Genomic DNA, 72,089 nt, shown 5'->3' with positions numbered 1-72,089 from the left:
GTTTTCGGGCGAGCCGAGTTCCGAGCATGCATCATTTGCGCATCCCGAGGCAGAGACTGCGGCTACCCTCTTCTTTCTTTTGCATCCTTTCTTTTAATTAATTAGAATTTCTGTAATAATTTTATTTGTTTATTATTTGGGACTGTAATATTTATTTGGGCCCTCCGAGTGAGGGCAATTATGTAATAAGTGTGGGTGAGTGTGTGAATGCCTTCCAACCTCACGTCTTTCTTCCCTTTTATTTACCTGCTTATGATGGTAGATTAGGGCATGTTTAATTTAGCATACCTTATGCTATGCATGCGTACATTCATGCATTGGTACTACATGCATTAGGCTCGGTACATCACGCTAACTGCATTTGTACTTCAATTTACAAATTGAATATGTGATAATTGATCGCATTACATATGCCATGCTTAAGTTAACCGAGCCTATCTAAATTGCATCCTGTATGTGTTGCATTAGGCAATTTAACATGAACTAGGACACGCACGTTTTGCTAACTAGTTTACTGTTTTGGCACGGAGTACGATGTAAGTATTTATGCTTTAGCATCTCGCATGTGTGTGAATGTTAACATGACAGTATGCTTGCCATGCGGCTAAATGCTTATGTGTTAAACTGTTTGAATGCCTGTGGGTGAAGGTTGGATTGTTTGAGTTGGAAAAACTCATTGAAATCCGTGTTTTAGCCTACTCACGAGTAGCAAAATCCAAAGTATTTCCAAAGCAAACGGATATGCAATGTTTATTCCCAAATTAGGCAATCTAGTCTATACTTGTTTGCTGTGCGCATAACATAGTAAATATAGGCTAATAACCGGAGTAAGAACACATAAACATTCTCAAAACAGAATATCATGTTTAGTAGAGGCCGGTCTTCGGACCGGGCGAAAGGGGGTGCTCATAGCTGACCTTTCCCGATCGTACCCAAGCTCCCGAGCCGAGACAACTCCGGTGATAACGGACATGTGGCCTTCGGCACCGAGTCAAGGTTTCCTAAATTCCCCCATTATAAAATATTTAGGTGGCGACTCTGTATCTGGCAAAGCAGTCCATGTTTGGCACTTCTTTCAAAATCTGTTTTCTCGAAACGATTTGCCGGATTTGGACTCTTTGGTTCAGATTTAGAACCGTGACACAAATCGAGTCCGAACTGTAGCGGGGCCCCTTCGCGGACTTGCTACAGTTTCTGGCAACTCTGCTGGGGATTTTAGAGAGCTTGACTCGAACTCATGATATCTTGTTTTGATTTCATTTATGTGTTTCTTTGCATTGCATGTGCATTGGTGTGCCTAGGAACACAGTGTTTGCCATCCGCCATTCCTGAACGGTTTGCCGGAGGCTTGCCTTGTCAAGGCATGTCCATAAGGCTGACCGGCTATGGGCTCTGACAGTATGGGAACACAAACCCCAGTTTTTACCGAGGCACCTTTTTCGACCATTCGACCTAGTGCATATTCGGATCCATAGTGACCATTCCAAGTTAGGACAGGTTGCTTACCCGATGTTAGGTTGTTTGAGAACTGCTGCGTGCATAGTGAAACCCTAGCTCCTGACAAAATAGGACAAGGAAACCCTACCCCAACGTAGGGGTGTTTTTGTTCTCTTTACTTGCTATGTGCTTCTAGAATGTATTTCTACAGGGAAAGTACATGTCAGTTTGCAAGTTTGAGTATCAAACCTGAGGACACCAATATCAGTATCAGTTATGAGAATCAGTTATCCGCGGGTATCAGGGTTCAGTTTTCGGGAACAGTGATTTCTGGGAACAGTGATCAGCAGTAGGGTACAGTTGTTTGGCTACACCCGTGTTTGATCAGTTTGGGCTGAAATGCTGTCTGTTTTTTCCTTTCAAGGTTCAGAGAGTCGCAGAGTTGATACAGAATAGCCAGTGTCTCCCCGTGCTGAGGCAGGATTTATGGCGGCACAAAATTCAGAAGAAATTGTGGTTATGACGGCTGCATTGGAGCAGGGGACCGCTCCGCAAAGTGAAGCCAGCATCAATATGCCACCCAGGTCACCCGTTGTGCACCCGGTCTGGGCTCCCCAGTTATATCAGGCTCGTGAGCCCACCACCTTTGAATTGATGGGAATGATAGGTGACCTCCAGAGGTCCGTGGCCGATCTGGCCTATGGAATGTCGGCTTCACCGCCAGCGGCGCCATATGCCGAGAATTTCATACCACAGGAGCCCCCGCTACTGGGGCGGATTGTGATAGAGCTCAACCAGCCAGAGGTGGCTTCCAGCTACAGCCGCGACATGCCAGCACCGAACCAGACCCTTGACCAGGCTGAGGCTAGAGGAAAAGACAAGGCAAAGGTAGATGCCGATCCTATTGAACAACTGTTGTGGGCAGTCGAGGCTCTGAAAGTCAGAGGGATGAACAAGCAACAAACATCTGCGATCGTGATCAAAGCTGTGGATGATGCTTTCCCCACTCCAATCAAAGGCAGTTCAAGCCAAGCAGAAAATCGGGACGGGCCCCGTCATGCCCACACAATTCCTGTCATTCCCAACCCTGCACCGGGAAAGGGTCAAAAAGCCAAGGCAGTGCCAGCCGACCCTTTCGCTAGCGCATCTGGCAAGAATCCTCAAACTTCAAAGTACCTGCCCCGAGGGCGCAGGGTCTTTCACGACCTCTACATGCCTTTGTCTAGGGCATTACTAATATTGGCGAAGAATGGGCATCTTAAACCTTTGGAGCCTCGGCCACTCCCGAAGAATCTCCCCGCCACGCATGATGCTACCTTGTACTGCGCGTACCACCAACAGTCCGGCCACAGTACCGATGGTTGTTCCCGCCTTCGTCATGAAGTGCAAGATTTGATCGACAACAAAGTTATCCTCCCACCCACCTCAGCCAAGTCCGTTACCACCCAGTTGTTGGATTTCGAGGGCTCAGATACTGCGAGTATGTAAAGTGAACCGCCTGCGGGCGACATTTGGTATATTTTGGATGTAGCGTCTGGCACGCATTTTTGAGCATCGGTGAAACTGAGTTTTGTAAATCCTGGCTTGGATATCAAGTCAGTCTTTTGTTTTGAGTCTGTCTCTTTGTCTTGAGTCAGTCTTTTTGCTTAAGGGTCTGTCTTGTTTTATCGAGTCAGTCCCCTTTGTATATAATATCAGGTGATTCTGGGGTTATTGTCCCGAACGCCGTTTTGTTTTGTAATTATCTGTTTTTGTTTTGAGTTTGTTTCCGCCGAGGGGCCAATTGCACCAACAAATCTGAATGAAACAGCTGTTGCTATCTCACTTTCATGCTTGCTTTCAGCATAAGTGCCAGAGAATTTGATTGGGCTGACAGTACATCTCGCCTGCTCTCCTGTGCGCCAAACTCATTGCATTAACCTAAGTTTTTCAAAAAAAAAAACCTTTTGAACACTGCGGTGATGAAAACGAAGAGGAAGGAATTCCTCGCGTTTTGCAAAATTTTGATCATTTTGAGAGAAAGAGAGGCGTGCTAAGCCTTTTAATGAGTGAAATCATGCTTGTCGGCGTGAGTACTGAGGAGGATCCTGGCTGGATCCAGATTGGTTCCACACTATCTTCGGCGCGAGCGATTTGTCGCTTTCTTAAAAACTTTCAAAAACAAATGTTTTACGCGGCCCTGTGAAGACTTGTGTGGAATCCCTCTTGAGGTTGCGCAGCCTAGGATCGCTCTCAGCCTCAAAATTCGACCCATCCGTTTCAAACCTTGAATCCGTTCAGAAAGTTCAACGGACAAACGCCATGAAAGGTCTGTATGGCCAGTTTCGAAACAGCCCTCGAGCAAGAGGCACCAAAGCCGAATCAGAAGGAGTAGATCTCGCCGGAAGAAGCTCGTGGAGCAGCCATGATGGATTCTCCTATAAATCATTGCAACAGCCGTTCTCTTAGATACAGAGAGGCTTCAATTCAAAAAACCATTTGGCATGGACTTGTTACACTTTTACCCTTTGAGAGGCTCGCTGGGCCGAAAACCCGGAAGGGCGACCCAGGCAAAAGTTAGAGCAAGAGAAAAATACAAAAAAGCAAAAAAATACAAAAAAGAAGAAAAGAAGAAAAGAAAAGAAAAAGACAAAAATGCAAAAAGGAAAAGAAAACGAAATGAAAGAGAAATAGAAAATGAAAAGAAGCTCGTAAGGTCGAAAACCCGCATCGGGCACCTTGGCAAAAATTAGAGCCTAAAAGTGAAGGTTAAAATACCCGAGTGTACCTTAACCGGAACTACGTGAGGCTTGATTCCCATGTTTGGGATACGTAGGCAACTTCGTCATGAAGTCCAGCCCCCAACGCTTTCATAGCGTCTCAGTCCATGCAATGGTTTCGATTTCATCCCAAAGTCTAGTCGCCAACGCTTCCAAGGCGACTGTGTCCATATATTTGTTGTGACCGTCTTCGTCATCGCTGTGTCCAAAAGTTCGACCACCGCCAATGAAGACTGTCTACGGATTGCTGCAGCACCACCCAAACAAGGGGCAACTTTCCGTTGCCACGAGCTGCCGTGAGCCGCCATTCAAACTAGGGGCAACTTTCCGTCGCCTCCCACCCCCCTTCAAACCAGGGGCAATTTTCCATTGCCTCCGATCCGAGGTTGCGCATCTCGAAGAGTAAGTTCCATGCTCGTTGAGCATCAGCTGTTTGAAAAATAGCTTTTTGAAAATTTTTACTGAGGTTGACTATTTTCTCGAAAATTGTTCCATTTTCCAAAACTGGACCATTGTCTTGGACCCAAAAAGGAAAATTTTCAGTGCTTGCAGCCTGACTCGCATACTTTTCAAATCAAAAATCGAACAAGTACGTTAATCCGACTCTCATTTTGATCAAAACTATTTTAGTAGAAAGCAAAAACAAAGAATGGTTAAAATGATGAACTAGGGGCACAGTTGAGCCAGGCGTTCTGTCTTTCCCCCGTCATCAACGTACTTGCCAGAAGAGCGCTCTACCCGTCAGAAGAAATAGCCGTGAGCTAACGGCATTGGGCATGAACCCGCAACTTCCTATTCATCCATCAATCACCCCGGGGAGGGATGAAAAATGAGAGAATGAAGAATAGAGAGGTGTGAGTTGAGAGAAAAGTGAGGAAAAGGGTTTTGAGAGAAAATCCGAGCTCGAGAGTCGAGTGATGTGAGAATCACAAATCAGAAGGAGGTGGGAAACAATGCCTAGAGAAACTGGCTCCTCGTGATCTGAGGTCCCCCATCTTCGTCAGCGCGTCTGTATGTCGTGTCTTTGGTTTTGTTTACCTCAACCTTTGTTTTAGGTCTTTTTCGAGTGTGTCTCGTTGTGTTTAGGTCGTGTACCTATATTTGAGTCCTCCCCGCTGTGTTCAGTTGTAGGCTCGATATCCCGGTTTGAAAAACCCTCATTCGATTTCAAAAATCATTTACACTAGGAATGCTGTGCCATTCTCTACATTTGAACGTGTTTCGGCTCCAACCGGTTCCATCTTTGAGCTCCGTCTCGTCAGATTGGGCTGTTTGTTCGGGGTGTGCCATGTGCAGAATGAGCCGAATGCTGTGTTATGGGTTGTATGCAGATTAATCCCCAACAGAGTAAGGGCTATGTGTCAAGAATCAGGCAATGGGTTGCTTGGGTTATTTTGCTGTCGGCTGTTTAGTTATCTGATTATTACAGTGCAAGTGTTCAATTTTCAGACAACCAACCAATTTCATTTACATTGAGGTGTAACATGATGGAATGCGATGCAATACATGAGTTATGTAAATGTGACACTTTTTAAGCAAAAATCTGTTCATTTCATAATCTTTTTCAAGTACAAAGTTTCGAAGAAAACAAAATCTGCCTGCGGCAGTACAAGGTAATCTAACTACCAAAGAAAAGAGGAAAAGTACAAGAAAGAAGAAAAATAACAAAAATTTGCATCTGTGTCGAGCACTCCAAGGGGCGTCAGTCTGTCCTGATCCTCTTCCTGGACGAGGGTCCAGGAGCATCATCAGCATCGTCGTCAGAGCCCGAGCTAGAACCGCCTCCGGTCTCCTCCTCCGATGACTCGGACTCCGCCTCTGCCTCCGCCTCTGACTCCTCGTCATCATCATCATCCGGGACTGGAGCTCGCGAGCTGCTCCCGACATGAACGCGCCCCGCCTTGGAGCGGGGGAATACTCGGCCCTCCTCGTCTCTCCCTCGGGTAGGGACGGAAGGTCCAGCTGGAGCACCTCCTGCCATAGGAATCTGGAAAGGAGTCTGAAAAAGTACATAAAAGGGAAATGCATCAGTATACTGAAGACAGTTTATCGATGTAAAATGCAATGCAGAGTACAGTGTATGAATGTCGTGAGCAGTCTATCAGTGTAGAATGCAGTGTATGAGTACAGTGTGTGTATGCCGTGAGCAGTTTATCAGTGCAGAATGCAATGCATGAGTACAGTATGAGAATGCCGTGAGCAGTTTATCAGTGCAGAGTACAGTGCAGAATGCAGTGTATGCAGTGTATCAGATACTGTGAGATCAGTGTATCGGGTGTTGTGCCGTGCATCAGATTATGTGAAGCAGTGTATGAATGGTTTAAGGCCAGTGTCAGAAGAACATACCGGTATGCTGTAGAGGGCTAGGAGGTCAAATGTCCGCTGAAGCATCCCCATCATCGAGGCATTCTTCGCCAACGACTGACGGGTGTACTCAGAAGAAGCCTGCAAAAGTATCAGATGCATCAATATTCTGTGGAATATCAAATAGACTGAAAATGAATGACTATACAAAAGTGCAGTAATACATACCGGAGGTAAGTCGGGGACACCGACGAACTCGTGATCAGCTGGCGGAGGGGCGAAGGGGATCTGATAGGTCGCCCCACCCTGCCCCTGGAAAGTCAGTACAGCAGGCAGGGCGGGCCAGCCAGTCCCCCATCCTCCCTGAGCTCCGCCCCTGCCACGGACTCGGGCCCTCCTGGCAGCCCCTACTCCAACTCCCGCTCCGGCCCCAGCCGCCGATGCCACAGGCCTGGCCCCCTCTGCTCGACGGCCGCCACTCAGAGGTCGCATCAGGTACGTCCGCACGTACTCTTGATAGTCGCCGGTGCCTCTGAAGCCGGCCTCCTCCCAGCCAATGGTGTAGTCGTCCATCTGCTCGCTGGTGAGCCTCTCGGTCTCCCTCATATCCGCAGGAGGGTGAACCGGGACTATCTGCTCAGGTAACCCCAGGGTCTGGCGTAGGAAACGCTCCCCCAGGTACCAAGCCCGACAGACTGGGCCCTCTACCAAGATCCGAAAACGTGAGGTCTCATCGGCACCGGCAAACCGATCTCGAGTCACAGCTGGCAACGGAGCCCACGGCCGCCAAGTGATCTGAAAGTAACAGACAGTTTGTTATCTACTGTTATTGAAATATGCAGTGGTAAAGCGAAGCTTAAATGAACTGCAAGTAAAACATACCTCGGTCGGGGTAATGGTGTCGAAGTATCGGCGGAAAAAGCCGAAAGTCTCTCGCGGCCGCCGGGTGCATCTCCCGTCAAAGCGCCGTGAGAAGGGGACGACCAAGGGAGTCTCTATGACTGGTACGGGGGCAAGCCTAGGAAAGTAGGCGTAAACCCACAACTGCAAAACAGATGTCAGTATGACTATCGGATAAAGCAGAATATGCAGAATAAAGCAGAAATGGCAGAGCCGTGTGTTATGCAGTGTATTGTGTGCAGTGTACAGTGTGAGCAGTGTACAGTCAGTGTGAAGCAGAATGTATGTGTGTGCCGTGTGTACAGAATACAGCAAGTATAGAGCAGACTACAATGTGTGTAGTGTACAGACTACAGAAAATATCGGACAGAAATGAAAAGCGGAGAAGAAATGTACCTCCCAAGCCCGCCAATAGCCTCCGAGTAGCTGGCCGCTTCCGCGCGAAGCCGAGCTCATATATCCATAAAGGGTGGCCAGAGCGGCACCACCCCAATCATAGTGCAAAATGTCCTGAACGTCCACCAGTGCGCTGAGTAAGCAGAGAGGCACGGTGTTCGCCCGATCGGCGAAGATGGTAGTCCCGAACAGGAACATGAGGAAGCCGCGAGCATACCTCTCCACGTCCTCCTGGGTCATCTGCGCCTCCTCCTCCAACACGGGCTGGACCCGAAACTGTACCTCGAACAAGGAATATCGAACGAAGCCTGGACGAGCAAGAGGTGGGGCCTCCCCCAGTAGATGAACCTGAGCGGCAGTCCACTCATCCATGTCGATGTCAAAAGGGATCGGATCCCCCCTACCCCGATGCCAGTGAGCATCGAGAAATCGTAAGGGGTCATCGTCATGTCCCCTGCAGTGGAAAAGTGAAAAGAATCCGTGGTGTCCCACCACCTCTCTGCCAAAACGGCAAGGAGAAGTTTGCATGTGGAGAGCCTGGAGAGTCCTCGGCAGAAGGCGCCGAAACCCGCTCGATCCACGATGCGTCGGACCGCGTCAGGGAGCTCATCGTACCACTCCCGAGCACCAGTATTCCCATACCCGCGAATGGTATGGGAAACCTCCTGCAAACAGAAAATAACAATTGCAAGACAACATTCAAAATGTAATTTTGAAAAAGCAGATAAAGCATGCGTGCAAGTTTGTCAGATTCAGACAAATACCGGGTGCCGGTGTGTTTACAGTGAACTACAACGTGTGATGTGTCAGCGTGTTTGGGTGTTTCAGAATAGATATAGCATGTGTGCAAATTTAACAGGTTCAGACAAATACTGGGTGCCAGTGTGTATGCAGTGAAATACAGTAAGTACAGTGTGTTTGAATGATTCAGGGCTAGTGCAGTGTGTGTGCATGTGTCAGTCTCGAGCAGATGTCAGTTGTATGTATGTTTACAGTCAACTACAGTCTACGGTATATCAGATTCAAGCAGTTAAAGAATATAGCTAACTACGGCAGTTTTGTATCCTACATTGCAGAAAGTAAAGCAGAAGAAAGAAAGTTACCTCGGAAGTGCCGAATGAAAGGTGGGAGGTAGGCTCGCGCAGCAATAGCTCGGGCGTCACGTGCCTCTCGAAGCTCCGGAACTGACGCAGGCCGTCGGGGGGCAGAACATGGATCGCCGGTCGGTAGGTCGCCGGGTCGAACGGGCGCTCGCTCAACGGTAGGAGCTCGACCCCGGGATCCATCTCGTGGTCCAGGGGAGTCCCGCCACGTGGAATGTCGTCCGCCATGTCAAGAGTAATGAGAAAATGGCCGGAGGAAGGAAAACCGGGCTGGAATACGAAGAGTCAACCGAAAAGTCAACTCCCGAGAGGGTCGGAAATGGCCGGAAAGGCCAGAATGTGAAAAGGCACAAAAATGAAGAGGAAAACGAGGGGAACAAACCCCGAAAAGGCGGGAACGCCAAACGAGGCACCGAAACAAAAATGTGATCGGTGGAAAATGTCCGAAACGCGAAGAAAATCGCGAATCCGACGATGAAACGGGCGTAGAACGCGAAGAAACGGGCAAAAAATGAGAGAAAAACGCTCTAGAGAGAGAGAGTGAGGGATTTCGGCGGTGGAGAAGTGAGGAAATAGGGTTTGAAGCCCTATTTTAAAACACCCGAAGTGAAAAGTCGAAACTGCCCCGAATCAGCAACTTTTTGCCAGTCGGCAATATTTTGTGCCGGGCGGCAGTATTTTGTGCCGATGGATTGATTTTTCAGCCGGTGGACAGCCGGTGGCCTCCTCTTCCGGCCGGTGGTGTTCCCACAACCTTGTTTAGGCCATATGAGAAGTTTTTGGTCTTCATAGCTCAAGAAAGTGCAAGAAAGAGCATCCCCGATGCTCAACCGGCCTCCGTTTTGACCTCGGACTGCGGCTTCCGTGCGTGGCACTCCAATTCATACAAGGTGTATCCTTTTCGTATCCTTTTGACTTTTACAAGGTCCAAAAGTTGCCCCATGTGTATCGCATATCAATCGCACTGTTTTGTGCATTTCAACTATCGCGCTGTTTTGTGCATTTCAAATCGGCGCACTGTTTTGTGCATTTCAAACTATCGCACTGTTTTGTGCATTTCAAACCTTCGCACTGTTTTGTACATTTCAAATCGTCGCACTGTTTTGTGCATTTCAAACTATCGCATTATTTTGTGCAATTCAAATCGTCGCACTGTCTTGTGCATTTCAAATCGTCGCACTGTTTTGTGCATTTCAAACCGGCGCACTGTTTTGTGCATTTCAAATCGGCGCACTGTTTTGTGCATTTCAAATCGTCGCACTATTTTGTGCATTTCAAACCGGCGCACTGTTTTGTGCAATTCAAATCGTCGCACTGTTTTGTGCATTTCAAACCGTCACGCTGTTTTGTGCACTGCATTCCGTTGCGCGGTTTTGCACATCTCATTACATTACCTGCGTAGACCGCATGTTTGTAATCATTTCTTTATTTGCGTAGACCGCATGTTCATTACATTACCTGCATAGACCGCATGTTTGTAATCATTTCTTTATTTGCGTAGACCGCATGTTAATTACATTACCTGCGTAGACCGCATGTTTGTAATCATTTCTTTACTTGCGTAGACCGCATGTTCATTACATTACCTGCGTAGACCGCATGTTTGTAATCATTTCTTTACTTGCATAGACCGCATGTTAATTACATTACCTGCGTAAACTGCATGTTTGTAATCATTTCTTTATTTGCGTAGACCGCATGTTCATTACATTACCTGCGTAGACCGCATGTTTGTAATCATTTCTTTGCTTGCGTAGACCGCATGTTAATTACACTACCTGCGTAGACCGCATGTTTGTAATCATTTCTTTGCTTGCGTAGACCGCATGTTAATTACATTACTTGCGTAGACCGCATATTTATTGTTCAATTTCTTTACCTGCGTAGACCGCATGTATTGCTTGCGTAGACCGCATAATTATTCAATTTCTTTCCTTGCGTAGACCGCATAATTATTCAATTTCTTTCCTTGCGTAGACCGCATATTTATTATTCAAATTCTTTACCTGCGTAGACCGCATGTATTGCTTGCGTAGACCGCATAATTGCTCAATTTCTTTACTTGCGTAGACCGCATGTTTATCGTTCAATTTTCATTACCTGCGTAGACCGCACGTTTTGATTGCGTAGACCGCATTACTACTTTCATTACCTGCGTAGACCGCATGTTTTGAGTGCGTAGACCGCATCTTTATTAATTTCATTACCTGCGTAGACCGCATGTTTTGATTGCGTAGACCGCATCTTTACTACTTTCATTACCTGCGTAGACCGCACGTTTTGATTGCGTAGACCGCATTACTACTTTCATTACCTGCGTAGACCGCATGTTTTGATTGCGTAGACCGCATCTTTATTAATTTCATTACCTGCGTAGACCGCATGTTTTGAGTGCATAGACCGCATCTTTACTACTTTCATTACCTGCATAGACCGCACGTTTTGATTGCATAGACCGCATTACTACTTTCATTACCTGCGTAGACCGCATGTTTTGATTGCGTAGACCGCATCTTTATTAATTTCATTACCTGCGTAGACTGCATGTTTTGAGTGCGTAGACCGCATCTTTATTAATTTCATTACCTGCGTAGACCGCATGTTTTGAGAGCATAGACCGCATCTTTATTAATTTCATTACCTGCGTAGACCACATGTTTTGATTGCGTAGACCGCATCTTTATTAATTTCATTACCTGTGTAGACCGCATGTTTTGATTGCGTGGACCGCATCTTTATTAATTTCATTACCTGCGTAGACCGCATGTTTTGATTGCGTAGACCGCATCTTTATTAATTTCTTTACTTGCGTAGACCGCATGTTTTGATTGTGTAGACCGCATTATATCATTACCTGCGTAGACCGCATGTTTCGTTTGGGGTAGACCCCATATTAATTTCATTGCTTGCGTAGACCGCATGCTTTGCTTGCGTAGACCGCATAATTTGTTGATTTCATTACCTGCGTAGACCGCATGCTTATGATCAATTTCGTTGCCGGCATAGACCGCATGCTCCACTTACATGTTTGTATTTCCACGGCATTGTTGTGCTCCCCACTTGCTTTGCGCTGTCACGCATCTCGAGTATACTACTATGCATGTTGCTAACGATATTGTACCTGTTAAGTTTGTTTTCTTTTCAGGCACGATATTGTATGAACGGTTCATTTGAGGCTGGTGCAACCAGACGAGCCGCACAGGTATTGTATCCTCCGAGTGAGAAGTATTGAGAATTGCATAATTCTCTTACATCCTTTCTACATTGTAGTGTAGTTCGGTGTACACTAGCTTAAAACTGTCGCATGTTTGCTTCATTACGGCTTTCTTGGCATGATCATAAGTTATGTCCGGCTCTCTGCATTGTCTTGCATTTTGCCCCTGCCTTCGGGCGCATATCTTGATTGTCTTGCATGTTTGTCTAAGTCTTCGGCCTTGTCAAAAATGGGTCGTCTCTGGGCTTTGACATTCACTCCCGTCATTGTTATGACTTTCGTGTTCTGTCAAAGAGGGGCAACTGTAGACACCCCATTTTTGACCGTCCTCGAGACTTGGATGTCACCGCTTGGAACACTCGGTGATTATCCATGTTTGTGTTCGTTTGGAGTTCCCGGAGGTCTCGGCTCGCGCGCCCTGCCTCAGGATCTCCGAACTTGACCGTTTAGTGTCTGGTTTCATACCAAACACTTGTGTTTTGCCTTAGAAGGGCAGGGAATGCCTTGTGAGGCATCCCCATACACCACCGGCAATGGCTAGAGGCCACCGGCTGGTCTTTTGCTTCCATCGGCACTATTTGTTACCGGTCGGCACATTTTATTGCCGGTCGGCATAGTTTGTTGCCAATCGGCACTCTTTTTTGTCGAAATAACTTTTTTGGGCAGCCGACCACTGTTCATCTACTTTATGGAGATATTTTGTGCCAGCTGTGATAGCTGGCACCAACTCTGCCTCCCTCCATACACGTGTATGGAGGGATCTCCCTCTAAGCAAGCTTGTTGTAGAAGCTTTGCAAGAGGGAGTCTTATAAGAGGAAGGGCTCTCCTCTTTGATCTAGGTTAGAAAGTTAGAAGCAAAAACCAGAGCTTAGAGATATAGATATATCCTATCTCTATATCTCCTTCTCTCTCCTCCTTTGTGTGTGATTTTTGGCCCAAAAGTGTGTTTTTACCTTACTTTTGCACCATTGCACACACCATTACACCTTGCTCCGAGATTGAGGGACTTGGGGGGTTGATTCTTGAGTTTTTGGACTGATTTTGATCAAAAGAAGAGGGCTGGACCATTTGTTCTTCAAAGGTTCTTCAAGGGTGAGCATCTTGCTTTATATTCCCCAAACTTGCAATAGTCTTTTACCTATCTTGCTTGCTGATTTAGCTTTTGTGCATAACATAAAAAAGGCTTATATTTTCATGCTTTAGAACTTTCATTAAGGTTGTTTTGTGTTTTGAGTGCAAACTCACCCTATTAGGCCTTGTTTGGCCTCTTTTGTTGCCTTTTTGATAGGGTTTTGTTTACTTCAGTGTTTTGATCTCTTTACCACTGAAAACCAGTGTATTTTTAATAGTAAAGAAGGTGGTTTGAAGCCTTGCATAGGGGAGGGACACCCCTCTCCCTTCATTGTCTTGTTTCCTTACATTTTGGCCTAAAAAGGGTGGCATGTGTGCATGATCATTTTTGGCCTCATTTCAGAAGTTTTTTGGGTGTTTTAGGTCATATGTAACCTCTGTTTTTGGCCGGATTTGTGCCTCTTTGTATGCTTATAGTACTTGCTTTGTATTGCTCCATTTGGCCTAGTAATGCCCCTTGGGTTTAGACCATGATTTTTGCATGTGTTGGCTTGGTTCCATGAAGATGTTAGCACTATTTTTCCATGCTTAAAGTCTGTTGGTTATCCATTTGGTCATGTTTGACATGTTTGATATGGTTGCTAGGCATTTTGGCTTGTGAGCCCTCAAGTATATAAGTCACAAGCATGCCTTAGTTGGTCTACTTTAATGAGTTGAAGTTAGTTGCCATGTTATTTCAGTCCCCGGATCATGTTAGCATGCTTGCATTTATGATCTCTTTTGTGCCTTGAGGGTGTGCCCTTTTATGCCTACATTTGAGCCTTGGTGCATACACCTCTTCGGGGGCCATCTTAGCTGCCATATTAGGAGGGTTTGGAGTCCTATTTTGTCTGCAAAAACTCTGTTTTTACTTGTCTAAACCATGCCATGATTTGGTCTTGTTGTTGGAAATGAAGTGGTCCCTTTGGTGCCTTAGCCTTGGGTCTATTGGCTTGCATGTTGACATGAGAGTTTGCCCATCATTTTGAGCACTTTTTGGTGCTGTTTTGAGGTGAATTAAGGCCTGCACCTTTATCACTTTAAGACCCTCTTGCATGCTTGTCTCATGTTTGCTGCATAATTGTTTCATAAACGTGTAGTCCCATGCTAACTTTATGGCAAATTGGTCTATGTTTGCACCACATTTGCACCTTGTATGCTTAGCATTGCATATTTGTCATGATAGTTGCATAACATTTGCTATGTCTTGCATAATTGGTATCATGTTGCATTTGAATCATGTTTGCATAACATGCATTGCATTGCTTGGTTTGGGGTGTCAAACCAAGTGTGAGAATCAAGGAACATTCATACTACAAGTGATGTAATGTGCCTTGATTCTCGGTCACCGAGGCCTTTGACTCCGACTTGATAAGGCTTTGGTTCTCATTTTGTTTGTTGCATGCATCCTTACATCAAGTGGCAAATGTGATCCCTTGGGCTATCATGCACCATTGATGGCTCGAGGATCCAAGGTCATGCTTTCTTGAGTCCAAAGCATGATAGGAAGCATGACCATGCGCACATGTGCCTGAAAACCCCATGCCATGCACTGTCTGTTCTCTGTTTGCTGTCAAAACTGTCTTCTGCAGGAAGTTTCTGTCGACCGGCAGAATTTTGTGCCGACCGGCAATCCCTGAAGTGTCGATGAGTCCAAGAACAGCCGGTGGAAATTTTAAAGTGCCGGTGGAAATTCTGTCTGGCCGGTGGTGCTCTGCAGTGTGTAAGGAACCTGCTCCAGGATTTTGGCGATTTTCAGAGAGACAGGGCAGTACAAACAGAGGTCGCAGGGGACGGTACGGGTTTTTCGGGTGAGCCGAGTTCCGAGCATGCATCATTTGCGCATCCCGAGGCAGAGACTGCGGCTACCCTCTTCTTTCTTTTGCATCCTTTCTTTTAATTAATTAGAATTTCTGTAATAATTTTATTTATTTATTATTTGGGACTGTAATATTTATTTGGGCCCTCCGAGTGAGGGCAATTATGTAATAAGTGTGGGTGAGTGTGTGAATGCCTTCCAACCTCACGTCTTTCTTCCCTTTTATTTACCTGCTTATGATGGTAGATTAGGGCATGTTTAATTTAGCATACCTTATGCTATGCATGCGTACATTCATGCATTGGTACTACATGCATTAGGCTCGGTACATCACGCTAACTGCATTTGTACTTCAATTTACAAATTGAATATGTGATAATTGATCGCATTACATATGCCATGCTTAAGTTAACCGAGCCTATCTAAATTGCATCCTGTATGTGTTGCATTAGGCAATTTAACATGAACTAGGACACGCACGTTTTGCTAACTAGTTTACTGTTTTGGCACGGAGTACGATGTAAGTATTTATGCTTTAGCATCTCGCATGTGTGTGAATGTTAACATGACAGTATGCTTGCTATGCGGCTAAATGCTTATGTGTTAAACTGTTTGAATGCTTGTGGGTGAAGGTTGGATTGTTTGAGTTGGAAAAACTCATTGAAATCCGTGTTTTAGCCTACTCACGAGTAGCAAAATCCAAAGTATTTCCAAAGCAAACGGATATGCAATGTTTATTCCCAAATTAGGCAATCTAGTCTATACTTGTTTGTTGTGCGCATAACATAGTAATTCTAGGCTAATAACCGGAGTAAGAACACATAAACATTCTCAAAACAGAATATCATGTTTAGTAGAGGCCGGTCTTCGGACCGGGCGAAAGGGGGTGCTCATAGCTGACCTTCCCCGATCGTACCCAAGCTCCCGAGCCGAGACAACTCCGGTGATGACGGACATGTGGCCTTCGGCACCGAGTCAGGGTTTCCTAAATTCCCCCATTATAAAATATTTAGGTGGCGACTCTGTATCTGGCAAAGCAGTCCATGTTTGGCACTTCTTTCAAAATCTGTTTTCTCAAAACGATTTGCCGGATTTGGACTCTTTGGTTCAGATTTAGAACCGTGACACAAATCGAGTCTGAACTGTAGCGGGGCCCCTTCGCGGACTTGTTACACGAGGCAATGAATCTATTTGGGTGAAAGTGGATCGACTCACCAAGTCTACTCATTTTATTCCTATCAGTGTTCACCGAACTGTGGATAAACTAGCTAGGCTGTATATTCGGGCTGTGGTGCGACTTCACAACGCGCCAGTTTCTATAGTTTCAAATTGTGATCTGTTATTTATGGCAGAGTTTTGGGAGAGTTTTCAACATGCTTTGGGTACTAGGTTAGACCTGAGCACGACTTATCATCCTCAGATATAGTCAAACTAAATGAGTAAATCAGATCTTTGAGGATATGTTGGAAGCTTGTGTCCTCAATCATGGTGGTAGTTGGGAAGAACACTTGCCATTGGTGGAGTTTGCTTATAATTATAGCTATCACTCTAGTATCAGGATGGTACCTTTTGAGGCATTGTATGGGAAGCCATGTCGATCACCTGCTTGTTGGATGGAGGTAGGAGATACGTCGTTGTTAGGGCCAGAGTTGGTGAGAGAGACCATAGAGAAGGTGAACATTATTCAGGAACGTATTAAGACTATACAGAATCATCAAAAGAGTTACGCTGATAGAAAACATAAGGGGGTTGAGTTGAATGTTGGAGATTTTGTGTTTTTGAAGGTCTCGCCGATGAAGGGTAGCATGCAGTTCAGAAAGAAGGGAAAGTTAGCATTAAGATTTGTGGGACCATACGTGATAACTGAGAGCATTGGTAATGTGACTTACAAATTAGCCATACCACCTGCTTTAGCTATTATTCACAATGTGTTCTATATATCTTTATTGTAAAAGTGTGTGCAAGACCCTTCTTAAGTAGTATCACTAGAGGTGTTGGATATTAGTGAAAATCTAACGTATATGATGTGACCGGTTACTATTCTAGATCGGGATCTAAAACAATTGTGGCGCAAGAAAGTGAACTTGGTAAAAGTGTAATGGAGCGATTATCACTTGAGAATTGGAAGAGAGAGTTTGGCATATGCATCTAGAGCTTTTTGCTTAGTACTCTCTCATATTGAATCTCGGGATGAGATTCTTTTGAGGTGTGTATATTGTAGCGACCTTAATTTTTCTTAAATAATTACTTCTTTTGCTTCTTCTCCTTCTTCTTCTTATTATTATTACTTTATTTTATTTTTGACTTTATTATTTGTGTGGATACATGAATTTAATGTGATATTTAGTTATATATAATTAATTCGAATATTTATATATGTTGTATTTATATAATAAAATGTAATATAATAGAAAATTTGGTTATGTCGGATTCAGGGTGGGTATATGTTGCTTTCTTAAGTCATTCTTTATATATGTTGTATTGATAGTAAATTAGGTTACAAAAACATAGAGTGCTCTATATGGGAGAGAAGATAAAAAGAGAGAGAGAGAGAGAGAGAGACACACACACACACACACAAGAAAGCCATGGGAAGAGAAGAAAAAAAGGGAGACGGCGGAGAGAGAAAGAGGAGAGAAAAAAACAGAAAGGTTTAGAGCTTTATTTTAGTGGCTTTATTAATTCTTTAAGTGATTCTTTTATCTTCAAAAAAATATTATGAGTGCAAAACCCACTTTTCTTGATTTATGTTTATTTTGTTGTTATTATTTATTTATTCTTATTTATTTAATGTTGGTTTGATATTGTATTTACATAAAGATGATTGATTGATTTTAATTATTTTGATTAGTTGTGTATCCAAGGTTTTTGGGGTTTTATATGTATTTATTTTATAGTTGTTGTGGGGATATATTTTATGAGTACCAACACGTGGCCAAGGTGACACCGACGTGTCAGTCGAGGTTATCTTGGCAAGGCCGAGGTTATCTCCGAAAATATCGGAATCCAAGATAAATGGATAAGGCACAAGAGTCCTAGAAAGAGGAAGGACTTTAGTGTGGATAAGGATAACACTCTTAGGGAGTTTATCTTTATCTCTTGGAGAGTCCAAGATAAGCACTAAGCAGAAGTCCATTGAAGCTAGGCTTCTATGGGGACTAGGATTGAGTTAACTATAAAAGAAAGGCACCCCCGATGGGTCTACAGTACGCAATTTATATTCTGAACAGTGAGTTTAGCACTATTGATTATCTTTGAGAGATATACTGACTTGATCGTCGGAGTGCCCCCAGGTGGACGAACCACCGCCGGAATCTTCTCTTTCTGTTGCAGGTCAGACAGGTGCCATCTATTCTGCCAGTGCTCTCCAGCTGAATACTGAGTTGGCAGTGTGATCGGAAATTCACTCACACAGTTGTAATCACACTCATGGATATATGAAATTAAAATAAACTTAAAGGCCATAGATAAATTTCGAACACTCCACCATGACTCCATAGATTGTTGTTTTATTTATGTGTTGGTCAAGAAGAGTGTATAAAAAAAGGTGAAAATTATGAGATTTATTCGAATGCCTTAGGCTTGGCATTGTTATGTTTGTTCTCATGAGTAGATGAAAGATTGTGTATATATATTGTTGTCTCATTCTTAGGAGTAGACGAGTGCTTTGATGTACGCACGTACCTATATGCTAACCATCTGAGGAGTGTGGGTCAAACTCGGGATGATATCCCTGTGCAAGTTTGGCTTCAAAGCATTGTTAGGTATACGGGAGGCACATGGAATAAATGTATAGGTCGAAAGTGAAGGGCCGAAGTGGTGGAGTTAAGGTACAAAGATTTAAATATGAACTTATTGGTATACTTTGAATTGTGTTGATTTGTACATTTTGGAAAATAGTAAACGACCTTGACAAATTACGAAATTTAGGTAAAGTCATGTATTCGTAATGCTAAACTTTTGTATTTTAATTTGTTACTAAAAAGATCAATTAAAACTTGTAATCGGATGATTTTGGTTACAATAGTTTTTATTCATTTTAGCAATGCAGATTTTAGATGTTGTTTTAACCCACGAAACGAGTTCATTTTTATTAATTTCTCGTAAACTAAAGTAAAACATTATTCTGAACCCTTTTCTTGTTTTCAACTTTTTCGAAAAAAAATCATCTTAGGGTAATTTCTTTTCATTTTCAGTTTGAGATGTTTTCGGTCGAATTCCGCTAGGTTCTTCTATCAAGTTTTTCTCTAAACCTGTTCAGTTTCTACTAAATCCTTCATTTACACGTTTTAGAAAATTTGATTCTGTACAACTTTTGTTCTTTTAGTTTTGGTCAATTCGAATGATTTAAGCATGAAACAGTGCGTTTCTATACTTTTTCTGCAATTTACTTAAAATTAAATTATAATAACCTTATTTTTTGCAAAAAGGTGGGTCTTACTAACTTTTTTATGCAGGATTGACCCACCATATTTATTTTTATTTTCATTATTTTTTTATATACTCAATTTATATTTAATTGTGTACGGGTAAGAAATTAAATGTCACCGTATCTCGAGAAACTACCCCTTCGTTTCGTGCGGGTAGAACTACTTGTTTTGTTTCATAACAAGAATTAAATGTACTTTTGTTTGTATCTGGTGGATATGTGGGTGTCAAATCTTGTATTCATACCAGTATACTTGTATACTGACCTGTTTTGTATCTTGGCATCTCGGGTGTGTTCTGTTTAAGCGCAACCAAGCTTCAATTGCAAGATTAGTTGGCACTATGATGGTACCGAGAAATAACTATGATTGTAGGACATGTCTTTCGAACTTCTTTTGTTTTCTGGAGTTTAGGGTTAATATTAGTTTATTTACTTATTTGATGACTTTAGTATTTTGATAGTTTGGCATTGTGGGTTATTTTTTTAACTTTACATTATTTAAGTTATTTTGACTATTTGTTACTATTTTAATGTTGGAGGTATTGGATAGTCATAAATTTATAATTGATGGTTCGATTGGCATTTGTTACTTCTTCTTTTTTTCCTTGTATTTTTTTTTTTTTTTTTTTGTATTAAAATTACTTAAACCAGATTAGGACAAGAACATTTACATTTTGTTTCACCCCTAGGATTTGGATGATAGAATATTGATTTGGGTTTAATCCTAATTTAATATTTAATTGTCTAAATTTTGGGCGTGACAATTATGATATAATAATTTTATATTTATATATATATATATATATATATTAAATTATAAGATTGTAAGCTAAACAATCTTAAGTAAATTAAAATATCAACTCTATAAAAGAGATTCAACAACGACTAATCAAGAAAGAATCATATAACAATATCTAAACCCAAAAAGAAAAAATAATGAAAACATCGAAACGATAGATACATTTCAGTGTGTGAAGTGATTAATCATCTGTAATATGATGTCCAAACATAAAAGAACTTACTAACAATTGAAAAAGTAACTCAAGCAGTAAATCCAAACTTTAGTGGTTTCTCGAGAGTATCATTGTTGTGTAAGTTTTTCTTCCTGTGAGATGTGATTATATAAAATAATATAAAAAATGAAGTATAATTTCATATATAGAATCGCTATAAAATTTAAACGACAAATCCATAATACATAAAATTGGTATTGGGTATAGAATGATGTACAGGAAAATAAGAGAAAAAAAAATTAGCATTAAAAAAATCCTAATACCGTAGAATGAATTAAGAAGAAAAACATGAAATGTAAAATTGGTGTTAGGTTGATAGATTATCTCAATTTATCATGAAAAATATATGAAAAAGAAATATTTGTCAATTGGAGTCTGTTATTTACTTTGATAATATTGGCATTATCGTTTTATAAAATTGTTACTTGATTACTTATATATATATATATATATTTATATATATATATTAATTTTAGTTAAATTATTTGTGTATTTTGAGAATTTTAGTTCTATCGTATTATAAAATTGTAATTATCATACAATAATTTTGTATGATATATATTAAATTATAAAATAGTAAAATGAAGGGAAATTTTTTTTAAGGTCATTGATAATAAAATTTTATAAGATAAAAGACATACAATATTTTTATAGTAGTTAAGGGCCCTCGACATTTCTATAGAGAAAATTTGACTCAGAGAAATTTCACCCGATTTAGAGAAATTTCACCTCGACTCAAAGAAATTTCAATTTTTATAGAGAAATTTCTCTGATTTTAGAAATTTCTCTGATTTCACATAAAAACTTCTCTAAGTCGGGGCTAAAATTTCTCTAAGTCAAGTGAAGTTGCTCTGAATCGGGCAAAATTTCTCTAAGTCAAATTTTCTCTGTGAAAATGTTGAGGGACTTTAGCCAATAAATGGAAAAAAAAAAAATCATCTTGGACTTCTCATACTACACAAAGTTAGAGATGAATGTTTCACTAATTTTCCCTAAAATAAATGCTCATTTTAATATTAAAAAAAATAGTTAAATTAAAAGTAATTCTAACAATTTACTTATTTTTTATATTCATTTGGAAAATAAAAATATGTAGAAATAAAAATTATATAAAATTTATTAAAAAAATAAATATAAATATGCTATAGTTGGATTATCATATAATGATTTTATATTATATATATAATTATAAGATTGTAAAATAAACACTCTTAATTAAATTAAAATATTAACTATATAAAAGAAATTCAACAACAACTAACTAAGAAAGAATCACATAACAACATCTAAACAAAAAATAATAATAATAATAATGAAAATATTCAAACGATAGATACCTCTCAGTGTGTGAAGTGATTAATTATCTGTAATATGACATCAAAATATAAAAGAACTTACGGTTTAACAATTGAGAAAGTAACTCAAATAGTAAATCTAAACTTTAGAGGTTTCTCGAGAGCATCATTATTGTGCAGGTTTTTCCTCATATGAGTTGTGATTATATAAAATAATGTAAGAAAAGAAATATAATTTCATATATAGAATCACTATAAAATTTAAACGACAAATCCATAATATATAGAATTGGTATTGGGTATAGAATAATGCACGAGAAAATAGGCAAAGAAAAAAATAATTTAGCATTAAAAAAAAATCTTAACACCTTTGAAAGAATTAAGAAGAAAAACATGAAACGCAGAATTGGTATTGAGTTTGTAGATTATCTCAATTTACCATGAAAAAAAAATATTTGTCAAATAGAGTCAATATAAAATAGGTAAAGTTAGTATAATTTAAATTAGGTTTGGATTTATGTAGAATTCTATATATAAATAAGAAAATACATGCTGACGTGGCTCTTTTAGAAAAAAGTAAACCGATATAATGTGTCACCTAAATATGAAAAAAAAATACTACTCTTTTAATAATACTGGTAGGTGACCTGTGCGATGTACGAAATTTATTTTTAAAATAGAAAATTGAATATGAGTTACATGTAAATACAAATAAATTTATTAATGGCTATTGAAATTTTTTGTCATATGTAAAATAAGCTTATAAAAATAATCTATTTCAATTTTTTTTTTCAAATATATTCTCAACCTAAAATCAAATTTTCATTTGTGTTAATCAAATTTACCAAAAATTATGAATTTCACTTGTATCAAATATTTTTTTCTAAAAAAAATAAAAACAACTGAAAATTCTATAATCTACAAATAATGAATTAGTTATAACTCAATATGTATTAGTTTGGTTATTAATGGAAATGTTTTTGCTAATTTCTTGTGTTTTTTGCTATGTTTAAAGTGGTGCATCGGGTCAATAATTGTGCTTCAAGTCGTGTTTGATTATAATCTATTATAATATTTTTATATGACAATATTTAAGTATTTTATTACACAAAAAAGTACTTAAGGTGGGTTGACTCAAATGTAAGATTTATAGTTATACCAGTAAGATCTTAAGAGTTATTTACATTGATGCATAAAAAATAATAAATTCAAATCATAAACAGTATCCTCAAAGGGAAGTAGGCACAAAAACTCTATAATGTTAATAATTTCAGTTCTCAAACGAGTTTTGATTGGTTATGTGATACACCATAATAACCGCAAAATTTTTATTCTAGCCAAATTAATTTTGCATATCTTTTCTAGCAAAGCTCATGAAAGTGCATTATCAATAATATTATAAATACAAAATTTTTATTTAAAAATTATTCAAGAAACATCAATGGGTGCCTTAAATATATACAATCATTTTCCATGAATCATTATTCTTTAATACTACTTCACGCTATTTATCATTTGACCTTTGTCAATTTATCTTCTAAGAACTTAACAAAAAGAAAGTATTGAGTTCTATTATTTTAATCAATCAATATCAAATTAGACAATACACGTGTATATAAATCACTTCTAGAAATATTATGTCTAACATAAAATCACAATAGAGTTAACTTTAATTACTATAATAATATTTTTATACTGTGATATGTGTTACAAAAGAATAAAATTAATTTTAACTTAAATTATTTATTTTCATAATCTTAATCTTATCATTCTATAAAAGTATTACTTAAAAACTTATATATAATAAATTTAGTTATATTATTTGTTTATTTTGGTAATTTTAGTTATATTGTGTTATAAAAGTGTAATTAACATATAATGATTTTATATGATATATTATTTTGATATTAAAAATAATAGTTAAATTAGAAAGAGAATTAGTAATATAAAACTAAACGTCATTCTAATTATTTAATTTTATTTTTACTTTATATTTATTTAGAAAATAAAAATATGTAGAAATAGAACCATACAAAATTTATTTAATAGAATAAAAATAAATATGTTATGATTGGATTAAGAAGAAAATACATAAATTAATTATGTGACGCCCCAATTTTTATTTCTTGAAGTCATTACCAAATTCATTAACTTAATTCAAGTTCAGAGATAACATGCGGAAATTAACTCTTTAGTCCCATGCGTAGAAATAAATAACAATTCTCTCATCCGAATGCAAATTAAATACAATATGAGCATACTGAATAAAATGCCCGAAGGCTTACATCATTAAAGAATCATGAAGAAGGGTGTAACCTTTTTACATATATGGCATTTCGCCAACACAAAGAGGCCCCGTGGCCAACAAATAAGAAGATCCACATCTTGCAGCATATCCTGCTTTATACCTGAAAATGATTCAACAACGTGGGATGAACATATAGTCCAGTAGGGATCTCTACATGATCCTCAACAATAACAACTTACAGATAGCTATGATCATGAATGCTCAATCTCGTACTAGACTATTAATGTGGCAGTTTATACAAAAATATACATAAGTATAAACTTTTCTCGAAAACAGCCATTTCATTCAACGCTATAAGCAATTCATCTTTCTTTTCTTTTCACTACCCTTTGTTTCCAAACTTTCATAACAATAACAACTTCTTAGAAAATCAATTTCTCTAAGCCCATTACCTTTCTCACATTTTCCATACTTACAACAGATTTTCCCTTTTTCAATACATACTTTCAAATACCCAATTTTCCTTCACACATTCCCAAAATCTCACAATGGCATTTTGGTTTGTTCCCAATGCATTCATATCTATACATGCATGCCTTCAATAAAAGGGAGATAACAAATCGTCAACATATATATAATCAACAAATGAGGCAACTCGGCCCTCCAAAACTATAACCATCACAATCCATGATACACTCAGATACACTGAGACAAAAACAATAAAACTCTGCTCTACCGACTATATGCACAGTAATCCAAGGGTACAACTCTCACAACGGTATGCCATTTTACCAGACGCTAGCTGGAAGGGTGTGGTACTTTAGATTCTCAGTGCAGTCAGTTCTCCAAGCGCTAGCTGGAAGGTAACGGTATCTCTGATTATAAACGTGGTGTACAACACCAATAATCACAATACAACCGAACATAACTAACAAGTGTAATGCATACACATAAACTATTCAAGATACATAATCAATGTGTTAAAGTATATGAACACATAAGTGTGTGCGGAGTACATCCCCTATCTCCTCCCTAACAATTATACATATATAATGCATCATAGCACTTCATTACATATAATGTTCAATTGACACAGATGTAATGCATATACAACAATTCAATACAACAATGTCATCCTCCACCGATGACCAAAGACAAAACCTCTAGATGCATGTATTCAGTATATCTATTAAAAAACTCAACTATCGTGAGATCTTAAACCTACCAACAACTCTAGTATGATAAGTAAAGGTAAAATCCCAAATGTGTGTATTCAATACAAGATACAATATTTCAATTCCCAAATTCACTTTCCATTTTCAAAATCGACTTGTTCCACCACTTATTCCAAAAACACTTTTCCCGTTTCACAAAACCAATATCATTCCTCTCATTTCACAAAACCAAATCATTCTTTCATAACTTTCCAGAACAATTATACAAATTAACTCATAGCAGTAAATTAGGGCTTTTCTCCCTCTTTCTCAATATTGACCAAAAAGGTTCAAATACCAACAACAAACAACAATAACCTCATTTGAGACCCGGTATACATATGTATTGGCCCAAAGGATAAAACCCCTCTTTTAATTTATCAAATCAAATATAAGTTAGGACTTTTTCTTCTTTCAACGATGATATACTAATTTATACCCCAATTAGTCCAAACCACAATCAATGATAACAAACCCATTTTCAAACAAACAACCCTAGGTTCACCCTCACGATTTTCAAACAAACGCAACATGGATATGATTTTCGCTCAATACAAAACTACTACATGTCTATCTATAGACGAAGCATTGTAAAAGAACAAGGAAATCCCTACCTCAAATGGAGAAGATGAAGAATTTCAAAATGCTCCAAACCTCAAGATTTTCAGATTAATAGGAAGCCCACACCAAATCTACACTTTTTACAAAGGCCCAAGGATAGAAGATCACTCCTACTAGATCAAACCCTAGAGAGAAGTTGGAGTTTTTAGAGTGAGGTGCTCTCCAATCGAGGTTTTGAAAAAGTAAGAGAGAGAAAGAAAGTCAAAAAGTGATCCAAAATGTCACTTTTCGGACTGATATAAAAGTCTCCCTGCTCGAGCGTGGAACTCCCCACTCGAGCGTCAGACACAGACTCACGCTCAAGCGTCAAAAGTGCCGCTCGAGCGTCGATTGCACACTTCCAGAAGTTTTGCAGACCATGGGCCCCGCTCGAGCGTCAGACTCCCCGCTCGAGCAGAGGAACAAAATCGAAGGGCTCGCTCGAGCGTACGATGACTTGTAGAGAAAATACTGGGAGATGAATATTCACGCTCGAGCATCAAAACACTCGCTCGAGCGGATAAGCAACAACAAGGGGCCCGCTCGAGCGTCAAGAGCCACGCTCGAGCGTGAAGGCCAAAATCTGGGCAACAACCCTGGGTTTCGAAACACAACCAACCTATTACAAACCTACCCAAAACATCCTATAACTTAGATACAAAGTATTGAAGAACGGAAACAAGCTAAATACAACAACCCACATCTGTGGAACCAAGTCCGGAATATAATACTCAATGAAGGGAAAGCCGGGATCGCTATAAATTATGTAGAGTATTAATATTTTTCTTTAATATTCTTTTCGAATTATTCATACATATTGTATATAGGTATATAAAATATAAATTAAATATAAATTTTTTGTAATAAATAATTTCATGTTAAATAAAAAAAAATAACATTAAGACATCAATAAAATGTATACAAAAATAAAAAAAAAATGAAAATTAATTTAATCCATGCGATACATATAATTAAACACCTTTTGTCTTATTTATTTATTTGTATATCGAGATAAAAAAAATTTCCAAATATCATAATAATTAAATTAAAATATCAACTATATAAAATAAATCTGACAACGACAAAATTAAATACACAATGAAAAATATATTAAAAAAATAAGTATTTATCAAATGGAGTTCATATAAAGTTGGTTATTATAATTGAAATTAAGTTTGTGTAGAACTTTATACATAAATGGAAAAGACATGCTGATATGGCTTTTTAAGAAAAAGTAAGCTTTTAGAATGTGCCACCTAAGTAAGAAAAAACAATACTTTTGATAATATATACATCTATATATATTTATGATAACAAGGGGCTATGTAGTTATTTTCAAATGAGAATAGAGTAATGTGCATATGGGCCAAATCATAAAGGGATAAAATGAATTTATCCTAAGATTTAAGACATTTTAAATGATGTCCGCCTTATGTCATCAACTAAATCATTTTTAAAAATTAAAAGACGAGGAAAGTGATGCCTACTTATTATGGCAATATCATTTTGTGTGGCATAGCAAAGAAAATTTGTAATGAAATTTAATTGTCTTCAATATACGATTTTGTACACTAAAAAGAAAATTAGAATGAATTTAATTCTGACTCAATCTTAAACCATTTTCTAGATTTAAAAAACCGTCAAATTTGATTATGATGAAGTTAAAAGGTGAAATTAAACTTATTTTATTTATATTTTGTTAAGGTTGAATAATTTTTATTTTTTCATGAAGAAACTTAGTTAATAATCTCAATGTATTTTTCTTGATTGATTTATAAATTATATTTAAATTTTAATGGAAATATAAGGGTTCAATTAATTAATTAAATTATCTTTTTCCTAATTTGACCCCCTAAAGTTTTGAATCTTGGTTCCGGTCCTATCCATCTATGAGTCTCTGGATTGTCAATCCTTTGGATTGTATATTGTAGCACTTGTGTGTTCTAACTATTGGAGAGTGCATTTAATTCTTTTATTTTTATTTTGGGAGTCTTTGGAGTTATTGTATTTTGGTTTTGGAAGAGTGCAATTCGATTTAGACTTGTTGAGATTGTTTGTTCCTGCTTGTTTTCATTGAAAAGTTCCTTAGAAACATGAAAAAATTTGTTCTGGTGTCGACACTAATCATCATGGGGGTCGACACCACCTTGCTACCTTGCTCTTAGTGTCTCTGTTGGTTTATAGGATCAACACCACAAGTCCAAGAGTCGACCTTTGTCTGTTGCTATGTTTTGGGTGTTGCTACTGAAATATAGGGTCGACACCGCTGCTTCCTAGGTCAACCCTTGTCTACTGCACACATTAGTGTCACAGCTTTTCTTCTTGAGGGTCAACATCAATGTCTGGAGAGTCGACCCCTGTGAGTTATTTTTAGAAATTTTAATTTGGTTTTAGGCCCAACTTTTGAGGGTTTTGACTTGTTCTTTTCATTGACGTTAGGGCTATTATTCTATCACTATAAATAGACTCCAAACACATTTCTTTCTCTCTCTCTCTCTCTCTCTCTCTGTCGCGCGCTTTCCTCTTTAAACTGTGAATTCCTCTTTCTCTCTTAGAAACTCAACTTTTTCACTTAGATCTCTAGATCTACCCACTGTAGACACCCCATTTTTGACTACCCGCATGACTTGGATGCTTTGTCCTAGGCACTCGATGATGAAGTTGTGTTAAGTATGCTTCGAAATCTCAACAAATGAACGTAAGCTCGCGCTCCAAAACCAATCATAAACCTTCTATATTTATACTATGTTTACCCTAGAAATACATTTTTGAACATTGTGTCACCCTATATTGAGTTTAAAACAGTAGAGCAGGGGAACATATTAAGAGCCATCCATACCACATTGGGAGCCAGCCGTAGCTATTGGGAGCCGGTCGGCTCTCGATAGCGAGAAACACTGTTTTAGGCGAGAATGAGCCAGCTATCCATTTTTGAAGATATTTATGACCTTTGTTACTCAAATTCTATAAATACGAACATGTATTTCAGTGTTAGAGATTGGCAAAATTCAAAGATGCTAAATAACCCTTGAGAGCTTCTTCTTCTTGTGCAAGCTACCTTTGAGATATTTGATCCTCCTTATACTATATCCATACACCAAAGACAACCTTGGAGCTAGACCTTAGAACGTTGGTTAAGCTTTGTGAATCATAATTCAAGCTTGAGAGTGTGCTCGGACCAAGTTTGGTTTGTAAACAAGAGCTTACCTCTTTCAAGAGATATAAGCTTACCACCTTCCCATTTCCTTTCATTTCTGTCTTTCTCTATCTCTTTCTAGTGTTTTTGTGTTGTCTTGATCTTATTTTAAGTGTTGAAACTTGGGTTTGAAAGGCTACCAAAGGGTAGAAAGGGTTAACACCCTTTCTTGCTCTCTACTTCATAGCTCACACCCTTGTTCTACCCCCTTTTCTTTTCCTTTTAAACCGATTTTCAAAGTTTGAAAAAGGCTAAAAAACATGGTTTGAGGTCTCAAAAATTGAGAGGTTAGCCACCTCTCCTTGCTTTTGTTCACTAGCCCTATATGGCCTTGTTCTTTTCTACCTTTTTTATGCCATTTAACATGATTTTTAGTCACTATTTTTAGCATATTAGGGGTTGTTTTAGGGCTGTTGTAATGTATTTAATTATTACATGCTTTGAATATCTAGCTTGTTGTGTTGTAAGTCTTCATATCTAGCTTGTTGTGTTATGTTGCCCATGCTTTGAAAGCTTTTCTTTGGTTAATTTTCATATCAAGAGTCTCATTCTAAATAATCAAGTTCATGTGATCATTTCTGCCACCTCCTTCTTTTCTTCTTTTCTTCTTTTCTTTTGTTTGAGAGTTACTTCAATTGATTGATGGTTATTCAAGGCATGGGAAAGAGATTTATGCTCAATGGCTTAACCTCTATGGAGGTTCATTGTCAAGGCATAGGCTCTTTTTCATGCCAAGAATCATTTCTCGTTTGATGTGCCTTCTCATTTAGTGGACTTAAACATCATTCGGACAAATTGATTAAGGAATTGCAAGGACTAATAAAATCAGCTTAAAATGAACTAAACCGACAAAAAGAAAATGCTTAGGGTTGGTTGGATTTGGCCGGATGTTATGCCGAGTTCATCATTCCAAGAATTGTCACGTATCAATTTATGATACAATGATAAGACTTAGAGCGTGTCTACTTCCCTCTTTGAGTCGTCATAATAAGAGGAAAGGGCAGTTTTTCGTTACATTTATCATTTTTTTCCAAATGTGCTCGGGATCATCAAGCCATCAACTTGTGCTAATTGATGGTTTCGAATGAGAAATTGTTCTTCTCTTGAATTTCACGTGACAGAGAGGGGCAGAAGAGACAAACAGGGTCTAGAAAGGCTCTGTCTGCACTGTTCTCACCTCAGAGCACAAAACACCTTTTGGCATAAAATTTGGTGCCAGCCAGCACTGTTTTTGCCCAGCCATAACTCATTTGGAGCTTGCCGGCTCCCAATGTTTGGTAAAACAAGGATTGTTGGTAGAAACAGGGGCAGTGGCTGAAGGTGAGGCAGAGCAGCTTTTGGGTACTATGCATGCGATCATTGTGTCTCATGGTTGTTTAGATTACTATTCTCATTAGTATTGTAGTATTGTTGTAAATAATTCTTATTGTTGTAATATCCTTGTTCCGATTATTATTGATATAATGTCTTGTTATAATAACTTAGCTAATTGATATTTTAGATATCTAGTTAGTAGTTGATTACCTTAGCTAGTTAGTTACATAATTCCTTTATTCGAATTTGTAATAATTAGTTAATTCGGACACTCGGACATTTATTCGGATCCTCTTGCATGAGGGCAAATATGTAATAAGCATGTATGTCTTCCAACCCCCATTTCTTTCTCTTTTTTATTTACCCGCTTATGATGTAAGCATAGAGCATCATAATATTGACTTAGCATTCCCATGTTCGCATACACTCATTTCATGTACATTTGGGTTCGGCTCATCATACTAATAGTGTCAATTTCAATCTCATTGCTTGAAAACATGATTTATCACATGTCTTGAATTAGATCATATACCATGCTCATAGCTGAGCCCATAAAAACTACATAAATGTGTGCATTGCATTAGTCACATTCTATCGTTTGGGAGCATGCATATTTTTTAATTATTTTTCTTTATCTGGCTTACCTTGGAGTACTAGCTGAGGACTTATTGTTTTAGCATATCGCATAAGTGTGATTGTTGCCATGTCAAACGCATGATTCCATGAGGCTAAGTGCTTAAATGATATACTTGCTTGAATGCCTGTGAATGAAGGCTAAATGCTGGAATTGGAATAATTTGATTAATGTACATACAAACTCACCTTTTTTAAATGACGAGTATCAAAAATAATTTTTGAAATAAAGCATAAAATAAAGTGTTCCAATTTTTTTACAAATTAGTCTATACTTGTGTGCAACACATAGTAATGTTAGCCTAATAATCAGAACAAGAGCATATAATGTAAATAAAAATCACAACATGATTAGTAGAGGTCGATCTTTGATCGGGCAAGTAGGGTGCTCAATTCATGACTAGTATATAGGTCTTTCCTTCCCCGACTCTCCTCTTGTACCTTTGGCATGAGTTATAGGTTTCCTAAATTTCCCAAAATATTTAGATGGCGACTCTGTAATCTGAAAAAGCAGTTCATTTTTGGCATTTGATTCAAACATCGATTTTTCAAAAAGAATTGCCAAATTTGGACTCTTTTTTGTGTTTTCACTATTTTACATTGCACTTATGAAATCAGCTTCAGAACCACGGGAGTCCGAACTGTAAGGCTAGTCGTATCCGAAAAGAGCACGAAAAGCAAGCTACACCCACGTAGAGGCATCTTTTCATCTTGGTCCTTTGAGAAAGGTTGTAGATCTCACCAAAGGCTTTCTTTTAATCCAAGGTAGGGTCTATTTCCTAAACTCAGTATGAGTTCGGTAGCACATTTGTGACCTATTTTGTTATCTATATTTGGTAGTTATTTGGTATGATTTTTACCCTAGTTATTTGTTATTTCAACAGATCTATGGATTTGGGTGTTTTGGGTTAAACTTAGGGTTTGGATTTGAAATGTAAAAGAAATATTTTTTGAATGAGTTCCTGAAACAGGTTATGATTTTGTATTGGTGGTTGAGATATGTTGACATGGTGGCTTTCCTTTACTGAAAAGTGATTTTGAAAGAAAATGAGATTTTGTTCTAAAAACATGGGTTTTGGCTTTTGTTGGAAAATAAATGAAAAATGATGTTTTGTTTTGTAAGAGATGGGAAGAAAATGATTGTGGGTTTTGAAAATAGTTGTTGTTACTCTTTTGGAAAATATATCTGTATTGATATGTTTTGATTATTACATTAGAGATAATTGTTTTGGCTATCGTTAGAGGATAGCATTGTCGTGTGTTAGAAATTGGAAATTGAAATTGTATGTTTTGAAAAAGAAGTTTTGGAAATTCTCGTATTTTATTTTGGAACATTTGCATTGTTTTGGAAAATAATATTTTGAATCACACGTGTTGTGCTATTGGAAAAAGGTAAATAAAGTGGTAAAGCTATGATGGGGTGTTAAAGCATAATTAAGTTGGTTTGCGTGTACATGGTGAAAGACCTAAACCTACGCGGTAGGTGTCGAGCCTTCTGGTTAGCACTGGTGAAAATGACCTTGTCACTTGTATAGTTACTCGTATGAACACTAGTCCTAAGATTTACATATTTTATTTATTATCATTTTGGCTTGAAAGAATCTTTTGGAAAGAAAAAAAAAAAGTTATAGCACTGTATGCGCATTTAATTTAGAAATGTATTTGTTGGTTAGTATTGAGATATTGTAGACACCCCATTTTTTACGGCCCTTACGACTTAGACGTCCTTGCAGGTACACCTGATGATGAGTCTGTTTGCTCGCCAAGTGCTCAAAGTTCTCACCGAAACACCACAACTTTGAGCCCTTCAAACCCTGCTTCCTTTTTGTCTCATTTTTGGACCATGCCTTGTTCTTTCCAGCCTGCAACCTCTGGTGGCCTGCCGACCATCCCTAGAGGCTGGCAGCCATCACTTTTGATTTGATGGCCACTGATGTGGCTTGCCGGCCACCAATGTTTTCTGCAGATATTTTATACCAGCTGTTTGCATAGATGCATGCATCTGTCCACACATGGAGGGTTGGATCTCCTTGTAGAAATTTCATGTTTTCTATATATAGGGACCCCTCTCTTGTGTTTGGAGGTTAGAAAATTTTAGACTAAAAAATTTTCCTCTCTCTCTACAAATTCTCTACACTTTTGCTTACAATTTCTACACCTTTGCCTATACACCCTTAACCAAATCCTCTCATCTCTAACCTGAGGTGTTCTTGAGCTTGGTTTGAGCTCTAGAAAGTGTATTTGCTTGGTTTTGTTGCTTGGAGTTACTCCTCTCTTCAAGAGGTATAATACCTGCTTTATTAGCTTACTTAGCATACTTGTTTTTCTATCTTTTTCCCACTGTTTTGGGTTGTTTTTGAGCTATAAAAAAACTCTGTTTTTGTGGGCTAAAATTGGTGTTTTTGGCCATTTAAGATTAGTGGGTGGTTGTAGACGTCCCCGAACGCCCCGGGAGGAAATCCCCCCCTTTTTGTTCATTGGGCTCACTATAGTTTAGGACTCAATGTCACGGTCCTGTATCTAATCTCGCAGAGTGCAATGCCAGACCGATGAAATCATCAAAGAGCCCAAATTCGGTAAATCGTTTTTGAAAACAGATTTTTTTTGAAAGAAATGCCAAACATGGACTGCTTTGCCAGATACAGAGTCGCCACCTAAATATTTTATTTTGGGAAATTTAGGAAACCCTGACTCGTTGTCTAAGGCCACGTGTCCGTCATCACCAAAGTTGCCTCGGCTCGGGAACTTGGGTACGATTGGGGAAGGTCACTTCGTGAGCACCCCCGCTCGCCCGATCAAAGATCGGCATCTACTAACCATGATATCGAGTTTTGAAAACATTATGCATTCTTATTCCGGTTATTAGCCTAGATTTACTACATGATGCACACAGCATACAAGTATAGACTGGGTCGCCTGAATTGGAACGAAACATCTCATGTTTGTTTTAAAAAAAAATGGTTTGCTACTCGCAAGTAGGCTAAAATGTGGATTTGCCACCCTTAGGTGGGCTTAGAAAACAAGATGATTTGCCACTATCTAGTGGGCTTAAAACTCGCATTTAATGAAGTGTTCCAATTCAGATAACCCAACCTTCACCCACAGGCATTCAGGCAGGTATATTATATAAGCACATAGCTTCATGGTAAACATGCTATCATGGCAGTCACTCACACACATGCAAGGATGCTAAAGCATAAAAGCTTACCTAGTACTCCAAGCCAAAACAGAAACTCTGTTAGAAATCAATGCATGATCCTAACTATGCTAAAATGCCTAATGCAACACATGCAAAATGCAACTAAGATAGGCTCGGCTATTCTAAACATGGCATATGATGATGCTACAGCTAGCACATATTCAATTCAGAATTGAAATACAATGCAGTTAGTATGATGCGCCGAGCCCGGTGCATGCAAGACAGATGAATGAATGCAAACATGCTATCATACTGTATGCTAATTGAAAAATGCCCTAATCTAACCATCGTAAGCTGTTAAATAAAAGGGAGAAAGACGAGGGGTTGGAAGACATACATCACACGCACGCACACTTATTACAACATTGTCCTCGCTTGGAGGGTCCGAAAGAATAATACAGTCCGAATGATAATACAGTCTGAAATGAATAATTAAATATTACAAAACCCTAATTAATTAACAAATTAATCTAGGAAAGCGAGTAAATTAGCATGTAAGCCTATGGACTGCCTCAGCTCTGTTCCGAATGGGAGATGCATGCTTGAGTTGCCTGGCACGGAAATCCATTGCGATGTCCCGATTCGCCTCTGTTTGCAATTAATGCCGGAATGCTGTGCAAGGTTTTAGAAAGCTGCTGATTTCTGATTTGCTGCAACATAGAGCAAGAAAGGGGCATGGCAAAGTATTTCACATATGTATGCATGACTACTCTTCAAGGAGAGAAGTCCTCGATCCTCGTGAGACCAATCACGCAAATCGATGTATGATGGCCGAGGAGTCAAATTGTATGACTCAATATGAGATGAATACACATGAAAACACAACAAGACCTAAACTCCATCATGGGTAATCCAAAGTGTCGGCGACAGGGAATTGAGACACGTTCCGTCACTCGGAGTACGAAACATCCCTCGTTTCCCATGCTCGGGCTAACTCCAATCCCAAACACAATGCAAATGAGATGGCATACACAATGCGACTAACATACAACCTAGCATACGCAATGCTATGATATGACAGATACAATGCTCGATGTAACATGGCATACACAATGCTCTAGCATGCAACCTAGCATACGCAATGCTATGAATTGAAAAGGCATACACAATGCATAATGGACTTACACCAACATGAGTGGACCTCAGCGACACTCACATCAGTAGCCAATAGATGAAAATGAGATGATCGAAATGCGTGCACACATGCACGTAAACCGTGGACCGAACCTAAGGCATTGAATGCCACTCTACCAAAACATGGCAAGGATGAAGCATGGCATTCAAACATGTAATTTTTAGCACTGAAACATAATGCTAAATGGTCCCGAAGCATGGAAATATGGCACCCAATGCATGGAATAAGCACCGAAACTCGATACTAGGCACATGCATTGGACCACAAGTATACAAAGCAAGCCTTATTTGATCATGAAGTCTAAAGACAGAACCAAGGCAGTCCCAAAACATGCACATTTCTAGTTTAGAGCATGGCCAAAAGATGCTAAAATGATAGACTAAAATAGCATGCAACATTGACTAGCAAACATGGTTTATATGGCATGTATATGAAGCAAATGAGAACTCACCAAACCAGCCAAAAACAGTGAATAAAACATGCCAAAATATGCCCAAATAATCACTGAAATGCAGCCAATGCATGCAAAAATGAGGGGCTTCTTTGGAAGGCCATTCAAGGGATTGTTAAGCACATACAAGATAGACACTTAGCATGGAAAAACCAACTTTGGAAATGGATTATGACAGCCCTAAAACTCACAAAATAGGCCCTAAAATTAGTCTAGGAAACATGCCAAGAAAGGCCCCCTCAAAGGGCCTTGAATGGGATTGTTCTATACATGCACTATAGACATAAAATATGATCAAAAGGGCCCCAGACAAACCTAAGGCAGACCTTAAAACCTACAAAATTAAGCCCAAAAATGACTTCGATGCATGCAAAATATAGCCCCTTTGGAAGGCCCAAAAGATCCCCAAACAAGACAAGGAGAGAGGGGGTAACCCCCCTCTAATTTTGGCCCTCAAAAGTGTATCAAAGCCACTGAAAATCCACTGGATTTCAGTGGCTAAGAGGCCAAACCATGGCCAATGCAAGTGCTCTAATGCATAGCCTTAATCATGAAGAGATGAAGCATGCATAGGGGGAAGATGACCCCAAACAGAAATAGGACCTTAACAAAACTTGAAGAGGAGCTCAAATAAAGACTTTTTCCAGTTCATAACAAATCTCGAAAATGTTCACAAGTAAGGCTAAAGTATGATGCAAAAATAGCCCTAAAAGAGAGATTGAACAAACAAGGAAGTAGATGACCTCAAATAGTAAAGTGCCCTTAAACAAAGTTGAAGAAGGGCTCAAAATAAGTCACTTTCCAATTTATATCAAATCTCAAAAGTACTCACAAATAGGACCAAGATATGATGCAAAATAGGCCTACAAAGAGGGGTAAAGCATGCAAGGGTGTAGGAGGCCTCAAACAGAAAAGTGTTCTTAAACAAACATGAAGAAGAGCTCAAAATAAGACTATCTTCAGTTTACACCAAGGCTCAAAAATGCTTGCAAATGGAGCTAAGGTATAGGGAAAAATAATACAAAAAAGGGGGAAATGAGGACTTACCCTTGAAGAGCCGACCTCCAGCAGCTTTTGGACCAAGTTGATGAACTTCCAACCTCTGCAAATGGCTTCCAAGGTGCTGGAATGGATGATAAAGGTGTGGTGCTAAGGGTTGTAGTGTAAATGGGCCAAGGAAGTTAGGGTTTTGGAGCTTGGAATAGTAGCAATGGAGGTGTGAGGTTATATGCCTTAAGCAAAAATGTCTAACCCCTAGATATGAAGAGGAGGGCCTCTCTTATAGAGAAGAGAGGACAAAGCTTCTCTTGGAAGCTTCAAAGATCCTCCATACACGTGTATGAAGGATGCACCAAATGGTCTCCAGCTAACACAGCTGGATTACACTCAGAAAGGGCAAAAGCAATAAGCAGGCCGGCCAGTTCAAGTGGCCAGCCGGCCACTCCCCTTGATCGGCCGACTAGGGGTCAAAAGGTTCAAGAACAATTGTTGGTCGGCCTACCCAGAAAGGTGGCCTCCCAGATGAGTAGAACACAGCCCTGTAGAGAAAAACCAGAAAAAGTGACCCAAGAGAGATAAAAGCTAGCTTTTAAGCAGGGTTCAAAAGGGTCAAGGTGAATTTCTGGCCGGCCTACCCATATTGGTGGCCTCCCAGATGAGCACAACACAATGGTAGTATGAAAAGCCAGAAAATGTGGCTCAAAAGTGGGAAAAACCAACTTTCTGTCAGAAAAATCAGCTTTTAGAGAGAGAAAATGAGAAAACTGATTTTTCAGGGGAAGAGGTGGCCGGCCACCATCCTACCACCTCCCTAACAGTGAAAATGGGGTCTCTACCAAAAACGGACCAAAACGGATGTAAAACGAAGGTTCGGGGGCCAAAATGCGCGGTTCGGGGCCCCGAAAATAGGCTGTCAGGCACCGGAAGTGGCGTATGATCACGAAGGTGGTCTCCAGGGCCACAGTGTTCCTCTAAAGGGAGGAAATAAGATGTGTGCCAAAAATCGGAGGAAATGGAGGTAGTTAAGCAGTCCTGAACCGAGGCACACGGCCGACGGCTCCGAAAACCAGAAATCGGGCTCCAAACGGGAAAAATGGCCTACGACCACAAAATGTAGCCTACGGCCACTGAGAGATAATCTACAAGACCTCTCCTTCCCTTTGGGAAGAGAAAACAGAGAAAACAAAACCTAGTTCGCAAACCGAGACAAAGCACAAAAGAGCCCCGAAGTCCGAAGGCAAGGCTCGCGACTGAGACTCTGAAACCTCAGAACGAGCACAATATGCAACATCACCGAGCGCTCAACTAGTGACGTTTGAGTCTAAAGGTCGGTCAAAATGGGGTGTCTACAGTTGCCCCTCTTTGACAAAACTCGAAAGTCATAAGTGACGGGAGTGAATGTCAAAGCCCAGAGATGACCCATTTTTGACAAGGCCGAAGACTTAGACAAACATACAAGATAACAAATATGTGCCCGCAGGCAGGGGCAAAATGCAAAATGATATGCACAAAGCCAGATATAACTCATGATCATGCAAAGCAGCAAGCTGTAATGAAGCGCACACGCAATAGTTTTAAGTAAGAATGCAAAGCAACAACTACAATTCATGCAGTTTAAGAATGCGGAGAATTGTTTGATTCTCGCCACGTCTCGCACGGAGAAGATACAATACTTGCACGATTCGTCTGGTTGCACCAGCTTCAAATGAACCGTACATACAATATTGTGCCTGAAAGAGAAAGAAACTTAACAAGTACAACATCATTAGCAACACATGTTTAACGCTATATCAAACGTAGACAAACAGGGTGCCGATGGGAAAGTGCATCGCGATACGAGAGATACGCGCGTGACAAGGCAAGTTAAGCATGGAGGGTATAACAATACCAATGAAACGTGCACAACAATGCAAGTGGTATGCATGAGAATGCAAGTGACGTGCATAACAATGCAGGATAAGTGCAAACTCGGATGCATGTTTGACACGAAACAACGAGCAAAGAAATGCAGGTTTCGACGAGTGCAATTCAATCGCAACCTCCGGTTTACCTCCCGGAAGGGTCACAACATACTCAAAAAGGATACATCTTGCTCTTGATGAGTGACGATAAAACACGCATCGAAAGTTGGAGTTGGAGTTCCCGCGGAGGGATTTCGTGACAAAATGTGCACTTTTCATGTACTTTCTCGGGTCCCGGGGACTCCAATCATCACCAAAATTTGCAGAGACCTTGGAGACCACCTTGGGAACACCACCGACCAGGTTTGGAGTCCAGGGGAGGCCACCGACCAGGTTGGAGTGCAAGGGGTGGTCGGCCGACCACCTAGCCCAAATCCGGGCAGTTTGGTCTTTTTGCTCCCATTTCTTTAAATATACATGTCCAAAGCTCTTTTCCTCATAACTTCAGATCCGAAATTGCCTTCTCCTCCTTCCTAGACCATTTTCTTTTTCAGATCTGCGCTTTATACGCGTTTTCCAACGCCCCACGCCAAGTTGTTTCGCGAAAACTTTCAGTTCTCTTCACTTTGAACCGATTAAAATTTGATTTCGGAGCTTCTTTTCTCATTTTCACCACTTGAGGTAAGTTTGTCTCAATATTTGGAAGATTTCTCGGGAGTTGAGTTTTGTTGACTTTTTCATTTCCCGAGAGTTGACTTTTGTTGACTTTTTTCAATTTTGGCTCATTTCGCTCATTTTTGCTCCTTTTTGCAGATTTCTTGAAATGGCGAGTCAATTTCCCTACGGCGGAGGTTCTCCGGGCGCCAGAGGTGAGCCTGACATCATGTCTTTGCATCCGAGAGTTCGCCCCTTCATCCCTAAGAGGTACGATCCTTCAACTCATGTCCTCCCTCGGGCGATTTTTTATCATTTTACCGACTTCGACCCTCGAGCTCTTGTAGACCTGCTATTGCGGGAGCCGGAGTCCCATCTCTCTCATGAGGCGCGAGAGGTATGTACTTCACTGTTTTACATTTCCAGCCTTTATTCTGCATTTTCCTTGCATTTCATGTTATGTATGCTTATTGCTCGTTCTAAACACATTCGCATGCCATGCTTCTGCTCATTTTAGCACACAACTTGTTCTGCACGCTTAGTTTATAACACAATGCTCCGTCTTGAACACATAGCTCAATCACTTGAATCTCTGAAATTGGAACACACAGCCCAAATTTAATTGTGAACACACAGCCCACATTTGATTGAAAGTTGAACACGCAGCCCAAACTTTAAATTTCTGAAATCTGAACACGCAGCCCAAATTTGATTGTGAACACGCAGTCCACATTTGATTGAAAGTTGAACACGCAGCCCAAACTTTGAATTTCTGAAATCTAAACACGCAGCCCAAATTTGATGGTGAACACGCAGCCTACATTTGATTGAAAGTTGAACACGCAGCCCAAACTTTAAATTTCTGAAATCTGAACACGCAGCCCAAATTTTATGGTGAACATGCAGCCCACATTTAATTGAAAGTTGAACACGCAACCCAAACTTTAAATTTCTGAAAACTGAACACGCAGCCCAAATTTGAAGGTGAACACGCAGCCCAAACTTTGAAGTTCTGAAATCTGAACACACAACCCAAATTTGATGGTGAACACGCAGCCCACATTTGATTGAAAGTTGAACACGCAGCCCAAACTTTGAATTTCTGAAATCTGAACACGCAGCCCAAATTTGATGGTGAACACGTAGCCCACATTTGATGAAAGTTGAACACGCAGCCCAAACTTTGAATTTCTGAAATCTGAACACATAGCCCAAATTTGATGGTGAACATGCAGCCCACATTTGATGAAAGTTGAACACGCAGCCCAAACTTTGAATTTATGAAATCTGAACACGCAGCCCACATTTGATTGAAAGTTGAACACGCAGCCCAAACTTTGAATTTCTGAAATCTGAACACACAGCGCAAATTTGATTGTGAACATGCAGCCCACATTTAATTGAAAGTTGTTTGATTTGTACACAACTCATATCTTTTTATTTGCACACAGCTTATTCATTCCATTCTGAAACTGAATACATGTGTTTGTTATGAATGCAGACATCCTCCCGCGTTACACGGGGATACGGTTCTATTGCTGCGAGAGATTGGTACGTGGACCTCCCGGAGGCTATCTGCAATTGGGTTGATCTGGCAGGATTCGGGACCTTTTGTACAGGGATATCTCGTTATCCAGCTAGCCGAACATTGATGGGCGCTCTAGTGGAGAGATGGTGGGACACCACCAACTCCTTCCATTTTTCAGCCGCCGGGGGCATGACCATGACCCCATTTGACTTCACCGTGTTGACGGGCCTTGACGTGGGAGGCTGGGCGATCCCTTACGACGAGGACATGGGCGAGTGGGAGGCTGCTTGGATTCATCTGTTGGGAGCCCGCCCACCGGTCGACCGATCTTCGGGCCGAGTCCGATATACTTGGTTCTCTACACAATTCAGAGGGACTGAGCCCGAGACTCCTGAGGAGATTGCACAATACGCCCGTGGGTTTTTGATGTTCCTCTTCGGGACCACGCTATTCGCCGACAGGGGGAACACCGTTGGGATATATTTGTTGAGTGCTCGGGTAGACCTCACACAGGTTAGTCAGTATGACTGGGGTGGCGCCAGCTTGGCTATCCTCTATTGCTATATGCGTGCAACCTCCCGTGGACGGGGGAACATAGTCGGCAGCTATTGGAGAACCTAGGAGGTACCTTCTGCCATCTTGATTCACATTTCTGCTTTTTATTATCTGTACATTGCACACACGGCACACTTTACATTCTGTACTTACATTCTGCCCTCAGCATTTTGTATTCAGATTCTGCACTCAGAATTCTATATTCTGATGGCTTTTGTCCTATTTTCCACAGTTATGGGTCTTCGCGTACTTTCCGACGCTAGCCCCGGAGCTTGAGGTGGAGGCCCCTCTCATGACCCCTTATTCGCTCATCTTCGAGGGCCAGTACCGGTCGCGGCCCCGGGAGACTCTCCCTTACCTGTGGCAGTATTGTGACACTGTGCGGGCGACCGAGGTATGTCAGAACTCTCAGTTCTTTATGTGTTGATCTTTGATTTATTTTGCACATTTGCGATTTCTAATCGGCTTATGCATTGGCTATCTGCAGATCTTATGGCAGCCCTGGGCGCCTTTGGGCGAGGATCTCCGATTCCAGTTTGCCGGAGGATGGGCCTCCTCCCGGTATAGGATCTTGTTCGAGGGGCCAGTTAGTAAGGCCTGGTTCCTGGGGGAACGCTTCCTCCATCAGACTATGGGCTTCCCTAAGCCGAGTGTCCCTTCAGCACCTCCAGACGATATGCGGCTCGCTGATAGGCTTACTCCTCAGGGTGTCATTGATGCCAGGCTAGGCATTGATGCACTGCTGTATTTGGAGGATGGGGAGTACGCGACCTACCGTCACACCTACCTGATGCCTCCATTAACAGGTGTTTGTACTCCCTCGAGGAGGTCTACCGGCATGCCGTCTTCGAGTCGTATCCGAGCCAGAGACATTCCTTCGGCCAGTAGGGCTGGCACATCCAGAGTTGGGGCTGGACTGGTCCCTCCAATTCCCCCGACTTATCATCATGCCGGATGGCCAAGTATCCCGACTGAGTTGACGGGATGGAGATACGAGGCTTCCTACCTAATTCCGCTAGAGCCTCCTATGCCAGATCATCCATACACCAGAGACCCTAACTCACCACCGGTATGTTTTACAGCTTTGCTTTATCACTCAGATACTTGGACATTCACTCATTCACTGATGATTTGCACTTGCATCTGCAGCCTACCACAGAGTATGCTGAGGGGTTACTCGGGTCAGTGGCCTCACTCGAAGGCATGGTCTTGCGGAGAAAGGCGCAGCTGTCTATCATGGATGTCTCGGTACTGTTCAGTTTTCTTGCATTTATCATATTTCTGATGACATGCTGAATTTGAACATTTCACTGCAATGATTGACCGACTGTATGCGGAGAGCACATCTGACACACACCACATCCATGTACTATATCTGCATATATCCACTCCATATAGCTTTTTATCCGTACATCTGATATACATATTTTGGCTGATGTATTCAAATTGCACTCTTTCTTTTCAGATGCCTCCGATATATACCGGACCACAGGCCGGGCCATCTGGGCCTTCCGAAGGAGCTGGGCCATCTGGGCCTTCTCGAGGAGTCGGGAGAGGGGAGTCGTCTCGCAGACGAGGTGGGCGCCGAGCACATATCATTGAGGAGGAGTCCAGTGAGGAGGAGGAGTCCGCGCATCGTCAGTCAGAGACATCTGCTAGCAGAGAGGATGACTCTGAGTCTGGTTCTGAGGGCGGAGATGATACCGAGGAGGATCTTGAGGATGACAGCTCTGACTCAGATGGCAATGATGGTGCTGAGGCTGTCCCGCAGAAAAGGACGAAGAGGGCCTCTTTTTCCTGTGCTTGAGACCATTGATGCAGTTGTTCCCTGCTTTATTTACCTTTTTTATTAGTAGTTGTAGCACATTGTACATTATTAGGCAGTTTTATTTTCTGTAAAACTTGTACCCTTGTTATAAAATGTTATAACAAAGGAAACATGATGGAATGAAACAGCTTTTGTTCAAAAAAGTGTTGTATTTTATGTTCTTGCATCGCATCGCATTATTTTGCACAAAAATGAGATTGAATGGAAATCGTGCATTGAAAATTGCCAAGTCAGGTAGTGAACCGACACAACAAACAAAGCAACTAATCTTACTAAGAAAGGACAGAACCTTAGCAAGTTTACAACTCGATAAGCAAGACACAACAATGTTGATTAAACTTACAACTCGATAAGTAAGACACAACAATGTTGATTAAACTTATAACTCGATAAGCAAGACACAACAACTCAATAAGCAAGATTTAACAATAACTCGATAAACAAATGCATTTCGGACAATCTGGGTGACGGAACGCATCTGAAACAGAGGAAAACTCGCACCTTTAAGGCCCCTAATGCATGGAAATGCTTGGAACTTTCTTCTAGAGGCTAGAACAAGACTAAAGCCACCCTCCCCTTGATGGCCGACCACCTAAGGGAGCTAGCCAACCAGCTTTTTGCATTGGAGGGGAGAGGGGTGGTCGGCCTGCCAGAAAAGGTGGCCGGCCGGCCACCTAGCTTGGCAAGCACCAAATTTTTTACACGTGTCCTCCGACTAGTGCCTTATCCTCTTTAAAAACTCCAGCCTCGTGGTTCTCTCATTTCATCTTAGTTTTGCACCAAAATGGAAGCATTTCTTACCCAAAATCTCACAGCTTGGATTGCTTCTCTAGATGGCTCGAAAAAGTTGAACTTCCGGGGTTTCAGCTTAAATGCACTATTCACGCTGAGCTGTACTTTGCTGCATATTCCATTCCTTCATGCCGCGGCGAGGTTTTGGAATCCGATAACACATGTCTTTAGCTTCGGCGGGCAAGAGATGTGTCCGACCTTCGAAGATTTTCAAGTTTTGATGGAATCCGAGCACCATGAAGAGATTTTGTCCTAGCTTCGCTTCGGTCACGCCCAAGCTTTAGGACAGATGTGTGGGCTCACCATGAACGATGCTAGGTCTCTGATCTACAACGGGGAACTGGATATCCTTGGCTTGATTCATCGCTTGTCTAACGTCGGTAACCGCGGCGACCATCATTGGAAAGGTTTTCGGCAACACGCCCTTTGCTTGTGCATGCTATCTCACTTTTTGCTTGCCCCGGGCTTTAGCGTGTTCTCGGCTCAATCTCCCGGCAATGAGCTATAGCATGTCCCGGCAGACCGGGATCCAGTTGATTGGTCTGACTCACTGTGTGTTCTACTTTTCGTTCCGATTCCGGCGCCAGTTCGGCCATGATCAGACTTGCCCGCCAGAGGGGATGGAGTATCCTGCCGCATTCCCGGTTCGAGGCGCACAGCTTGCTCGGTATGCCACAGCATGGAGGACTAGAGAGCTCCTGGCCCCTGCTCCTACTTTTAGTTGCACCTTGTCTAATGAGTGCTTGGATTGGCTCAATGAAGAGGCACAAGAAGGGCCTACTTTGGCATCAGAGGCTTCGACCAGCTCTGGGAGGGGGCACAGGAACACCTGACTTAGCTATGCCCTGAATTTATTGCTTTATTAGTACTTCCAAGTTTTCCTTATGAGTGTAATAAAAAAAAAAGCAACTTCAATTTGTATGCAAGAGCAGGAGAACTCTGTATTGAAATCAATGAAATTGAAGGTTGTGGGTACTGAAAATTTTCCGCTTTGATCCAAAAATGGTCTAAGTTGTAAAAAGATTAATTTTGAACACAGTCAACTTTTATTAAAACTTTTCAAAACCATTTTCGATATGGATCAAAACTGGGCATACCTGAGATCTGTCACTGAGATGCACAACCCCGGATCCCAGCAATTGGAAAGTTGCCCCTAGTCTGAAGAGTACCGCGGCACTGCACAGCAACGGAAAGTTGCCCCTAGTCTGAAGAGCACTGTACCGGAGATCATAATCGAGCACTTGAATGCTGAATAGACAAAGATGGCTGAGATGATCAAATGGACAAAGTTGATCAAGGAAAATTTTATGGCTGAACTTCAGGATGAAGTTGCCTACGTATCTGTAGACGCGCCCGCGTGGGGCCCCGCGCTACAGTTCGGACTCGATTTGTGTCACGGTTCTTAATCTTGAACCAAAGAGTCCAAATCTGGCAAATCGTTTTGAGAAAACAGATTTTAGGAAAGAAGTGCCAAACATGGACTGCTTTGCCAGATACAGAGTTGCCACCTAAATATTTTTATGGGGGAATTTAGGAAACCCTGACTCGGTACCGAAGGCCACATGTCCGTCATCACCAGAGTTGCCTCGGCTCGGGAGCTAGGGTACGATTGGGGAAGGTCAGCTATGAGCACCCCCTCTCGCCCAATCCGAAGATCGGCCTCTACTAACCGTGATATCCGATTTTGAAAACGTTATGTGTTCTTATTCTGGTTAATAGCCTAGAATTACTATGTTATGCGCACAGCAAACAAGTATAGACTAGATTGCCTAATTTGGAAACAAGCATTGCATATCCGTTTGTTTTGAAAAGCGCTTTGGAATTTGCTACTTGCAAGTAGGCTAAAATACGGATTTCAATGAGTTTTTCCAACTCAAACAATCCGACCTTCACCCACAGGCATTCAAACAGTTTATCACATAAGCATCTAGCCACATGGTAAGCATACTGTCATGATAGCATTCACACGCATGCGATGATGTTAAAGCATAAATACTCACATCGTACTCCAAGCCAAAACAATAAACTGGTTAGCAAACATGCGTGATCCTAGTTCATGTTAAATTGACTAATGCAGCACATACAGTATGCAATTAGATAGGCTCGGCTAATCTACGATGACATGTGAAATGCTACAACTAACACGTATTCAATTTGGAAATTGAAATACAGATGCAGTTAGAATGATGCGCCGATCCCGGTGCATGTAAGACAAATATATGGATGCACGCATGCGCAGCATAAGGTATGCTAATTTAAACATGCCCTAATCTACCATCATAAGCAGGTAAATAAAAGGGAAGAAAGAAGTGGGGGTTGGAAGACATGCACACACACTCACCCACACTTATTACAGATTTGCCCTCGCTCGGAGGGACCGAAAGAATATTACAAATAATTAACCTACAAGCTAATTTACAGACCACCTAATTAGCTAAGCAAATTAACTAATCTAGGGAAAACAGATAAATCGCCTCGGGAGGAGAGCTCCATGCAATGCAAGCTCGGTCCTGCTCGGAAGTGCACCGCCATGCCTAGGCTGCCTCTGTTTTCCTTGACATACTCCTCTGGAGACTTCCAAAGTCTCAGGACTGCTTCCTTGGACATTGGGGGACACCACCGGCTGAATGGGATTGCCACCGACAGTGGAATGCGGTCACCGGCCATTGGTGAAGCCATCGGCCGAGGGAGGATTGCCGGTCGGCACTTGGCACTGCCGGTCGGTAGAGAGTTCCTGCAGAACCTGCAATTGACAGCAACAGAGGGCAAGGTAGAGCATGGCAGTACAATTCAAGCCATATATGCACCAAACATGTTCCTTATCATGTGAATGAGTCAAAGGGACATGCTTCTTGGTTCTCAGACCATCAATCACGCATTTCAATGCGTGATGGCCCAAGAGACCAAGTGTGCACATTTTGATGTCAAATGCAATGCAAACCAACAAACCAAAGCCCAATTCCTATCACTAAATCAAGGAACAAGACATGCATGCTAAATCCAATGCAACCTAGGCATGCGAGCTAAGGATGCAACATGGTAATGTAAACAAGCAAGCAATGAACAAGCATGCAAGCTAGTGGACATGCAAGACATGATGCAATCAAAGCATGCAAAGCGTAAGACATGTAACAACATGCAAAGAGTGGACTTAAACTAATTCGGGCAGCTCTAATTAGGCCCAAAACAGTGGCCATAAACTTAAGAAAAGGGACCAAACACACTTACACACATGCACATGTTAAGGCCTAAGCACTTAAGCATCAAAGGGCATCTTTTAAGCACACTTAAAAGGGAATAATCATGGACATGGGGCATGCATTAAACTCTGAAAATTATGCAAGAACATGGTGCCAAACCAAGCAAGCAAGATAGGCTAAACATGCAATAAATGGCCCAAGCATTCAAAGCAAACTAATGAAGTATTGAACTACACTTAGCAAGACCAAACATGGCATGAACTTATTAACCAAAAACAGAGTTTTAGCACATTAAGACAAGGCCTAAAGATCACTTAGATGGCATCCAAATGACCTAAATTCAAAGGCATGCATAAATGCTAAAACATGGAGCATGCAAGGCAAGCTTCCAAAGCTTCAAAGAGGCATCCAAGGCAAACATATGAGCATGTCAAAGGGACTGAAATAACACGTAGGGTGGTTCCAAACCACCGAAATGATGCAAGCAACACATACTACACATTCACATACTTGAAGCATACAAGCTCAAATACAAAGGAGCCATACTACGCATGCCGAGATCAACCCAAACAACTATGGACAGACCTAAAACATGGCAAAATAAGCACAAAACCTTCACAAGGCTAAACCTAAAACATGCTAGAGCAAAGGCTAACAACCTAAGGCATATTAAGGCAATAACAAGGCATTATATGGTAGGTATGCTAAGTATGCATGGTGTACCAAAACCAACGAAAAACAGAGGCATATTATGACATAATAGGCACAAAAAACAGCCAAGGCATGATCAACATGAAGCTTAGCTAGGTGCTCCCTCAAGAGGCCAAAAATGGTCCTTTTCAAGGACAACAAGGAGACGGGGTGGCCCTCTCCTCCCTAGGACCTCAAGGCACCATCCTCACCTCTGAAATCCCTCAAGATTTCAGTGGTGAGGAGGCCCAAACATCAAGGTCCCGGAGCTCACTCAAAATAGCACAAAATGGGGCCTTTCAAGGCCTAAGAGGGGTCAAACTCCTCCAAACCACAAAACATTCTAAACAAACTATTTAGAGGGCCTAAAAACAGAACTTTTTTGTATTATACACTAAGCACAAAAACAGTTCTAAGATAGGTAAAAAAACTATGCAAAAATGGGGAATATAAAGGCAAGTTTCTTACCCTTGAAGACTTTCTTCAAAAATGGTGGACCGGCTGGTTCTTCAAGCTCAAAACCACCCAAGAACTTCAAGAACAACCTCTTGGAACCTCAGTAGCCAAGGGAAGGTGTAATACTATGTGCTTGTGTGCAATAGTAAGACAAAAATGTACCTAGACACACAAGAGGGAAAAAGAGAGAGAGAATGTGTATCAAACCCTAACCCTAAAACTAGAGCTCTCCTCTGTATTTTTTGTCTCTAAAATGTCTAACCCTAAAGCCAAGAGGGGAGGGCTCCTCTTATAGAGGAGCCAATCTTGTAAAGCTTACAAGGTAAGCTAACAAGGAAGCCATCCCTCCATACACGTGTATGGAGGGGAACAAAAAGCCATACAGCTGTCCTAAAATATCTGCAAAAGCAGATGAACAGTAGTCGGCTGGCCAAAAATGTCATTTTGACAAAAATGACTGCCGACCGGCAACAAAGAGTGCCGACCGGCCACATACATTGCCGATGGCGACAAAAACCAGCCGGTGGCCTCTAGCCACTGCCGGTGGTGTGTGGGGATGCCTCACAAGGCATTCCCTGCCCCTCCAAGGCAAAACACAAGTGTTTGGTGTGAAACCAGACACTAAACAGTTGAGTTCGGAGATCCTGAGGCAAGGCGCGTAGCCGAAACCTCCGGGAACTCCAAACGAACACAAACATGGATGATCACTGGGTGTTCAGACGGTGACGTCCAAGTCTTGAGGACGGTCAAAAATGGGGTGTCTACAGTATCCCAAAGATGGGAATCAAGCCTTACGTAGTTCAGGCTTAGGTTCACTCGAGTATTTTCACTCTCCTTTTACGCTCTAACTTTTGCCAAGGCCGCCCTTTGCAGGTTTTCAACCTTGCGAGCTCAGTTTTTATATTTTTCAATTTTTTAATGCTCTAACTTTTGCCTAGGTCGCCCTTTGCGGGTTTTCAACCTAGCGAGCCTCTCAGGGGTAATATTTCTTCAACTTGTCCATATTGATCGGTTGCGAGAACTCTAAGCCATCTAGGTCCATTAGAACCACAGCTCCACCTGACCAGATTGACTTGATTATGTAGGGACCAGTTCAATTGGGCCTGAGCTTGCCCCTTGGGTCGTGGATGGGAGCTCGGTTGTCTTTGAGCACCAAATCTCCTTCTTTTAGATTCCTAGACTTAACTTTTTTGTTGAAAGCCCGGGCAATTCTGCGCTGATAGCCTTGAACATGGTACAATGCTTTCAGTCTGCGCTCGTCAAAAAGCATGAGTTCTTCAAATCTATTCTGTTGCCAATTTGCTTCGGCTATCTGACACTCAGCCAGCACTCGCAAAGACGGAACCTCAATTTCAATAGGTAGAACGGCCTCCATCCCATAAACTAGTGAATACGGAGTCGCCCCAGTAGAAGCTCTAATTGAAGTCCGGTATCCCCACAGAGCAAACGGCAGCTTTTTCTGGCCAATCCTGGTAGGTTTCCACCATCTTCTGCAATATGTGTTTGATATTCTTGTTGGCGGCCTCGACCGCTCCATTGGTTTGCGGCCGATATGTGGACAACTTATGAAAAGCCACGTTGTATTTCTCCCACAAATCAATCACCTCCTTCTTGAAGTGGGAACCATTATCTGAAATAACCTCGTTTGGGACCCCCTAACGACAGATGATGTTGTTCCAGATGAACTTTGCAACATGCGAAGCCTTCAACACCGCATAGGATTGGGCCTCAACCCACTTCGTGAAATAATCTATCGCGATCAGGATGAACTCATGCCCGTTAGACCCCTTCGAAGTGACAGCCCCGATCACATCAATTCCCCAAACTGAAAATGGCCGTGGCGAAGTCATATTGTACAGCTTCGACGGCGGGACGTTCATGCGGTTTGCATGGATCTGACATTTGTGGCATCGCCGAACAAAGCCGATACAATCCTCCTCCATGGTGGACCAGTAATAACCCTGTCTGAGGATCTTCCGTGCCAACATAACCCCATTCATATGTGCTCCACATTCTCCTCCATGAATGGCCTCCATCAGGCATTTTGATTCTTCCGCTTCAACGCATAGCTTATGCATTCCCAGATGACCTCTCTTGTACAATTTACCTCCGCAGATGATGAATTGAACGACCATTCTTCTGATTGCCCTTTTTTCCTTGGCATTTGCCCCTGGTGGATACGCCTCTTTCTCCAAGAAGTTCCAAATGTCATAATACCAGGGGTTCTCATCTTGAACCTCGTCTATAGTAGCAATTGACTCGTAAGCTGGCACAAACTTCTGGTCAATAATGACTGGACGCATCCGGACTCCGAACGGGATGTCTATCATGGAAGATAGAGTTGCTAGTGAATCTGCGAACCTGTTGTTCTCTCTTGCTAGATGAGCGCAGTTTAGTTTCTCAAACCGAGGAATTAACAAGTCCAGGGCCTGATGATACATCAACATCTTTTCTTCTTTGACTTTCCAATCTCCTTTCGCTTGAGATACAACAAGGTTTGAGTCCCCGGTGACGTCCAACCGTTTTGCCCCTAGTTCTAGGGCTACTTCTAGACCGGCAATGCATGCCTCATACTCTACTTCGTTGTTCGAGACTTTGAACCAGAGCTTGAAGGCTAGAGGGATACAGGAATTGTCGGGTGCTATCAGCAACACCCCTATCCCATATCCGTACTGGTTGGACGCTCCGTCGAAATACATCGTCCAAAACTCGTCGTCGATATGCAAAATGGCCTCATCTGGGAATAAGTACTCAACTACTTCACCCCTTTCCACTGGATGATCGGCTAAGAACTCTACTACTGCTCTTCCCTTGACCGACTTGTGCGTCACATATTTTAGATCGAATTCGGAAAGCAACAACAACCAACGAGCTAGCCTACCCGTAAGTGCCAGTTTCTCGAAGAGATATTTGATGGGATCTAATCTCGAAACCAACATTACAGAGCGATCTAACAGGTAGTGCCGCAGCTTCCTAGTAGCCCATACCAAGGCTAAGCAAGCCTTCTCCAATGGTGTGTAGCGAGTCTCATACTCTAGCATCTTCTTGCTCAGATAATAGATGGCCCTTTCTACTTTGTCCTCTGATTCTTGCGCGAGCATGCAGTCCATTGTGGTCTCAGTTACCGAAAGGTACAATATCAACGGTCTTCCCGGTTCTGGTGGTGACAACACAGGTGGGTTCTGTAAATATTCCTTGATCTTTTCAAAAGCAACTTGGCATCGGCCGTCCCACTGGAATTTCATTCCTTTCTTCAAGAGACCAAAAAGTGGTTCACAAGTCAAGGTAAATTTTGAGATAAACCGTCTTATGAATAGCACTTTACCCAGAAAGCCTCGCACCTCCTTTTCAGTCCTTGGTGGTTGCATTTCTAGGATGGCCTTGATTTTGAAAGGGTCGACTTCGATACCCCTCTGTGTAATGAGAAACCCCAGCATTTTCCCTGCTGTAACACCGAACGTACACTTCTGAGGATTCAACCGCAACCGGAATTCTCTAATCCTTTGAAAGAACTTTTCCAAGGCGGTGTAGTGGCCTTCTCTTTCCTTGGACTTGACAATCATGTCGTCCACGTACACTTCAACCTCTTTGTGGATCATGTCATGTAATATTGTGGTCGCGGCCCATTGATATGTAGCTCCAGCGTTCTTCAACCCAAACGGCATTACTCTGTAGCAGTAGGTCCCCCACAGGGTGGTGAAGGCAGTCTTTTCTCGGTCTTCAGGTGCCATCACTATCTGGTTGTAGCCTGAGAAGCCATCCATAAACGAAAGCAAAGCATGCCCAGTTGTGAAGTCCACTAACTCATCAATGTGCGGCAAGGGAAAGTCGTCCTTCGGACTAGCTCTGTTCAAATCCCTAAAATCCACGCATACCCGGATCCTACCATCCTTCTTCGGCACTGGAACAATGTTAGCTAACCAAGTCGGGTATTCGGATACCTGCAGGAAACCTGCGTCAATTTGCTTGGTGACTTCTTCCTTAATCTTGAGAGCCCAGTCCAGGCGGATCCTTCTGAGTTTTTGCTTAACGGGTCGGGCCTCGGGGTCAAGCGGGATCCGATGCTGTACAATCTCAGGATCGATTCTAGGCATGTCTTCGTAGGACCACGCGAAAACATCTTTGAAATCTTTTAATAAAGTGACTAAGCGCTCGCGTTCCTCCGGAGACAATGTGGACCCGATCTAGACTAGCCGCGGGTCCTCCTCAGTACCAACATTCACGGTAGTGATTTCATCCATTAAGGGTTTAACAAATCTTTCCTGCTCTTGTTCAATTAAGCGTTGCAAAACCGAAGGAATTTCTTCCTCTTCGCTTTCATCAAAATTTTGAAAGACTGAATTAATGCAATAAATCAAGGGCACAGAAAAGTACTCAGAAACCATAGCTACTTGATTCCCATTAAGCACATCCAAATCGTCCAATTCTTCGGTTACAACAGACTCAAAAGAGAAAGAAAAAGACGACCTGTACAAGACTGTGGCATCCGGATTATCATCCCCAGGATTACCAGACTCAGACTCAGTCGAGCTGGAACCTGATTCCGACTCACAAGATTCGGTAGAATCAGATTCTGGCTCACTACCTGATCCGGTGCTGCTAGACAAAAATCCCTCTTCATACTGCCAAATGAGAGAGAGTGTGATAGATGCATCCAAAATGTTTGCTGGTAGGCCCGCAGCCGTTCCATTCCCGATCATGCATACCGAGAAGTTATCCCCCAAGCACTTCTGTTCGATCGGAGGATCTGAAAGTAGACATGCCAGTGCTACCCCCATTTCACTTTCGACGTCCTCAGACTCCACTTTCTTGCTCTGCTCAACCTCAGCTAATGGGTCTGTCTGCTCTTCGGAAACGTCATTCCCAGGTAACTACAGGTCAAAGAAGATCTCAAACCCCGGCACGCGTTTCCTCTCCGCGTTCAGCCACGGCTCTGGGAAGCCATAAAACGAAAAGTCCTCCCCCTCCCGGACGAAGCATCCGTTTAGGGTACCCTGAATGGGCCGGTGCATTAAGTCAAAAGGCTTCCCCGCCTTCTTCACTCTGGCTCTCCCAGCCATCTCCTTACCCTTCCTTATCCAATCCTCTTTGGTGGGCAGATAACCCAAACCAAAGGTATGTGGATTATGTAGCACCTCGGACGATGCTGCGACGCCCTTCCGGCCGCTCTTTCCCAATCCCATCCCGGGGATATGTTGAAGTTTGTTCATGAGGTATACCGATTGAGCACTGACATACACTCGCTCATTAACAGCTAAGATGTTCTGCACGACCCGGGCCTCAACTAGGGTAAAACTGGATAAGAACACATCCTTCATACCGTGCTCAATTTCCAAAACTGGCGTAGATACTTCCGGCGGTGGATGGATCGATGAATTCCCAAAAACAATGGCTACTCCCTTTCCATGGGGGTATTTCACCATTTGATGCAAGGTAGAAGAAACTGCCTTCACTTGATGCAGCCACGGCCGCCCCAAAAGCAGATTGAAAGTGGCGGGAACCTCTAGGATGTGAAAGTCAATTTCATGCTGGCCCGACCCAACCTTGGTTTGAATTTTCGCTGTCCCCATGACTTCTGTGCTTGTGTTGTCGTAAGCCCGAATCACCTGGGCTGTTGGCACAAAGTCCGCGGTCTTCAAGCCAATTGCATAGGCAGTCCTCGCTGGACATACATTGATGGCGGACCCTGTGTCGACAAGCACCACGGGTATCCATTTATTTCTGCACTCCACGGAGATGTAGAGTGGCTTGTTGTGGTTCGCACCCTCAGGTGGCAGTTCTTTGTCAAAAAAGGTCAACATTGGGGTAGCTCCTCCCGGAAAAACTAAGCCCACCAGCTGTTCGGGCGTGGTGTCTATAGAGAGCTTGGCCTTGTCCATGGCCGATAAGACAGCTTTTCGATGCACTCGCGATGCCATAAGCAGTCCCCAGATAGAGATGTCTGCTTGTATCTTCTTTAACTACTTCAGTACAGCCTCTTCTTCGACTTGCTTCTCCTTCTGTCTCTCAACTTCCTTATCCTTCCCAGATGCCTCCGGCTGGTCTAGGTGTGGGGGCTTGAAATACCGTCCGCTTCTCGACATGTGATCGACCTCACCGATATACCAGGTATCATCTGGCTGATTACTCCCCCAATCCTCATCCGTGTGAGCAAGACATAAATCATCGTCTTCCCACCACATTTCGTCGGCAGCCAACAGACACCTGTCTGGCTCCGGTTCAATTGCACTCGCAGTACTCTCCGTCCATATGCTCGGAGCATTCTCTATCTTCATGCACACAGCACTCTCAGTCCCCTCAGGGCCCTTAGCTTTCCTAATTCTCTTGGCATCCTCAAACCTTTCTTGTTCCAGCTGCGTCAGTACAGCTGGTTGTTCAACAATTCCTGCATTCATACTGCCCAAGTCTCGAGCGAAATTCTTAGCACCGGCGCTCTCCGGCGATTCATTCTGACTTCTGGCCCTTCCGGCCACCACTGATATGCTCGCCCCTGTCGGGCCCTGCTCCAATTGAGCTTCGTCAACAACATCTGGCAAGTCATCAAGCCACCCAGTAGCCTGTGTCGGTTCCTCATAATCAAACCAGTTGACTACCGCGTCTCTTGGATCTTGGTCGTTGAAAAATTAGAGGTTGGCCAAGTCCTCTTCCACAACCGTCAAACCATCTGTCCCCTGCTCAAATCCATCTTCTCAGATCACAAACAGCTCTGCCCTCTCTGGCAATTCAATATTAGGCTCAAACTGGCCTGCTGGCAGAATGTAATCACTCGGATCGTAGGCTTCCCCAGCGACACTCCCAGACTGCTCAAACCCTGACTGAACAATTCCATCCTCTTCTGAAATCTCCTCTGTTCTATCTCTGCCAGTCACCACCATTGGCTCGGGTTGGGTTCCGGAGATGTCCAACATGCACAAAGAGTCAGTGCAATCAGGAAAGAGCACCTCCGACTTAGGCAGGTGGGAAGGAGTGATATATATGCTGGGATCGTAAGACATGATCCCAGTCTGGATGAAATTGATTCTTTTGGGAGGTAGAGCTTGGTTGTGTGGTGGAAGGGGGTTTGTTGTGACATTGGTTTTTCTAGAGGTACAATCACCTGCTTGTCAATGAGGTCTTGAATCTCATGGCGCAATCTATAACATTGGTCAGTGTCATGATCGTGTTGTTGGTGATATGCGCAGTATTTTTCCGGGTTATGAGAAGGAGGGAGTGGATTCAGCAATGGCCTCGGCTCCTGGGGCTTTAAGTGCCCTTTCTTGATTAATACCCCTAGAGCCTTAGACAGGGGCATATACAGTGGTGTGAAGGTTCTTTGGCCTCTGGGTTGGAATCGAGTGGTTTGTGTGTTACTCCCGGACGTGCCGGAGAAAGGTGTAGCTGCCATGGGTCTTGGAAGGGGAGGGGGAATGGTGGTGACCACGCTTACTTCTGAAGCTCTAGCATTTGTGGCATTGCTGGTGCCTGTGTTGTTGTTGCGGTTGAAAGTTCTTCGGGGTTGCTCTCTATCTTGGTCAATCAGACCCTGTTTCATTGCGTCTTCAATTTGTACCACCATTTTACGTAGATCTGAAAAAGTGGGAAAGGGGAGCACAATCATTTTTTGCATCAGTTTTGGCTGGAGATTGCGCACAATCATCCTGATTTGGTCTTTGTCGGTGGGCCTCAGGGTCATCATCGAAGCCTTCGCCCTCCACCGAGTTACGAAATCCGAGAAGCTCTCCTTAGGCTCCTGCCTTGTTGTTTCGAGATCTCGAGTCGTGATCTCGATTTGGGTATTTGTAGACGTGCCCGCGAGGGGCCTCACTACAGTTCGGACTCGATTTGTGTCATGGTTCTTCATCTGAACCAAAGAGTCCAAATTCGGCAAATCGTTTTTGAGAAACAAATTTTTTTGAAAAGAAGTGCCAAACGTGGACTGCTTTGCCAGATGCAGAGTCGCCACCTAAATATTTTATTTTGGGAGAATTTAGGAAACCCTGACTCGGTGCCAAAGGCCACGTGTCCATCATCACCAAAGTTGCCTCGGCTCGGAAACTTGGGTACGATTGGGGAAGGTCAGCTATGAGCACCCCTTCTCGCCCGATCCGAAGATCGGCCTCTACTAACTGTGATGTCTGTTTTTGAAAACGTTATGTGTTCTTATTCCAGTTATTAGCCTAGAGTTACTATGTTATGCGCATAGCAAACAAGTATAGATTAGATTGCCTAATTTGGGAATAAGCATTGCATATCCGTTTGTTTTGAAGAAATGTTTTGGAATTTGCTACTCACAAGCAGGCTAAAATACGAATTTCAATGAGCCATTCCAACTCGGGCAATCCGACCTTCATCCACAGGCATTCAAGCAGTTTATATCACATAAGCAGCTAGCCTCATGGTAATCATGCTGTTATGGCAACACTCACACGCATGTGGTATGCTAAAGCATAAATACTTACATCGTACTCCGTGCCAAAACAATAAACTGGTTAGCAATCAATGCATGATCCAAGTCCATGTTTAAATGTCTAATGCAACGCATACGGAATGTCACTAGAGTAGGCTCTGTTATTCTATGAATGACATGTGAAAATGCACAAGTAGCATGTATTCAAGTTAGATTTGAAATACTAATGCAGTTAGCATGATACGCCGAGCCCGGTGCATGCAATACTGATGAATAATGCACGCATGCGTAGCATAAGGTATGCTAAATTAAACATGACCTATTACTATCCATCAAAGCAGGTAAGCAAAAGAGAGAAAGAAGTGGGGGTTGGAAGACATGCACACACTCACCCACACTTATTACAAATTCGCCCTCGCTCGGAGGGACCAAAAGAATAATACAACGACCGAAAGAATAATACGAATTAACTAACTCGCAAGCTAATTAATTATTACAAATCACCTAATTAATTACCAAATTAACTAAGCATAAGAAAAGCAATAAAAGGGGCCTCGGGAAGAAGGTTCGGTGCGCGCGTGCTCGGGTCTTGCTCGGAAGTGCACTGCCATGCATAAGCTGCCTCTGTTTTCCCTGCACTGCCTCTTGGAAGACTGCCAAAGTCTCAGAATTGCTTCCCTGGACATCGGGAGACACCACCGGCTGAGTAGAATCATCACCGGCTGTGGTGTGTAATCATCGGCTGTTGATGAAGCTATTGGCCCAGGAAGGATTGCCGGTCGGCACTAAACACTACCGGTCGCCAGAAAGTTCCTACAGAATCTGCAATTGACAGCAACAGAGGGAAAGGCAGAGCATGGCAATGCAATTCAAGCAATGTATGCACCAATAACACCCCTTATCATGTTTATGACTCAAAGGGCCATGATCCTTGGTTCTTGGACCATCAATCGCGCATTTCAATGCGTGATGGGCCAAGAGACCAAGTTATGCATTTTCATGTCAAATGGAATGCGATGCACACAATCAAACCAAGGGGCTTCTACCTCCATCATGACTTGGTCAAGAGGTAGAGCATGCATGCCAATGCAATGCAATCCTAATCATGTGAGCTAGCATGCAACATGAACATACAAGCAAGTGATATACACTAAGTACACAAACTAAACGAACAAGCAAACAAGCATGCCATAACTATGCAAACTACTAAAGTATGCAAGATGCAATCTAATCATGCAACATGCTAGTAACCTGACCAAGGGAATGCATGCCAAATGCGAGTGATTTCAAACATGCAACACATGCAACCAAAGCATGCAAACATGGGATAATGTAACAACACTTGAATGGCATGCAAGGGATGGACTTACACTAATTGGACAGCTCTAAGTTAGGTTCAAAACAGTGGCCAAAGCTTAAGAAGATGGGCCAAACACACATACACACATGCACACGTTAAGGCCTAAACACTTAAGCATCAAAGGGCATCTTTTAAGCACACTTAAAAGGGAATAATCATAGACATGGGGCATGCATTAAGCTCTGAAAATCATGCAAGAACATGGTGCCAAACCAAGCAAACAAGATAGGCTAAACATGCAACAAATGGCCCAAGCATTCAAGGCAAGCTAATGAAGTATTGAACTACACTTGATATGACCACACATGGCAAGACTTAAATGACCAAAAACAGAGTCTTAGCACATAAAACGAAGCCCAAAAGACCACTTGGATGGCATCTAAATGGCTTGAATTCAAAAGCATGCACAATGACCAAAACATGGAGCATACAACACAAGCTTTCAAAGCATTAAAGAGGTGCCCAAGGCAAGCATACAAGCATGTCAAAGGGACTGAAATGATGCTACAAATGGTCCCAACCCACTAAATTAAGGCAAGGATGCATGCTATACATTCACACACTTAAGGCCAACAAACCAAAAATGCAAAGGGGCTATACTAAGCATGCCTTGGTCGACCCAAACAACTAAGGACAGACCTTAAACATGGTAAGATAAGCACAAAAGCTTCACAAAGCTAAGCCTAAAACATGCTTGAACAATGATTTACAACCTAAGGCGTGTTAAGGCATAAACATGGCATTACAAGGTAGGTATGCTAAGCATGCATGGTGTACCAAAACCAGCTAAAAACAGAGGCATTTATGACATAATAAGCAAAAAAAATAACTAAGGCATGGTCAACATGAGCCTAAGCTAGGTGCTCCCTCAAGAGGCCAAAAATGGTCTTTTTCAAGGACAACAAGGAGAGGGGGTGGCCCTCTCCTTCTTGGGACTTCAAGGCACCATCCTTACCACTGAAATCCCTCAAGATTTCAGTGGTGAGGAGGCCCAAATACCAAAGTCTCGGAGCTCACTCAAAATAGCACAAAATGGAGCCCCTCAAGGCTTAAGAGGGGTCAAACACCTCCAAACCACGAAATACTCTAAACAAACTATTTAGAGAGCCCAAAAACAGAACTTTTTTGTATTATACACCAAGCTCAAAAATAGTTCTAAGATAGGAAAAAATATAATGCAAAAATGGGGAATAAAGGGACAAACTTCTTACCCTTGAAGACCTTCTTCACAAATGGTGGACCAGCTGCTTCCTTGAGCTTAAACCAGTCCCAAAACTCCAAGAACAGACCTCTAGTCCTTCAAGAACCAAGAAAAGGTGTAACACTATGTGTTTGTGTGCAATAGTAAGACGCAAACACACTTATACACACACAAGAGCGAGATATAGAGATAGGATATGTATGAAACCCTAACCCTAGAACTCAAACCCTAAAATGGCTGTCTAAAATGTCCAACCTCTGCCACAAGAGAGAAGACCTCTCTTTATAGAGCTTATTGTCTTGTAAAGCTTACAAGACAAGCTTCTAAAGAGAGAGATCCCTCCATACACGTGTATGGACGGGAGCCAAATGCAAGACAGCTGTGTCAAAATATCCGCAAAAGCAGATGCACAGTAGTCGGCCGGCCAAAGATGCAATTAACCAGAAAAAGATAGCCGACCGGCCATCTATAGTGTCGGCCGGCCAAATATTTGGCCGGTGGCCACAAAACACAGCCGATGGCCTCAAGCCACGGCCGGTGGTGGGCGGGGATGGTCTACAAGCCCTACCCTGCCTCTCAAAGGCAAAACACAAGTGTTTGGTGCAAAACCAGACACTAAACAGTCGAGTTCGGAGATCCTGAGGCAAGGCGCGTAGCCGAGACCTCCGGGAACTCCAAACGAACACAAACATGGATAATCACCTGGTGTTCAAACGGTGACGTCCAAGTCTTGAGGACGGTCAAAAATGGGGTGTCTACAGTATTGTAAGAGTATTACGTAACCAAGGCCTCGGCCATTTCATCCCAACTCCGCTTGACATCATCCTATAACCTCGCATACCAGATAGCGGCCACACCCGACAGGGTCAGGCCGAATAGTGAAAGCTTTTGTGGTCTAGTGAGGCCCATTGGCCATAGTATATCTGAAAATAGCCGGAGATGCACCATGGGGTCCCCAGATCCGTTGAAGCGATCAATTTGTGGCATTTTAAACCTATCCAGCAGCGTCACGGCCACATCGGTATATCCATCCTCGATATCTGGGATAGCCTTTACCCCTTGGGATTTCTTGAATAACTTCTCAAGCTTGCTCAATTTCAGTGCTGTATGGTCTACCTCGAACTCGAAGGGAGAGTTCAGTTGATTGACAGGCGTGGGAGCCTTAGATAGGTGGGGTAGAATTGGGGGCGAGGCTGGCCCCGTTGGTATGTCCGTATCTGCCTGGACATTTGGTGCCTCCTCGAGTGCCAGGATTCTTGGTGGGGGAGGAACTGGGTGTGAAGCAGATGCTTCGGCTTGTTGTTGTAATCTGGCAATTAACTCTGCCTGCTGGGCCATGATCTCGGCCTGTTGTTTGACAAATTCGTCCCGGCGAACAGCATCCTGCTGCATGGCTCTCATGGTGTCCTACATCTGACGCATCATTTCTTCAACTCCTGTCGGTCCCGCCATACTGCCCTGATCTGTCTGAACTATTGGCAGGTCTATCTCTATAGCAACAATTGGGATCTCAATCCGACTATCCACTGATGGGGTAATCTGCTGCTCTGGCAACCTTTGCTCAGATACACTACGTCTTTTCGACCTCCGTCTGATAACCGGGGGTAGAGAGTGAAACACTGGTTGTCTGTCGACCAGATCCTCAGATCGATTGAGTCGGCGACCTCTTGTCCAGAGTGCTTGGGGAATATCTGCTTGGTCTGAAGCAATTGTGCTAAACTACCTAGCAAAAAGATAAATAAAGCAATAATAAGGAAATAAACGAGCAGGCAAACGGACAGCATGACGGCGTAAATAAACACAACACACAGTTGGGTATAATTAACACGCAATTGGTATACTGTTCTCAAAGACTGATCATTATTCCCAAATCACTATTTCCAAATCACTGTCTCCGAAGCTGAATCTGATACCCGCAGATAACTGATTTCAAAAATACTGAATTGGTGCCCACAGGCTTGATACCCAGAAATACTGAATTGGTGCCCGTAGGCCTGATACCCAGACTTACAAACTAATACATGCATTTGTATAGAGACGCACTCTAAAAGCACATAACAAACAAGTAAGAGCCAAAACACCCCTATGTTGGGATAAGGTTTCCCTGTCCTATTTTGTCAGGAACTAGGGTTTCACTATGCACGCAGCGGTTTCAAACAACATATAAATGGGTAAGCAACCTGTCCTAGTTTGGAATGGTCACTATGGATTCCGAATATGCACTAGGTCGAATGGTCAAAAAGGGTGCCCCGGTAAAACCGGGGTTTGTGTTCCCATACTGGCAGAGCCCGCAATCGGTCAGCCTTATGGCATGCTTTGACAAAGCAAGCCTCCGGCAAACCGTTCAGGAATAGCAGATGGCAAACACGGTGTCCTAGGCGCACCAATGCACATGCAATGTAAAGAAACACATAAGTGTAATCAAAACAAGATATCATGAGTTCGAGTCAAGTTCTCTAAATCCCCAGTGGAGTCGCCAGAAACTGTAGACGTCCCCGAACGCCCCGGGAGGAAATCTCCCCCGTTTTGTTCATTGGGCTCACTACAGTTCAGGACTCAATGTCACGGTCCTGTATCTACTATCGCAGAGTGCAATGCAAGACCGATCAAAGAGTCCAAATCCGACAAATCGTTTTTGAAAACAAATTTTTTTCGAAAGAAGTGCCAAACATGGACTGCTTTGCCAGATACAGAGTCGCCACCTAAATATTTTATTTTGGAAAATTTAGGAAACCCTGACTCGTTGCCTAAGGCCACATGTCCGTCATCACCAAAGTTGCCTCGGCTCGGGAACTTGGGTACGATTGGGGAAGGTCACTTCGTGAGCACCCCGCTCGCCCAATCAAAAATCGGCCTCTACTAACCATGATATCTTTTGAAAATATTATGCGTTTTTATTCCGGTTATTAGCCTAGATTTACTATGTGATGCACACAGCATACAAGTATAGACTGGGTCGCCTGAATTGGAACGAAACATCTCATGTTTGTTTTTAAAAAAAAGGGTTTGCTACTCGCAAGTAGGCTAAAATGGGGATTTTCCACCCTCGGGTGGGCTTAGAAAACAAGATGATTTGCCACTATCTAGTGGGCTTAAAACTCGCATTTAATGAATTGTTCCAATTCGGATAACCCAACCTTCACCCACAGGCATTCAAGCAGGTATATCATATAAGCACATAGCCTCATGGTAAGCATGCTATCATGGCAATCACTCACACACATGCAAGGATGCTAAAGCATAAAAGCTTACCTAGTACTCCAAACCAAAACAGAAACTATGTTAGAAATCAATGCATAACCCTAACCATGCTGAAATGCCTAATGCAACATATGCAAAATGCAACTAAGATAGGCTTGGCTATTCTAAACATGGCATATGATGATGCTACAGCTAGCACATATTCAACTCGGAATTGAAATACAATGCAGTTAGTATGATGCGTCGAACCCGGTGCATGCAAGACAGATGAATGAATGCAAACATGCTATCATATTGTATGCTAATTGAAAAATGCCCTAATCTAACCATCATAAGCTGGTAAATAAAAGGGAGAAAGACGAGGGGTTGGAAGACATACATCACACGCACGCACACTTATTACAACATTGCCCTCGCTTGGAGGGTCCGAAAGAATAATACAGTCCGAATGATAATACAGTCCGAAATGAATAATTAAATATTATAAAACCCTAATTAATTAACAAATTAATCTAGGAAAGCGAGTAAATTAGCATGCAAGCCTATGGACTGCCTCAGCTCTGTTCCGAATGGGAGATGCATGCTTGAGTTGCCTGGCGCAAAAATCCATTGCGATGCCCCAATTCGCCTCTGTTTGCAATTAATGCCGGAATGCTGTGCAAGGCTTTAGAAAGCTGCTGATTTCTGATTTGCTGCAACAGAGAGCAAGAAAGGGGCATGGCAAAGTATTTCACATATGTACGCATGACTACTCTTCAGGGAGAGAAGTCCTCGATCCTCGTGTCACCAATCACGCATATTGATGCATGATGGCCGAGGAGTCGAATTGCACAACTCAATATGAGATGAATGCACATGAAAACACAACAAGACCTAAACTCCATCATGGGTAATCCAAAGTGTCGGCGACAGGGAATTGAGACACGTTCCGTCACTCGGAGTACGAAACGTCCCTCGTTTCTCGTGCTCGGGCTAACTCCTATCCCAAACACAATGCAAATGAGATGGCATACACAATGCGACTAACATACAACCTAGCATACGCAATGCTATGATATGACAGATACAATGCTCGATGTAACATGGCATATACAATGCTCTAACATGCAACCTAGCATACGCAATGCTATGAATTGAAAAGGCATACACAATGCATAATGGACTTACACCAACATGAGTGGACCTCAGCGACACTCACATCAGTAGCCGATAGATGAAAATGAGATGACCAAAATGCGTGCACACATGCATGCAAACCGAGGACCGAACCTAAGGCATTGAATGCCACTCTACCAAAACATGGCAAGGATGAAGCATGGCATTCAAACATGTAATTTTCAGCACTGAAACATAATTCTCAATGGTCCCGAAGCATGGAAATATGGCACCCGATGCATGGAATAGGCCGCGAAACTCGATACTAGGCACATGCATTGGACCACAAGTATACAAAGCAAGCCTTATTTGATCATGAAGTCTAAAGACAGAGCCAAGGCAATCCCAAAACATGCACATTTCTAGTTTAGATCATGGCCAAAAGATGCTAAAATGATAGACTAAAATAGCATGCAACATTGACTAGCAAACATGATTTATACGGCATATATATGAAGCAAATGAGAACTCACCAAACCAGCCAAAAACAGTGAATAAAACATGCCAAAATATACCCAAATAATCACTGAAATGCAACCAATGCATGCAAAAATGAGGGGCTTCTTTGGAAGGTCATTCAAGGGGTTGTTAAGCACATACAAGATAGACACTTAGCATGGCAAAACCAACCCTGGAAATGGATTATGACAGCCCTAAAACTCACAAAATAGGCCCTGAAATCAGTCTAGGAAACATGCCAAGAAAGGCCCCCCTCAAAGGGCCTTGAATGGGATTGTTCTATACATGCACTATAGACATAAAATATGATCAAAAGGGCCCCAGACAGACCTAAGGCAGACCTTAAAACCCACAAAATTAAGCCCAAAAATGACTTCGATGCATGCAAAATAGAGCCCCTTTGGAAGGCCCAAAAGATCCCCAAACAAGACAAGGACAGAGGGGGTCACCCCCCTCTAATTTTGGCCCTCAAAAGTGTATCAAAAAAACTAAAAATCCACTGGATTTTAGTGGCTAAGAGGCCAAACCATGGCCAATGCAAGTGCTCTAATGCATAGCCTTAATCATGAAGAGATGAAGCATGCATAGGGGGAAGATGACCCCAAACAGAAATAGGACCTTAACAAAACTTGAAGAGGAGCTCAAAACAAGACTTTTTCCAGTTCATAACAAATCTCGAAAATGTTCACAAGTAAGGCTAAAGTATGATGCAAAAATAGCCCTAAAAGAGAGATTGAACAAACAAGTAAGTAGATGACCTCAAACAGTAAAGTTTCCTTAAACAAAGTTGAAGAAGGACTCAAAATAAGTCACTTTATAGTTTATAGAAAATCTCGAAAGTGCTCACAAATAGGACCAAGATATGATGCAAAATAGGCCTACAAAGAGGGGTAAAGCATGCAAGGGTGTAGGAGGCCTCAAACATAAAAGTGTTCTTAAACAAACATGAAGAAGAGATCAAAGTAAGACTATCTTCAGTTTACACCAAGGCTCGAAAATGCTTGCAAATGGAGCTAAGGTATAGGACAAAATAATGCAAAAAAAGGGAAAATGAGGACTTACCCTTGAAGAGCCGACCTCCAGCAGCTTTTGGACCAAGTTGATGAGCTTTCAACCTCTGCAAATGGCTTCCAAGGTGATGGAATGGATGATGGAGGTGTGGTGCTAAGGGTTGTAGTGTAAATGGGCCAAGGAAGTTAGGGTTTTGGAGCTTGGAATAGTAGCAATGGAGGTGGGAGGCTATGTGCCTTAAGAAAAAATGTCTAACCCCTATATATGAAGAGGAGGGCCTCTATTATAGAGAAGAGAGGCCAAAGCGTCTCTTGGAAGCTTCAAAGATCCTCCATAAACGTGTATGGATGATGCACCAAATGGTCTCTAGCTGGCACAATTGGATTACACTCATAAAGGGAAAAAGCAATAAGCAGGCCGGCCACTCCCCCTGGTCGGCCGACCAGGGGTCAAAAGGCTCAAGAACAATTGCTGGTCAGCCTACCCAGAAAGGTGGCCTCCCAGATGAGTAGAACACAGCCCTGTAGAGAAAAACTAGAAAAAGTGACCCAGGAGAGATAAAAGCTAGCTTTTAAGCAAGGTTCAAAAGGATCAAGGTGAATTTCTGGCCGGCCTACCCATATTGGTGGCCTCTCAGATGAGGACAACACAATGGTAGTATGAAAAGCCAGAAAATGTGGCTCAAAAGTGGGAAAAACCAGCTTTCTGTCAGGAAAATCAGCTTTTGGAGAGAGAAAATGAGAAAACTAATTTTTTAGGGGAAGAGGTGGCCGACCACCATCCTACCACCTCCCTAACAGTGAAAATAGGGTCTCTACCAAAAATGGACCAAAACGGATGCAAAACGAAGGTTCGGGGGCCAAAATGCGCGGTTCGGGGCCCTAAAAACAGGCTGTTAGGCACCGGAAGTGGCGTATGACCACGAAGGTGGTCTCCAGGGCCACAGTGTTCCTCTAAAGGGAGGAAATAAGATGTATGCCAAAAATCGGAGGAAATGGAGGTAGTTAAGCAGTCCCGAGCCAAGGCACACGGCCGACGGCTCCGAAAATCAGAAACCGGGCTCCAAACGGGAAAAATGGCCTACGACCACGAAATGTAGCCTACGGCCACTGAGAGATGATCTACGAGACCTCTCCCTCCCTTCGGGAAGAGAAAACAGAGAAAACAGAACTTGGTTCACAAACTGAGGCAGAGCACAAAAGAGCCCCGAAGTCCGGAGGCAAGGCTCGCGGCCGAGACTCTAAAACCTCAGAACGAGCACAATATGCAACATCACCGAGCGCTCAACTGGTGACGTCTGAGTCTAAAGGTCGGTCAAAAATGGGGTGTCTACAGTGGTTCACCCTTCTTCATTCCTTGTTTATAACGCCATTTCACCTTTGTTTCCCATTTTCAAACCATCTTTTTTTTTTTTTTGCCTTGAAACACTATTTTTTAGAGTATTTCAATGGTAAAAATCAGGTTTTGAAGTCCAAATTTGGAGGGGTTAGCCTCCCCTTCTCGTGTCTTGTTTACTAGCCTGGTTAGCTCTATATGTTAGCTTATGTTTCTATCTTGTTTTAGCTTAATTCCAACATGCTTTAGGCTTTATTTTGGACTCTTTTAACTCTGTTTTGGGTTGGTTATTGTATTTGAGTCTTGTATTGCATAGTTGTAGTGTAATAGGCCTCACAAGCTTGGTGTTTTAGGCCTTTAGACACCACTTGTTTGAGTTGATTGCATGTTTTTAGTGCTTTTCACACTTAATTTCAGCACTAATCATCTCTGCAACCTCCCTTCTTTCTTGACTTTTAATTTTTCTTTGAAATTGGTTTCAAGTCGCTTGCTTTCCTAAGTGTGAAATTGAGGTTTCATACTTATTGGTTTAATCCCTTAAGGGGTTCATTACCATCAGTATGATATTTCTTTCATATCTAAAACAACTTGTGTTTTGAGCCCTCTTTCCATTAGAGGACTTTAATTCACCCAATGGACTTAATTGGATTAAAGAATGGTTGGTAAAGTAAAATGAGTAACTAAAAATTAGAATTAAAATTGAGCAAGATAATAACTTGGTGTGTTTAATCGGATGTTAATTGAGCACAAGAAAGCTTGGGCCACTTTATACTTGTTAGTGATGAAATGGTCCAAGTCTCCAAGGTCACATTCTTTCCTTGATCTTTCATGAAATGGAGGAGGTTTGTGTCTTGTTTTGCATTTATTGAGCTTGCATATCTTGAATCACAAGCCATCATGCAATGAAATTGCTTGAGTTGGTGGTTTGTGGCTTAAGTTCACAACTCCTTGGATTTGTTCATGAAAAGGAGGGATGAATTGTGTAAACAATCCTTGAAAATACTCTGTATATGCTCTGTTTGTCCTCTGTAGCAGCAAGATGAACCAGTGCATTAGTGGCCGGCAAGCCACTTTCTATGGCCGGCAGGTGGCTGGAAGACCACCATCTATGGCCCAGCAGGCCACTTTCATGGCTGACAGATGGCCGGCAATCTTCACCAGTGGCCGGCTAGACACTGATGCAAATCTCAGCAGAGTGTTGGTGAGGTGGAGCAAAATTGTTCTGGAAGTGTTCAATTGTGCAAATAGAGGCTTTCAAGAGCCAAATGGTGGTCTTTTTGGGTGGAGATCGAGCATGCGCATACACATCCTTCGTCTCCCCAGGCAAAGTAGCTAATTGGCTTAGTTTAGTTACTTACATTAACTATCAGTTGCAATTGTCTTCTAATTATTTAATTAGTTAGTTAGCCAATTAGTTCATTTGTTGTTGTAATAATTAGTTAAGTAGTTTAACTAGTTATTCATTTTGGTTTGTAATAATTAACTTAATTAGCTTAGCTTAGTTATTCATTCGGACTCTCCTTCATGAGAGCGTGATGTAATAATGTATATGTCTTCCAACCCCACGTCTTTCTCCCTTTTATTTATTCACTTTTGATGGTTAGATTAGAAACATATTTCAATTAGCATACCTTATGCTTGCATCCATTCATCTTGTATTGCATGCATCGAGGCTCAGCACATCATTCAAGCTGCATTGGCATTTCAATACTTCGTTGAATACGTGTTTAGACAGCATGTCTTGAATTAATATGCCACATTAGTAGTCGAGCCTAGTAATTGCATATCGCACGTGTTGTATTAGACATTTTGTATAGTTAGAATCATGCATTTTTTTAACTCTTTTGTGTATCTTGACTTGGAGTACTAGGTGAGTTTTTAATGCTTTAGCATACTTGCATTAGTGTGAATGTTTCCATGACTAGCATGCTTTCCATGAGGCTAAATGCTTACTTGTTGAACTACTTGAATGCCTATGAATGAAGGCTTGTTGTTTGAATTGGAATAATTCAATAAATGTGCATTGAAGCCCACTTTGTTAAGTGGCAAATTCGCAAACTTTAAGCCCACTTGAGGTGGCAAAATCAAAACCCTTTTCAAAAAGCAAACATGAAATTGAATTGTTCCAATTCGGGCAAACTAGTCTATACTTTTATGTGTGCATCACATAGTAATGCTAGCCTAATAACCGGAACAAGAGCATATAATGTTGACAAAAATCATATCATGATTAGTAGAAGTCGATCTTTGATCGAGCAAGCGGGGGTGCTCAATTCATGACCTTCCCTTCTCGTACCCAAGTTCCCTAGCCGAGGCAACTTTGGTGATGATGGACACGTAGCCTTTGGCACGAGTCATGGGTTTCCTAAATTTTTCCAAAATAAAATATTTAGGTGACAACTCTGTATCAGGCAAAACAGTCCAATTTTGGCATTTTTGATTCTAAAATCGATTTTCCAAAAGATTTGCCAGATTTGGACTCTTGGGTGTTTATCAATTTCACATTGCACTTATGAGATTAGATTCAGAACCGCGGGAGCCCGAACTGTAGGGCTTATTTTCAAGTTTCCGAAAGGGGGCCAGAAAAAGTTGAGCTACAGATATTTGGATTGGTTTTTGGAAAGGGATTTTATATCAAACGAATGATTTGAATTGGAAAAAATGTCTGATTAAGAGGAAGCCTTTGGTAATTGGAAAGAAATGATTTTGTTGAGGAATCAAATGGATTTGAAAATGCATTTGGGCATATTGCATATATATATGTATTGCATCATGATCATTTATGTTGGTGGAGCATGTTTAGTTTTTGAAATATTCTCTACTAGGCTTTATACTCACCCTACGTGGCTGAAATTTTTTTTCAGGTGTACATGTGTGGATGTGGATTGAGAAGTGAAGCTATGTTCGGAACAGTATTATTTGCAGGCCAAGGGCCATTTATGTTATTTATTAGTCGTGTGCCATTCTTGTAAGTGTTACACCCTTGTGTATGATGTAACCCTCAAGTCATTTAATTTGATTTTATAACATTGGTGCATGTTTCAGTTACAAAACATCCATTCGACTTAGATGTTGTATCTAGGAATGTATAAAATTAGATAAACACATATATTGTGTGACTATATTATATTCATTTGCATGAGAGTTGTTATTTATTGTTCATCGTTGGGTGGTTTATTCACGTTAGTCGGACCATGTAAATTTGGGGCATGACAACTTGGTATCAGAGCTAACTGGGTTTGAAAACCTTGGGCTCGTGGGAAGTGGTTAGCCATAGTGGGTTTATCATTCTCGGTGAGGACATTTGTATGTTGTCTGCTAAGTGATAGCATGCTTATGTGTTGTATTTTATGTGCGTTTGGTGTTGAGACTCATCGATATTATTTGGTGTCTAGTTGACTAACTTGGAGGTCTTATTAAAAACGCGCTTGATCAACATTGTTTCTAATGGGAAATCTAAGCAAGCGCTAGAACGGATAACTATCTTTGTAGACTTAACATGATTATGTGTTATGTGGTAGGTGATGTGTGATTTGAGTAAAGTCTTAATGTTGTTGTTCAAATAATCGTTATGTGGTTGTGTTAGTATTTTGGGGAAAGGTACTAGTGTTATGTATCCTAAGTTATGGATATTCTCTCTTTTATAGAGACGTTTAGAAAGAAGTAGTGAACTCAGAATGGGTACCTCGGTGTGTGCTACATCAGTTATGTATTAGCGTTGGTTGTGAGTTAATGTTGATTACCTTGGTGGTGGTTGGTACGTCTTTGAAAGACGGTAGTGTTTTTGAGTCCTTTGTGACGACGTGTGAGGGTTGAGTTTTGATGCTCACTTGGGTGATATCGTGTATGTTTGGTGTTGGTTGGTAATCTTTGGGTTAGTACGATTTTGGAGTTAGTTATGACCTTGGTCAGTCAGGTGTAAGGGATGTAAGTGGTGTCAGAATATCTGGAACACAAAGAGTTAGGTTTGAACTTGTATGTGTTGGTAGTGGTGGTGTATAGTTCCGACTTTGGTGCTAGTAACCTAGAAATCCGTGTGGTGGGGTGTGGTTGGTTGGGATGTAGTGTTGTGGGTTTACTTCCCTCGGGGTTAGTGAAGTTAGTTGGGCTATTTAGACCATGAGTTATTCATTGTAGATAATGTATAATTTGTTGGAATAGGCGTGGTTGTTTCCTGTAGTTAGGTAAGGCAATTGGTTGAATACCAAGTAGAGTTATCGTTGTTGTGGACAATTCGGTAAAGCACGAGGTGTGTTAGGAGATCATGGATGGTGTGGTTGGTTTTGAGTTAGTATTTTGGCAACGGGTTGTCGCGGTGGGCTGGTCTAGGACTAACCTAGTGAACTGGTACGGTGTAGTGTAGGGATGTATGCAAAGGTGGAGTATTCCTTTATCTTGGGTATAAAGAGACTTAGGATTACTCATGTTTTGAGAATAACATATGGTTTCGTTAGGTATAGACTTGTGCCTTAATGGTAGGTAATGTTAGCGGATCTTGGTATAATTCGATTGGTTGTTTCTTGTGAAAGGATGTTAGTCGACATCTGATTACAAAATTGACTTGGTTTCTGTGTTATTTAGAATTTTTAGAATATTATGGTAGGCTTAATTAAAATTTGATTCGAAACAAAGTAATTAGAATTAAATAATGTAAATTAGTTAACTTAAGCCTAGCTTAATTAAATGCCACTAATTAAGCCTATATAAGGCTTAAGTTGATTTTAGAACCACACTCACACTCTCATTTCATCATCCTTGCGGCACAAACGTGAGAGATAAGGAAAGAGGAGACTTGAGCTCAATTAAGGGGAATTATTAGGAAGGTGAAAGAATTGGAGAGAATTTGGAAGAAATAGCTTGGAAACTCAAACAATTAGCCACCTAGAGCTCAATTGAGCACCTAAGGTAAGAATTCAAGCCTTTAGTTATGTAACTGAACCAACTAATGCATAGATTCAAGAGGTTTAAGTGTTTGAGTATGAGATTTGAGCTAGAAAATGAAGAATTTAATACATGTATGCATAATTCACGGATTTTGAGTTTTGATTTCAACAAATTCTCACATGCAAGGACTTATTTTTGTTCTATTATGGGAGCTCATTGTGGTTTTGCACTTTAACACTCCATTGTGCGTGATTTGGAAGGTTTAAGTTCATAACAACACATGCATGACATGTATACATATAATTCAAGTTTGTTCTCGAATAATTCACTTGCTTTTGGGCCTTGATTTTGTGTAATGATCTTTAATTCATGATGTTTCGTAAGTTTACAAGTGTTTTCTCAAGTTTTGGACCCAAAGAATGTGTTTTAAGGTTTTGAATTTAAGTTTTGCATCATGAACAGCAATCTGGAAATTCCAGAATTCTGTAGCCTCACTCAAGTGACAGAACTTGCACTCGAGCTACCACTTTTTGTTTTGCACTTTTGCTCGAGCGTAAAACTCATGTTTCCAGAAATTTTGAAAATTCTTGCAGAACACTCGAGCAACAACAATAGTTGCACTCGAGCGAGGACCCTATTTGCTCAGTCTTGCACTCGAGCAAGCGTCGAGCGGAAAAATCATGCAACCAGTACTTTTGTAGAGTTTACAGACCGTTTGAGCAACC

This window comes from Camellia sinensis, chromosome 1 (assembly GCF_055761805.1).
Source record: "Camellia sinensis isolate YWXY chromosome 1, ASM5576180v1, whole genome shotgun sequence".
In the NCBI taxonomy this organism is placed as follows: Eukaryota; Viridiplantae; Streptophyta; class Magnoliopsida; order Ericales; family Theaceae; genus Camellia; species Camellia sinensis.
This window is presented reverse-complemented; position numbering follows the sequence as displayed.